The 71,014-nt window shown below is 36.6% G+C and overlaps 7 protein-coding genes and 1 pseudogene across 7 annotated transcripts in view; 3 read left to right on the forward strand and 5 right to left on the reverse strand.

Moving 5' to 3' along the window:
• Positions 1-3,608: 3,608 nt before the first annotated feature.
• Positions 3,609-7,607, forward strand: LOC149026279 (E3 ubiquitin-protein ligase WAV3-like). Its single transcript, XM_089146538.1, has 2 exons — positions 3,609-4,023; positions 5,372-7,607. Exons 1-2 carry the CDS (start codon positions 3,823-3,825, stop codon positions 7,343-7,345), a joined length of 2,175 nt encoding a protein of 724 aa, XP_089002664.1. The 5' UTR covers positions 3,609-3,822; the 3' UTR covers positions 7,346-7,607.
• Positions 7,608-8,398: 791 nt separating this feature from the next.
• Positions 8,399-13,852, reverse strand: LOC149026280 (acetylornithine aminotransferase, mitochondrial-like). Its single transcript, XM_089146539.1, has 3 exons — positions 13,027-13,852; positions 10,306-10,740; positions 8,399-9,232 (listed from the first exon to the last, which is right to left on the reverse strand). The coding sequence occupies exons 1-3, from the start codon at positions 13,456-13,458 to the stop codon at positions 8,693-8,695; spliced, it is 1,407 nt and encodes a 468-aa protein (XP_089002665.1). The 5' UTR covers positions 13,459-13,852; the 3' UTR covers positions 8,399-8,692.
• A 1,229-nt stretch (positions 13,853-15,081) lies between these two features.
• LOC149026281 (putative potassium transporter 13) lies at positions 15,082-25,566 on the forward strand. The gene is given in 10 exon segments (XM_089146540.1): positions 15,082-15,742; positions 16,726-16,957; positions 17,046-17,294; positions 18,177-18,227; positions 18,483-18,743; positions 18,833-18,885; positions 19,263-19,377; positions 19,989-20,243; positions 23,678-24,273; positions 24,275-25,566. Coding segments are annotated over 10 exon segments (2,235 nt in total). The 5' UTR covers positions 15,082-15,700; the 3' UTR covers positions 24,656-25,566.
• A 986-nt stretch (positions 25,567-26,552) lies between these two features.
• On the forward strand, positions 26,553-27,566 carry LOC149026282 (uncharacterized). The gene is given in 2 exon segments (XM_089143286.1): positions 26,553-27,033; positions 27,035-27,566. Coding segments are annotated over 2 exon segments (606 nt in total). The 5' UTR covers positions 26,553-26,640; the 3' UTR covers positions 27,248-27,566.
• Positions 27,567-28,281: 715 nt separating this feature from the next.
• LOC149026283 (uncharacterized) lies at positions 28,282-28,847 on the reverse strand. Its single transcript, XM_089143287.1, has one exon. It carries the CDS (start codon positions 28,740-28,742, stop codon positions 28,527-28,529), a length of 216 nt encoding a protein of 71 aa, XP_088999413.1. The 5' UTR covers positions 28,743-28,847; the 3' UTR covers positions 28,282-28,526.
• Positions 28,848-31,781: 2,934 nt separating this feature from the next.
• On the reverse strand, positions 31,782-48,940 carry LOC149026284 (putative LRR receptor-like serine/threonine-protein kinase At1g56130). The gene is made up of 24 exons (XM_089146541.1): positions 48,690-48,940; positions 48,153-48,336; positions 42,149-42,220; positions 41,657-41,728; positions 41,471-41,542; positions 41,276-41,347; positions 40,868-40,939; positions 40,640-40,714; positions 40,332-40,403; positions 40,174-40,245; positions 40,002-40,073; positions 39,807-39,878; positions 39,646-39,711; positions 39,294-39,359; positions 38,951-38,995; positions 36,438-36,502; positions 34,903-35,279; positions 34,424-34,622; positions 34,159-34,332; positions 33,793-33,911; positions 33,349-33,559; positions 32,994-33,225; positions 32,752-32,902; positions 31,782-32,387 (listed from the first exon to the last, which is right to left on the reverse strand). Exons 1-24 carry the CDS (start codon positions 48,874-48,876, stop codon positions 32,007-32,009), a joined length of 3,180 nt encoding a protein of 1,059 aa, XP_089002667.1. The 5' UTR covers positions 48,877-48,940; the 3' UTR covers positions 31,782-32,006.
• LOC149026285 (uncharacterized) lies at positions 44,987-48,146 on the reverse strand (annotated as a pseudogene).
• A 9,156-nt stretch (positions 48,941-58,096) lies between the features above and the next one.
• The window catches only part of LOC149026286 (putative LRR receptor-like serine/threonine-protein kinase At1g56140), a 13,851-nt gene continuing 933 nt past the window's right edge, over positions 58,097-71,014 (reverse strand). Inside the window, 23 exon segments of the mRNA XM_089146542.1 lie at positions 58,097-58,753; positions 59,155-59,305; positions 59,402-59,633; positions 59,752-59,962; positions 60,173-60,291; positions 60,547-60,726; positions 60,807-61,005; positions 61,287-61,325; positions 61,327-61,664; positions 62,758-62,822; positions 64,603-64,647; positions 64,951-65,016; positions 65,302-65,367; positions 65,461-65,532; positions 65,656-65,727; positions 65,828-65,899; positions 65,986-66,057; positions 66,296-66,370; positions 66,524-66,595; positions 66,932-67,003; positions 67,127-67,198; positions 67,313-67,384; positions 67,762-67,833. Of these exon segments, the coding sequence (XP_089002668.1) occupies positions 58,373-58,753; positions 59,155-59,305; positions 59,402-59,633; positions 59,752-59,962; positions 60,173-60,291; positions 60,547-60,726; positions 60,807-61,005; positions 61,287-61,325; positions 61,327-61,664; positions 62,758-62,822; positions 64,603-64,647; positions 64,951-65,016; positions 65,302-65,367; positions 65,461-65,532; positions 65,656-65,727; positions 65,828-65,899; positions 65,986-66,057; positions 66,296-66,370; positions 66,524-66,595; positions 66,932-67,003; positions 67,127-67,198; positions 67,313-67,384; positions 67,762-67,833 (2,815 nt within the window). The 3' untranslated portion in view covers positions 58,097-58,372.

Consider the following 71,014-nt stretch of genomic DNA (forward strand, 5'->3'; position numbering starts at 1 on the left):
AGCAATTTCAATGGCGATTCAATGGTCTACAAAGCAATCAAGACTTTTACCTTCAAGATTGCCACTCATTAATAGATCTTAGAACGATTCTCTACCAGTGAGGAGTAATGGGTAGTAGTCCATAAAATACTGGAGTAGGTAATGTTGGTAAGATATGTGAACAGATTGGATTCGTATCTGATAGTGGCAATACCATGTCCGGATTCTATTATATTTGGATGGATTCAGATAATATCTTATTGGTTTTTAGATGGACTTAATTGGATTCGGATGATAATCGGATAGTTATTTGTTTAAGTAGATTATTCTAAATGGACATGAATACAAATTGAATACAAATTGAATACAAGTTTTTCACTATTTGTTAACATCTTTATCATTTTAGTAACAATATTAAAAGTAGAAGGGTCTTTGCAATATTTTCATTTTAGACGGGGTACACCCTGCTTTCAATGGTAATAGAGAGGGGCCCATGTAAACTTTTTTTTTTTTTTCTTTCCAAAATGCAAACATACTCGTGTCAATATGGGCCTTTTGAGTCCATGAATTCATAAACAAAGTTATCACGATAAAGTAAAAGAGAGTTAGAATGGGCCACCTTAGGCATGGGCTTCATATTTCATAAAGTTTTTGTCTTCCTTATTTACTTATTTATTATTTTTTATTTGGCAACGCGAAACTTGCCACGCTGTATAGGATTTTTTTTTTTGGTAACTTTTTATATACAAGAGATGAGAATGTTCTTGATGAGGATAAAATAATAATAAATCGGATTCAACCATAGTTGGGTCAAGGACCCCAGTCGGGACTGGTTCAAAGGTCAAACCATGAAAAAAGCGTGAGTACGAAGGAACCTGACGGTTATAGAAAGAGACGTGCTTTTGTAGATTTCAAGACACACGATCGTGCAATATATGAAAACTACAATCAACTCCGAAAGAAGGGGAAAACCATATGATTAGATGGTTACCAAGAAAAATCATAGACGAATATGATAGTCGAGAATAAGAGGTAAATCCTCTATAAACTAAAGAGTCGCAGAAAACAAAGGTATTTTAATCGTTTCCTTCCATTATCATTAATCAAATACGCTCTGCAACTAGCTAGAACTCTATGGTATTCCATTTAATTGACTTAACCTTCGAAGGTGGCTTCCCGACCGCTGAGTTGGTTCACATCTGACGTTATCTTGCAGGATTCCAAAGGCTGAGCAATTTGTTGACACGTCAATTATATATACCATGAATGATAGTTGATCTTATAAACTCTTCACTAAAAGGTATTGGCCATTACCAATTGAGCAACTCTGAAATGGTAACTCTCCATTCTTCGTTGTTCATAGGTTATCAAAATTCTCTTGTCAAATGTTACCAAACAAACAACAAATTGTCTTCTCTTCTCACAATAAATATGAGGAAAATTTTCTAACTTTTTTATGAATAGTTTTTGAAAGTCTAAAATGTCAACTCCCAAGACTAATCTAATTTACAATCTCTTCACTAAAAATTATTGGTTTTACCCATCAAACAACTCTACGATAGCATGAATGATAGATAGGTAAACCTGATTTGGATGTGTTAATTACCAACCAAACAATCTTATCCTATGAAGTAAACTTGATTTGGATGGATCAATCTTACTTCTTCTTCTTCTTTTTTTTTTTTGGAAAAGTAGATTGTTACGGTGATAACTAAATTATTAATATACGCTATCGAATGAGTGCAAACTCAGAACCTCCCCGTGAAAGGGCAAGTCTTTATTATTATCTTACCATACAATCAACGATCGCGAAAACAATTCACATCAAGATTTCAGCACGTGCAAGTTTGAGTCGTAGCGACGAGATAAGGTCCATGGAAACATTTGAATGTGATATCAAATCGTGTTTGACTTTGTTTGATTGTGATATCATGATATTGAATTCATAATTTGGCTATTGTTTATGTGCCTATTCTTACTTTAATGAAAAAAACCACAATGTAAGGATAGAGACGATAGAGACGATAGAGTGGAATTTTCTTAGTACATCTGTTTTCTTTTTCTCTTCTCTCTCATGTTTGAATGCAAGACTCCCATATGGAATGATATCTTTTTCGCACACCTGTTGGCGTGGCAAGTACATATCTCTCGTACTTATTTCTATTTGGATTTCTAATTTTCTCTCTCCTTATTATTATTTTTTTATTTTTTTTATAAGAATTTTCAACATAATTTCACTATATGAACTAAAGTTTACATAAAAAAAGGGGATAAATTTAGTTTTAAATTTTTTTATAATAAAGAAAAGTGAATCTTGCTGAACTAGTACGTTTGATGTGGTGGTGTTTGTGTTGCTTAGCATTGGATGGATACGGCGTGGATTCTATTAAATTATAGCTAGCCTTATAAAAGAGCACATGTATATAATACCAACCTAAAATGAAATAAATAAATTTTTTTTATTAAAAATGAACCATTTCTTTACTATTGAGATTTGATAGAGTTCATGTAGCGGTCATCCAATGTTGGACATCACAAACACCTCCATGTCAAATGCACAGACCTAGTAAGATCCAGAGAAAAAATCAATGATTTAATATTGAAAAATTTGAACTTAGATTTGTTTAAGTAAACTTATCTTGACAAATGAACAAGTCATTTATTCTCTTTTTTATATGTTTCTAGAAGTTGACTTCTTCTTATAAGGCTTTGGTTTTTGCTAACTAAACCAACCTCTTGGTAGTATGTACCAAGTCTTCCTCATTAGGCAATCTTTAACAATATTCAATACTTGCGGATATCGTTATTAGTGGCAGCAAAATGACCCGATACTCCAAATCTGCATCAATATTCATATTAATATTAAACAAGATTATATGTTTACATATCAAATGCCTTGAAACCTTGAAAAAAATTCAAAATTAAATAAAAAAAAACCTTGAAAAAAAATCGTGGATTCATGAACATAATAAGAGTATCATGTATAACCCATTCTTTTTTGTGGATAAGTTGCTTGGTCTAATCTTTGTACAATTAACTTTTGATTGTGTTGAGCATCGATTTTAGATATACTGGAACTAATATTGCTAGTCTCTGGGATAGCAAAAGATTTCGGCTTTAAAATTAACGGTAGGATCCTTTAGAACTGATTCTAACCGATTCTAGGGTTTTTGAAATAATATTTGGGTTTCTTGACAGATTTTTTACTTCTTTTGTTCTTCATGAAAAAAACTGTTATGACAAGACTTCCATTCCGTTTAACCAAAAAAAAAAAAAAAAAAAGACTTCCATTCCATCTAACCGTCGATCAAGCTACAGGACCCACTGATTGAAAAATAATAGTTTTAATATTTGAAGCATATCACTTTTTCTTAACCGTCAAATCAGAATTAGTCTTACCCAAAAACAATAAATTCAGAATTAGGCAGTTTTACCTGCTTTGATAAATCATTTATTCTCTATAATTTCGCCAAATAATCCTCGAAATCGTCAACGGGCCCCACACATTTATATTTACTTTTCTAATATTGTGTTCGGAAAGATCACTTTTGTCTTACTTTTTCTCCATATGATACTATTTATAGGCCACGTTGGAAAATATAAAACTGAATTAGGAGCAAAACAAAATTAATAATTATTAAAGGAAAGGAGCCAAGAGAGAAAACGGAAAGGCAAATTCATTCTTGCCTTCCTGTTTTGCTCTTTGGTTTTCTCATCCATTCCATTTTCATCTCCTTGTAGTTCAAATGAGGGATTCAAACCCTAGCTCTGCAAGTCTTTGAAACCCTAGTTCCGCAGGAACTTCATTTTCTTTTTTCATTTAATCTCCGGAGGTGGTCAGCTATGTCGAATCCATTCATCAAATTGAAGAAATCCTTGTCACGGAAGTTTTTTTCTTTTAAGTCTTCTTCGGTATCAGTTGAAGCTGCTCCTTCTCCTTCTCCTTCATCCGACATTTCTGACAAAGATTCCAGAGCTTCAAGGTCTAATTCATCTGGTTCAAGGCTTTCAAGAGCTCTTAGCTCCGGCGGCAGATCTTTTAAGGTCGGTTTCTTGTTTACCTACTTTTTATTTTTTTTCATTTTTCATTCCATTTCAACATTCCATTTCAACCTGTGTTTGCAGTCGATTTTCCTCTCATAACTTCCAGCTTTGAAGATGTAATGGGTTCGGGTTTGCACTCGTCTTCTTTCTTGTTGAACTTTTAAACCAAACGATTTTGTTGAGAGATTTGGTATTTTTATGAAATTGATTCCGTATTTTTGGCCGGCGACGATGCGGCTAATTTTAAAATATGCCGGCTTTGCTTTTCAGTCCGTTCAATCGATTCTGATTTTACTGGAAACTCTTGGTGTAATGCGAAATTGGCATTGCCTGACCAAGGCAGAAAGGACCGCCTATCAGCCATCACTGTTTGGGAGTGGGACCGTAGGGATTTTTTTTTGGGGGTGTTTATTTTAAAAAATTGTTGTTCCATGGTCTAAGATATTAGTTGGCTACTTGAAGACGTTTTTAATTGTTGAAGTTGTCAAAAACTGCATCTAATTGTTGTTATCTAAGGACTAGATTATTTGGTCAATGGAGATTGTTTATGACAAACCATGTTCCATGGTCTAAGATGGTAGTTGGTTACTGTTCACTGTTGTTTATGACTGTTTCTACAGTGCAGGTTTTTTGTTTAGATTTTCTTTTACTGGCTTGATTCTGTTGCCCTTGCAAAGAACGTTTATTAATTTTGTGATCTTTGAGCTGGGGTAGGTTAATCAGTCACAGCAGTTTTGGCTTAGACTGCAGATTTCAGTTCCTTTGCATTTCAACCTTAGCTGGTTCCATCTTCTGTTCTTTTTCTGTACAAGCTTGTTAGTGTACATTGTTCTTCATTTAGGTTTCGGCTTTGCAATCAATTAAAATCCCGCCAACCAGCCCAGTCCCACTGTTAAGCAGTGAGGATTGTTTTAGTAGCCTGCTGCATTTACTTCTGGTTTTACAGAATCTGCCTACTGATGATGCGTTTGTTGAAAGTTTGTTTGTTACATGCACTTCCTTCAATTATTAACAGGGGAAGGGATTAAAATTATGTACTTCTTATGAAGAACCAATGCACTTTACTTTTGCATTTGATTTTCCACGGTACAGTTAGAGCCTTTTGAAGTGTTCATTTTGCCGTGCTTGGTTCATTTTATAAAATGCTTCAATCATTGAAGTTATCAAGATCCTGCAAAACATGTGTCTGTGGAAGATATTATCGGGCGCAACGGAGCATTTGTTTCGGAAGGCACATTAGATATTCAGTGACTTTATTAATTAGGGTTCCTAATAATGTTGCAGGATGAAGTCATGCATTGGCTTAAATAATTTCTGACAGTACCATTAAAATTTATTTTTGCTGCAGAAAACATGTCCTATATGCTTGGTGAACATGAAACCAGGGCAAGGAAAGGCCATCTTCATAGCTGAGTGCTCCCACGCCTTCCACTTCAGTTGCATTGCCTCTAGTGTGAAGCATGGAAATGAAGTCTGCCCCATTTGCCGCTCAAAGTGGAAAGAGGTCCCATTCCAGTCCCCAATTGGTGTCGTTGATCCTCAATTGAATGGCATTGGACAGGCTCGTATTGCGCCTTTGGACTCCCCACTAAATGAATATCATGCTTCCCTCTATGGTCGACTTCTGCAGCAGCCTTCACGGCGTGCTGAAGCTCCCCGTTTCTCTGATGATGAACCCCTACTAAGTACCGCCAACCTAGACTCAACCTCTCCCTCACTTTCGGTCCACCCAGCTCCTACTATCAGGGCCTTTCCTGAGTTCCCTGCTGTACTAGCTACAGTGAACCGTCCTGCATTCGCTGTGCTTATTGGTGTTAAGGCACCAGCACTTCCTGATAACACCTGCCACCGTGACCGTGCACCTATTGACCTTGTGACAGTGCTTGACGTCAGTGGAAGCATGGAAGGTACAAAGCTTACACTCCTCAAGCAGGCAGTCGGCTTTGTGATACAGAATCTTGGACCTGCCGATCGCCTTGCAGTAATTGCTTTCTCATCAACTGCTAGACGGGTATTTCCACTTCGCCGGATGACTGAAACTGGCCGTGATCATGCTACTGCGGCGATAGATTCCCTTCGATCGACTGGTGGGACTAACATAGTTGATGGGCTCAGAAAAGGAGTTCAGGTTCTTGAGGATCGGCGTGAGCGGAACCCAGTTGCGAGCATCATTTTCCTCTCTGATGGTCAGGATAACTACATTACTAATCAAAACCGTCGTCAGAGCTCGCGTAATGTTGCCTCCTCAGATTCATGGGTGTCGGATTTTCTAAGCCTCTTGCCATCTTCCATCTGTCCTAATAATAGTAGTTCCAGAGAAGCAGGGCGCAGAGCATCTTTCCCAGTTCATGCATTTGGCTTTGGCTCAGATCATGATGCTGCCGCCATGCATGCCATATCAGATGCATCAGGAGGGACGTTTTCCTTCATACAATCAGAAGACATAATACAAGATGCCTTTGCCAGATGCATTGGTGGTCTCCTTAGTGTAGTGGCTCAGGAACTGCAACTCACAGTGAGCACAGTCTCTCCGGGAGTGTGCATTGGCTCAATACCTGCAGGAAAATACTCAAGCAAAATTTTAAACCAAGGGCAGCAGGGTCTTGTTGAAGTTGGGGATTTGTATGCTGATGAAGAGAAAGATTTCCTTGTTCAAGTCTCTGTCCCTGTGTTCTCAGCTGAATGTGAGGAAAGAGTGCCAACTACACCATTGTTGTCTGTTGAATGTTCTTACAAGGACCCACTAGCACAGGAGGTTTACCAGGCAGAGAGTAAGATAGTGGAGATACGTCGGCCAAGGGTTCTGTCGTCAGAGGACAACACAATGAGCTTAGACGTTGACCGGCAACAGAACCGTTTGTTGGTAACAGAATGCATTGCAGAGGCCCAGGGCATGGCTGAGAAGGGAAACCTTGAGGGTGCACAATCGGTTCTTGCAACTATGAGATCAGCTCTATTAGCTTCAGCATCAGCTCAAGCAGGGGATTGTCTGTGCAACTGGCTTGAAGCTGAACTTAAGGAGATTCAGGATAGAATGACAAGCCAAAAGCTCTATGAGGAGAGAGGAAGAGCGTATGTCCATTCGGGCTTGAGCTCACACACATGGCAGAGGGCTACAACACGAGGGGATTCAACAACTCATTCTACAGTCATCAACGGAAAAGGTGATAATCAGAACATGAGTGGGGTAGTGGGATACGAAACACGATCGATGGTGACCATGGTGATGAAATCACAGACTATTAATAATAAAGCCAGCTCCGCTGAGAAGGCTCTTAGGTTAAGCAGGTCATGCAGCTTAGTTGTCCGGGATCGAGGATAGAAATTGGCATTGCTATATTTACACCCTCAGATTTCCCTTCTCATCCATTCATTACAGGCTTACATCCAGGCTATTATTATTATTATTACTACTACCACTACTACTACTAGTATTACTACCATTATGTTGAATATCTGGTGTAAATAGCAAAAATCTGTTGAGTAATGGGAAGGTTAAATGTGGTGTGGTGATTAATACAGACATTAATGATTAGTTTTGTGGTTTTAGACTGATCCTTATATCTATATATATATATATATTTTTTTTTTCATGTATTAAACGGATCATATTTATGCCATTGGAAAGTAGAACCTCGTTAAGAACTGTTTTCAGAATCCGTGTGGGATGAATATGTTGGCTCTTATTCCAGGTATGACGTGGTATAAAGAAGAGCATTTTGGCTTAAAAGCATCACTGTAGGGTACTGCATATTCTCTTTTCTTTACCAATTTCAATTTGCAAGCGGGTTAGAAACCACCACATCCACGAAGCCACCTTCCACCACAGCTAAAATACCTTCTAAGACAGCAGTAGCTTCACCTACCAGAACTGATTGAGCGTGAAATGGAATTGAAGAGGCCATAAGGGGTACTCCACTGGAGTCATGAACAATACACCCAAAGCCCCCACGAGACTCTTTAGAAATCCACGAGAAGCCACAGTTCAATTTCAGATGACCAGCATAATTCGAACATCTCTGCCTAATTGAAGGGGATAACAGAGGGTTCTTGACTTAGGTATGTATAAGGTACATATATTTAAACTCTAATCGGATAAACAGGTCGATCCATCATGTTGGGCTGTATTGTACCAAACCCTCCACTTCCATCACGGATCTCTAAAAAGGGACCACTTGGATCACCTACTAGAGCAAAGGACTGAAAATCCTTGTGTTAGTGGTTCGAATCCACTTCTAAACACGCAAAGGGTCTTTGACACGTAGCCCGGAGTAAGCCAGATTTCAAAATTCAAGTGAAAGAGGAAGCGAAAAAAGGCGTGCTGGAGGCACATTTTCTAAAAAAAGTGGTGGAGACCTCAGATTGGTTCTCGCTAAGTATGTCAATGCGGCTGCATCTTCAAAGTCGAATACAAGAAACCGAGTCACAATATAGCACTATCTCTCCAGTAGAGGACCTGACTACTTTAAAACAAGGGCCACTGTGAAGGGAAGGGTACGTCGGATAGCATTCAGTCCATATAAGAATGGGATATTGACACTTCCAGAGAGTACGCTCTGGTCTCATTGTCTCAGCATTTTAAGTAATTTCAAATTTGAACATGGATACATGGATCCGAAGGTAAAACATTATACCTACAACTAAACTTTAACCATCAGTATTTCTTGTATTAATTCGAATTGCTCCTGTCAAGAGCAGACATGCACTCTGACATAATCTCCACTGCAGATTCCAGCTCCTGTTCAGAAATAACCAATGGAGGAACAAGCCTCACAACATTCCCTTTTCCAGCAGTTAGAATCAGAAGGCCAGAGTTCCTGCACGCATCTACAAGTGGTGCTGCAGGCACATCCAGTTCTATCCCAGCTATAAGCCCAAGCCCTCGTACTTCCTTCACGTGTGGGTTTTCCCCTAGCTTCTGAGTTAGCAGCTGTTTCAAGTACAGACCTTTCTTGGAGACACTGGTTAGGAAACCAGGCTTCCTGATCTTACTTAACACAGCAATGGCAGCATGACATACAAGAGGTCCCCCAGCAAAGGTGCTCCCATGGTCTCCAGAATTTATGGCAGCAGCAACTCTTTCTGTCACAAGAACAGCACCAATGGGAAGACCACCAGCTAGAGGTTTGGCGAGTGTCATCATATCTGGGGTGATTCCATGTGCCTCATGCGCCCAGAGGTTCCCAGTTCGGCCTAGCCCACATTGAACCTAAAGAGAAAGAAACAGAACACGAAAAGATACTCCTGTCAGATGTGCCTTAAAGGTGAAAATGCGAAAACTGCTGACAGAAAACTTGTTTCATGACAGCCATCCATCTGAGAGTAATAGAAAATATAGAGCAGGAAAAATGGAAAATGGTTGAATTAATGGTCAAATAGATTAGTATAATCACCACTAGATTCTCAGAACAACCACCATTCAGACCTAGGCACAAAATCATAAAATGGAAAATAGTTGAACCAGTGGATTCAAATAGATAAGTCGAATCACCTCTAGATTTTCTGAACAACAACCATGTAGAACTCCGTGCAAAATCATCTCACAACTGTCTGGAAAGAAAAAACCTGAAATGGTTTCTGGTTTCTTAAGTGAACCAGAATCAAACCAGAAAAAACTAGTTCACACTCAGTCAAACAGGCTGGCCCTCATCATAACCTGTCCATACCTCCCCCTTAAGAGGCGCAGCTGGGGAGCTGGACAAGCAAAAGTAACTGAATCTTGTTTTCCACATAGGTTCTTCTCTTCCTCTTTTTCATGTCAGCTGCTGGATAATGCATCACCTACTTGTCAGACCATTGGCAAAGCTGATTAGGCTTTATGTAGAGTTGACTTCCGATAATTTTCCTACTCCTTTTACCTCATTAAGGACACAGAGGGTTTAATTGGTCAGTGGATAGATGTTGGCATGGATACCATCTCCACCAAATTTGGATCTCACTTCTGTTCAAAAACATTTGGAACCCACCTTGACTGCCATGCGGCAGTTAAAGTTTTGCATAGCTTCATCCCCAAATACCCATAACCATTCAATTCAAGAACATCTTCCAGTACCACTCTGTGCCTCCTAGAAAAACATAAGAGATGACAAAGGCTTCCACACAAGCAAAGTCGTCACAGGGGGGTGGGGGTGGGTGGGTAGGAATTTCCCTATGCAGCTTTACCCCAGCAACTTGAATACCATCAGCTTAGCTTTTGCCGAGATCTTCTAAAAAATATGACTCCTAACCTACGTAACTTTAGTTTCATGGTTACACAAATATACTTAGAAATAAGAAACTTACCTCGTCAAAGACCAGGAGAGCTCCAGCACCATCACATACATCACGTAATGACTGCAGGAAATCCTTTGTGGCACTGTATATACCCCCTTCACCCTGGATAGGTTCGACAAAAACTGCTGCTGTTTTTCCACGTTTAACAGCTGCTTTTGCAGCTTGAATGTTCCCATATTCTACGAAGGTCACACCAGGCATGACAGGTTCAAAAGGTGATCTGTAATACTTTTTGCTGGTCAAGGCAAGTGCACCCATTGTCCTCCCATGGAAGCTATTGGAAAAAGAAATAAATTCTGTGGCCGGATGTTTTTCATCAGGCTGAGAGAATATTTGAAACTTCCTAGCAAATTTAATAGCTGCTTCATTTGCTTCAGTACCAGAGTTTGAGAAAAAAACACGATCCGCAAAAGAAGAGTCCACTAATATTTGTGCAAGTTCCACCTACATCAAACATAAAAATTGCATTTTAACCACCATGAAACACAGAATTTAATAATAAGTTAGATATGGCATAAAACTAGAGCAGCCCAAAAAATAAAAAAGCCACATTTAATATTACAAACCTTAAAATGAAGGTTTACTTTCTTTCTTGTCCAAAATGTATGACACTAAAATATACATCATTCATCCCCAGAAAAATATTTGTCCTGAAATTGTCGGTTAAGGCACAATCTATTTCAAATCACCCAATTGAACAGTTTGCTGTCTAGCATATTTTTCCACAGTAGTAGGATTCTCACTATAATCAACAATTTGAGGTTTCCAGGATAAACTTATCAGTTATACCTACTTTTTTCAATGTTTAAGTATTCATGGCAAACAACTATGAAAAAATAGAACTCCCTACACTTTTAGAGTTTCCTTCATGATGCTTGTGGTAAGCTGATCTAAATGCAAGCAGAATGGAAGAAATCAAAACAACAAGCAATAAGTAGGTTGTGGATGTTCAATTCCTAGTGATACAATCAACATCACAAAATTCCTTGGCATGCTCATATATATACAGGTGTATCAGCAATATCGCATGGAACACCAGTACAAACGGAAATCCATTAGTTTGGAATCTAGTACTTGATGTCCAGGGAGCCCAAACAGGTAATGTGCTTTTGGGGAAATCTTACAACCGAGTAATACAATAATAAAAAGGACTACAATGGGAATGTAAATTTTCAATGTGAGGTTGGAGTTTTCATAGCAACATTACCCTTGCTTTTTCTTACATTCATAAAACGCTAGCCATGCTACTATATTTTGGGTGGACGAAGAACAACCGATCTGAATGATCCGGCCAGCAATGGACATATTCAGTTGGACAATCTAGGTCACTCAAAATTCCAAGGTCTAAATGGTAGTCTTTAATTTTAGAATTTGTGTCAATTGTATATTATGATTTAGAATCCATGTCTGAGTTATATTTTGCTTAACAAATAGATACCACCCTCAGCCATCAGTTAGAACGAAATCAGTAGAGGCTTTGTAAGCTTGATCATATGCTGCTGAGCTACTGGTCAAGTGACCAGTTTTCCTTTTCCCCTTTGGGGTCTTTGTAATGAATTTCTTTACTCATCCACCGAAAAAAGATTAAAAAAAAAAAAAAAAAAAAAAAAGAGGAAAGAAGAAAAGAAAAAGAAGAAGAAAAAAGAAAGAAAGAAAAAAGATAACCAGTTTTCTCTCCCTCTTTGGTAGTCTGTCTTTCTATATGGAGTGCTCTCTCCAAACTCCTCTTCTTCACTTGGATCTTATATTTTCAACTCTATCTTCTGAATCATCAAGGTGTATACCCTGTTTTCTGATCCTTCTACTCCCATTTATTTCATATCTTCTTTCATGCTGCTTGGTTCCATTTGAACTTCATAGCAAAAATAATATCAGTTGATTTCTTGTCTTATGCCTGAGGCTAGTCTTTCATGTATTTTAAGTTCAAACCACTGGTCTGTTGCACCAAATGGAGCTACAGTAAACTAAAATTTAAGGCTTGAAAAAAAGTAACCAGGGGAGAGTGGGGGCTTATGCTGTTGTTAAAAGTCCCCATCCAGTTTACTCAATATTTGAGAAATTACAGCTCTTGTTTCAGCCTTCTAGTTGACCATCAGTTCTCCATTGAAGTTTCTGAAATCTAGGAAGCGTTTACTCTACATAAAACCTCTGAGTTGTCTATGTTAGATCCAAAATAATCACTCTGGAAATGACATTAAATTTCTGGAATCTGTTAAACTTCCCAGTTCTCCTCATTCTAACCAGCTAATTCTGGTTACTACTGAGTTCCAGCACTTCATTTTAATTCCAGATTCCATCCTAAAGTCTCAACCGCAACACATACGCAGTTGAACTGCAACCAACAGTTTTCTTCCCTCTAACAAAAAAGAAAGAAGAAAAACTCTGGCAAAGCAACTTAAAAGGTAATGAATGATCTGCCTAGCAGTAATTTGGTATGATACAACAACAGTGACACATTAGTAAAATCACAGAAAATTTTGAACCATATAATTAACTTATAGTGATCCTTTACATTTGAAGCAATGTAATTAGTCGTTTCTTCCCCATCTACCAATGGAAATTCCACAAGTACAAATATAAGTATCTAAGGATACTGAAATAATAGATCATTGATTCACGAACTCCGAAGCATTTTATGAAGTCAGATATCAGACAATTATAAATTCAACATAGATATGAGTATAGAATGAGAGAGAGGGAGGGAGTAGAAAAGGGATCTCTGGATCTGACCTGAGGGATGGAATAGAACACATTACTCACGTGAGTGAGAAGATTTGCCTGCTCGACTACCGCTTTAACCCACTCCGGATCACCGTGGCCAAGTGCATTCACGGCTATACCAGAGGTCATATCAATGTACTCTCGCCCTTCGATATCATACAATAAACATCCCTTTCCACTCGACAGCACAACTGGAGCTCTCGCATAAGTCCCTACAAGAACACTCCCTTCCATATCTATAACTCCCTTACTCCCCCCAAACCCTAGTCTCGAATCCTCCAGGTTCGCAGAAACCGGAAGTTGCATGTCCAGATTAAGAGAAGCCGAAACTCTTCGAACATTGGCACGAACAAATTGTCTTCCATTCCGAAGCTTGAACAAACGATGAAGATCAGATACAGGTGAAACTGAATTGTTGAGAAACACATGCATATAGCTCATCTCGATCAAGTTTTCCGCACAAAATTGTTGATCAAACAGGTTTATAAAGGAAATTTCATGTTCTAAACAGATGAAACGCTACTCCTGGAACAAATTCTCTATAATTGCATAAAGATATCTCCAAAAAGGCAATAATTAGAGGGAAAGATGAGATTCGATACCCTGAAAAAATTGGAGAAATTTATGGAGGATAATTAAACACGACAAATTCTACGAGATTTGATGAAATGCTTTTGGAAATGAATTGAATTGAAGATTCAAAGAAGCATTCACCAACGGCGGTAGAGAGAAAATACTCCACCTCCGGCGCCACGCGAAAACATATTAGCGGGAACCGCGAACATGTAACGGAACTCTTGTTTCAGGCTCAGTTGACTAAAATATCCCTACCCATTTTTTTCTATTGACAAGGATAGTCCTAAACGCTAGAAAATGTGCGCAATTCGCATTTATTGAAAACGTGGAAGCTTAAGAGACGATTGTGAAATTACCTTTGTGGGTTTGGTGTCGTGTCGGCCGATACTATTGATACTACGAGAAATATCAGCACTTACCGTCTTTCTAATTCTTTAAAATTCCCCGGCCTCGTTAATTTTTTAAAATTTCCCTTTGGACCTCTCATGTATGAAATATTCACACTTGTCCCTACGTCTGATTTTAGAAAACTCTTCCTCCCCGCTCTCGAGTTTTTGAAAATTTCTCGTAATATCAATAAAAAAACCAAAAAAAACCCATAAAACAACAACTAAATTGGTACCCAAAAATTAATAGATGAGTTATCAAGGCACCTATATTAGTAATATTCCCCACACCCTTATATATAAACTCTTCATATTCAAAGAAATAAAAAAAAGAACAGTCAATAATTCAATGTTCAAATTAAAACCCAGTTAAGAAGTAAATCTAATAAATTTCTAAAATTAAACATCAATAAAATAAGAGATAAATGCACATAATTACAAAATATGAGAATTATAGAGGACATAAACCCTCCAACTTGCTCATCCCCCACTCATTCTCACTCACATAAGGCCACACATGATTGCACGAGTAGGGATCCTTGGTTGAGTGTGGATCATCTCCCTTGACGGGGAGCACAACCATGTGGTGTCCACAAGTAAAAAATAATAAAATATTTTTCGGATGCAAAAGATTTGAACTCTGTATGGTATCAAAATATTTTGCGAATCCACGCCCTCTTCTTCCTGATGTTATACATCTTTTATATTTTTTGCGTCACCTCAAGTTTATTTTTTACTCAAAGTCAATGATCAACCAATGTTAGCATATTGCTATTGACCACAAATCATAGGGAGGCCCACAAAATTAGGGTGATGAATTTTTTATTAAAAAAATATTATTTTTTACTTGTGGACCCTTGCGTGTTCTCCATAAGTGGAAATGATCCACCCACAATCTATTATTGGTATCATAGTATCATGCAAAAAAGAAGAATAGTTTTCTGGATTCTGTATAAAGTCCAGATTCTCTGCATTTGAGCACACTGCGTTCATCCATTAGATATTTGTGATATCAAGCACCCACGCATAGATTACGTCAATTACATCAACTATCCTGTGGCTTAGAGGATAGACGCACGCCCTGATCGGCTGTAGAAGATCTGCATTGTGTTATAGTAGGAGATGTTAATCACACCTACACTGGCGTTGAAGGCAGTTGCTTCTGGAAGTTAAAGAACAGAATCAGTGGGCAGTGAAGATCGTGGAATTTTTACTGTCTCACCCACCTGGTTGGGCGGTTAAGGAAGAGAGAGAAAAGCGTTTTTTTGGCGGTTCAGAAAAGATTCACTCTTTTTCGCTGGACACTGACATGATACACGACTCCATTAACGGTCTTAGTAGAATAGCAGAAGAGAAGACTGGGACGAAGACTTCCTTTCTGAATTCTCTACTTTAGCTGCTATTGAGGGCCATATATAGAATATCTCTGATTTGAATTAATCAATTCAGAACAGGAAGAAGAATATACTTGGATTCCCATTCTTCATTCCCAAATCCCAAATCCCAAATCCCAAATCCCAAATCCCGAATCTGAGGATTCTTTTGGGTTCTCAGAGCAGTTGTTTACCAGTTTAATCTTGGGGGAAGTAGTAAAGCCTTCATTAGTTCCAAAGCTTCCAGTCTGAACAAGTATTCTGAGCGTGGCCAGTGAATCTCTACGGCAACGGTTGCAGCTTTCATTCTTGAGACAGGGGAGTAGATTTAATTAGGGTTTACTGGAGATGGATCCGGAGTCTGGTAGTCAAAGTCGGGATTCTCGTTGGGTAAGTTCGCCGAAAGAAACAGAGGAAAACCCAGATAGTTAGATACTATGAACTTCTAGTGTGTTCTAAATCTGAAATTTTCATGGTTGGCTTTTCTTTTTTAACCATTTGATCGGTTTTTTCTTCAGGTTTTTTGACATTTTTGATTGTTCTACTGATATTTCTTTTGACTTCCTTGCAAATAGTTTGCATGCCGAACTTGCATTCTGGAAAATCATTTGCTTGGTTGGAAGTTCTTCTTTTCTGGCAAACTATTACACTTTACAATTTTGTTATGTTATGTGTTATCACGTCTATTGTATTGTAATTCTCTTCTCATGATTTCTCAAGTGGATTTCACCTTTTTAACTTTTAGTAACAGTTGAAGTCATAGTACTATTATCTTTTGAATGATTTTGATATAACTTGCGTTTTTCTCTCTCTCTCTCTTTTATTTTTTTGCCCTTTTCCCTTTAGCATTTCAATTGTTTGCAGAGCAGTGTTTGGGGAACTTTGATTTTTTGTCATCTGTGAACGTGAGGAGATTTTTTAGTTTCTCATGTTTGTTTGTTATTCTCTATGCATTTAATAGTGTTTTAAAAGTTTGAACTAATTCTTATTGTTTTGGACAACACACTAATGTCTTCAAGTTCAATTTGTTTATCAACTTTTTTTATTGGTTACGTCAACATCTTATTTTTTTTTCTGTACGTTTTGTATTTGTCTTTCTGGGTTAGGATTCCAAATTCTATTTGGGAAGCCCTCTCCAATTGAGACGGAAAAAAGGAAACACTTTTAAGATGTAAAATAATTATCAGCTTTCTTTTTGCTCTCTTTGAATTACTTCTTTCACATAGGAGGAAACACTTTTAAAATAATTATCGGAAACACATAAAAATAATTATCCCATTCATTCAGTCAATTACCTCCTATTATCCCACAAAAAAGAGTAGACATTTTTATTTGTAAAGAATATAACTTTCTCATGTTCATCTTATGTCCAGAAAGTGCACAAGGCCACTCTATTGCTAGCCTACCAGAGCCTTGGGGTTGTTTATGGTGACCTTAGCATATCACCCATCTATGTTTTCACGAGCACATTCTCAGGCAGGTTGCATCTTTATGAGGAGGAAGAAGAGATTTTTGGGGTACTTTCTTTGATTTTCTGGACTTTGACTATAATACCACTGTGCAAATACACTGTACTTGTATTAGGAGCAGATGACAATGGAGAAGGTGCTTACAGAGACTTGCATGACAGTTAGTCATTTTATTTTCCTGGAAAATTGTTTGCAGCATTTCTTCTAATGTTTTATTTCCACAGGTGGAACCTTTGCTTTGTATTCATTACTCTGCCGGCACTCTAAGTTGGGCCTTTTGAGCACATCCCATTCTGCACGTGGTCATTTATCTGACTGCAGCACTGGAAGTCCCCTCAAGGATACAAGTACAAGTGGACGTCTGAAGGAGTTCCTCGAGAATAGTCGTGGATCTCGTATTGTATTGTTTCTGGTTGTGCTTCTTGGGACTAGCATGGTCATGGGTGATGGGGTCCTCACCCCTTCAATGTCTGGTATGATTCTGATGCATGATCAAAGCACATACAAAGTTCCATTCAGCCTTTAAAAACCAAAAGCATCTGTGTCGTCCTGGGATTTATAAATGGTACTGTCATGAAGTATTTCATTGTTTTTGCCTTTTTGTTTTATTCTTACTGTTGATATGGTTTTACAAAGTGCATATAATCATATTGTTTTGAAAGGTATTTTCTTGTTGATACTCTTTTAAGGTGTTAAGTAACTTGTAGCCTTGTTTTTCCACATCTTAAATTAGCACAACCTGTGAGTCCAAAAAATCAAGATATGAAAAAGTCACAGTTTTTAATTTTTCTAGTTGTTCCAAGAATCGTTCAATGAATCTGTTGGTTCAGAAGGATGAATAGATGTTATACATGATGATCAATCTTTCTGTTTTTCTACTTCTGTCACTTTATCTTCTTAGTGCTGTCTAAAATAGTCTTGCGATTCTCCATGAAAATTCTGATTTAGGCAAAGAGTTGAAGAATTAGATTCATTATTCCTCTCCAATCTGATCAAGTTTTCCCTTTTTGTGAGAGTAGAACCCATCATTGTACATGGGCATTTGAAAGTTGTGAGAGACAGTGACAACTCTTTAAAATGACATAATTGTAAATCACTTTCAGATAGTCTTGAGAATGCTCTCTTATTCCAACTTAAAGAAATTTTGGAATAAGATGATGGGCAACCAAGAGAAAGTTAACAGTCTAAATATACACTATAGAGATTATTCAGCAATCTCTTTTTGAAAATTTGAAAATGTTTTTATGATCTGAGATTTTCTTATGGTCATGTTCTTCTCACAAATTATTTGATGAAACTCTTGTGATGGCAGAAACTTATGATGCGGTGTTTTCTGTGCTTCTGTCTCTTTTCAGTCCTTTCTGCCGTTTATGGTATGCGAATTAAGGCCCCACATATAAATGAGCGTAAGTTCAACATCATTTTCTGTTTATATGGAATGGAAATTGAGATGATTGAAGTTCCTTATTTTGGAAGTATTATCTTGAGTATATATTTCCTTGTCAATAGTCATGATTTACTATTAATATAATGGTTAATTCTATTTCTGATTTTAAACAAAAAATAGGCTTTGTGTGGTTTTACTTGGAATATTTATCATTATTTGGTTGTTTTAAATTTATGTTCTTCACTGAAATTTGCTTAAAACTGTGCCAATACAGATTATACCATATTCATTGCCTCAGTTATTCTCTTGGGCCTTTTCGCTCTCCAACACTATGGAACACACAGGGTTGGCTTTCTTTTTGCTCCAATTTTGGTAGTTTGGCTTCTATGCATCGGTGGAGTTGGCATCTATAACATAAGACATTGGAACCCAGGTGTCGTATCTGCTCTGTCACCATATTATGTCTTCAATTTTTTCAGAAAAGCTGGAAAAGATGGGTGGAGTTCACTTGGAAGTGTTGTTCTGGGTGTTACAGGTTGATTTTTATTCTTATACTAAGCCATGTTGTCAGACTAAATTGAGTATTTGTCTGTGAGGCTGATCATGGGAATTATATTTTATCAGGTGCAGAGGCTATGTTTGCTGACCTTGGACATTTTTCCCATCTTTCTATAAGGGTAACATTTTTCATTCTTCTGTTCTGTAACTTACTCTTGGCTTAAGGAAGGAAAGGGAACCTGAACCATCCTACAATAATTGTTCTCAGTTTTTGTAAGCTCCTATAGTTTATCCATTATTTTGTTTATTCTTTGAACTTGACATACAAATTTCGGTTCTTGTAAAAAAAAAAAAAAAAAAAAAAAAAAAAAAAAAAAAAAAGAAAAAAAGAAAGAAAGAAAGAAAGAAAGAAAGAAAGAAAGAAAGAAAGAAAAGAAAGAAAAAAAGAAAGAAAAAAAGAAAGAAAGTATAACTTTCCTTGTTATCATTCACTGAATTATCTGCATTTATTTAGTTTCCCTCTAATATTTATTACTTTCAACATGTTGTCGAGTAGCTAGCATTTGTGGGATTTGTCTACCCTTGCTTAGTTTTGGCTTATATGGGGGAAGCTGCTTATCTGTCCAAGCACAAAGAAGACATTGAAAGGAGTTTCTACAGGGCCATCCCCGGTAAGAGTTGTAAGACAATAATGCTTCTGTTCTCAAAAAGTGCATGATCCATTAATTTCATATTTGTAGTTTTACTTATTGTGTAGGAACCTAACACATGGCATTTTGACAAGTTTGATGATTAGTCTCTTCCATTCTGTTGGCCCTGGATTTTTGCCTGCTTGACAAGGACCCTACCCATTTATTTATCCTGATCCTCTTGATTCATGGATTAGCTTGTTCAATGAATAGAAGGGCCTAAAATCAGATCCACCTGTTGGACCATGCTGAGTTTTCAACATTGTTCATTGTCCACAAGAGAAGGACTCTTCTAGGCTTATAGCTTGATCTAACCTTTTGATTTGGTTTTATCTTTGTTTTCTTCTTAATGTGGAATTTTGTACCTCTGTTTTTTATTCTGTTTTCATACTGTTTTAGCTTCTTAAACCACCACTTTCATACCCTTTTGAGTAAATAGAGCACAAAAGTCAACTATCAATTATGGAGTGCTTAGTCTGCTGCTGCTACTTTTGTGACTCTTATGGGTAGTCTAGCTAATGTTGTGGTAATTATTAGTTTTTCTTCATGGCTTATTGGATCTTACATTTTTGTCATCTATTTCCTCCATACAGAGAGAATATTTTGGCCAGTATTTATTATTGCAACGCTCGCTACAGTTGTGGGAAGTCAGGCAATTATTTCTGCTATCTTCTCAATTGTCAGTCAGTGTAGGGCACTGAGGTGCTTTCCACGTGTGAAAGTTGTACACACTTCGAGCCAAATTTATGGACAGATATATATACCAGAGATCAACTGGATATTGATGTTCTTGTGCCTTGCTGTTGTAATCGGCTTTAGAGACACCAACATGATTGGCAATGCATACGGTACATTTGTTTTTCTTCCTTCCCGCTTTTTGTATATTGGCATGTATGTTTTCAATACAAGATCTCATGCAGTTCCCATCACTTTTGGATAATTTTACTTAGAATAAGTCAAGGGACAGGTTTCATATGTTATAGGCTTTTTATGCCATGGTTTAAGGTGTCATGGGACTCTTTAAAGGGCCCAAAGTAGGGTTAAATAGGTGTTACACGAAGTCAGGCTTAGGCTCTTTTTGATATCAATTCTCATTCTCTATTATGCCTATTTAAAATAAATAAGTACAAGATTCATTTTTGTCAAAATGAATGGTTTGGTGATTTACGAAATAAATTTGAATAATAGTTTGGTGCAGATAAAGTTAAATGATGTAAACGTGAAAGAGGGTAGGTGTAAAGTGTGCTTTTACCCTCTCTTCTTTGACTTGACTTCCATGGTTATTCCTTCCTTGGACAGTTCTTGGTTTTGGGGTTCTTTTTTAATAATAAATTCGATAGTGCCCTTTTTATTTCTCTTTGTGTTTGTACGGCCTTAATTAGTTAGTTTATTTCATATTTTAAAGTTTGGACTAATTCAATGTTGGTTCAAATTATGTTAAGATTTAACGGGTCGGTTTAAATTAGGGTGTAAGAGTCAATTTAGATTGTGATTAGGTCCTTTACACTCTTCTGCACATAGCTGGAGTTGTGTTATGCTTTAGTTAGACTTTCTATTCCTTTCTAGACTAGGACTTTGTGATTGGCTTTCTGACCCTCCTATTTGATACCCCTTCACGGATGAAGCAAATCAGATTAGAGAAAACAAAATTCGCTAAGTTCAGTTGAGGCTGCTGCCTTCTCCTGCATGAGATTTGTCTGGTGCGTAACATCTAGGCTGAAGCTTTGTAAGTAATATTGAGGTTGTGTGCTCCATGGTCTGTAATATCCAAACTCCTAATCGGACTGCAGGGTCAGTCATTTATCTCATCCTACAAGCTGCTGCATTGAAGATCATATCAACAGTGAGGTAAGCTAGCAAATCCACACATCCCTGACCTTTCTTTGCTGTTTCTTTATTTTTTTATTTCCGATTGTGGAAACCCAATTCCAGGAACCTAGTTAGCATCATCCCTACATCCTAGGAAATATTGAGAACCTATCATTTATGAACAAGCCACAACAAGTGATCTCTTTTTTGAGATTCTAAAACCCTAAAATATCCAAGACCATAGCTTTTTCAAAAAACCTATTTCCATTCATTGGAATTGTTTCAAACTTGAATAATACTGTTACCCCACCCCATGTGTACTTTGAGTTGATCATTCATCCCAAAACCCCAATTGAGATACCCCATCTCATCTTTGTAAATTCCTAAAGATCCTCACTTCAAGTGGCAGACATCTTTAGGCCTTAGAGCACAAGCAGTTTTGACCCTTTCATCATCAGTGCTCAAATCAGGAGACGAAACAACCATATCCCTCGAGAGTGAAACCCTAATACACTCAATCTATTTTGGGCTAACCCTACCCATAAGTAGTCCATTCCAAGCTGATACTGTTTAGAGATCCTGTAAATGGCCAGTAGTTGAACCCCTTGAATTTAGGGCTGCATCAAAAATTTTTGATGCTATGCTGCATGAGTTTAATAAGAAACCTCACGGAAAACTAGATGGGTTGGATTCATTTTACATTTGATAGCGTAAAGTCCAACTCCTGTTTCTGATCAAAACAATATATGGTGAAGACAAGTCTTTCAATTGAAACTACATATTACTGTGTAGATGGGAATGTGGCAAAATAAGAAGCATAATGCAATGCATAGCAAGCGACATAGAAGGTTACTGTGGAGAAATTTGTCACAAGTTCATGATGGGGTTCCAAATTACTAGTTTGATTGAAGAAGATAAGAACAAAAGAAGGGTTCAGGAATCACCACTTGAAATAGCTTGGAATCACAACCTAGGGTTTTTCTGGAATCACCAAAGAACCCAAAGAAGCTGATATTTCTTTATGCAAATCTGTGTCCAAGTCGTAGGCCTTTACAAACTTATATAGAAGTGATACATCAAGAAGACTCAATAACTGAGTCAAATTCATAAAAGAAAAGGTGTAAATCAACCGAAAACTGTAAGGAGAACTTTCAATAACTATGAAACTGAAATAATAAAGGAAAGAGAAAATAAGGCTGCATTCTTGGAAGCCTATTCCAGCCTAGGTAAACAATTAATAGCACATAAATGAAGAAATGTGACTCTTTTAGATAGATTAACTAATAAAGTCAATCTCAGATTCAGAATTAAGACCCTAAAATGAGGCTTATAAATGAGGTCCATTGCATCAATAAACCCAATATAACACCCCAACTCCTATTTAACCCAAGCATGGGCTAAAATAATGTCTTCCAAGTCTCAATTTTCCAACTGAACATCCTCAACTGCATCAGGCAAAGCCGCAGCAAACATGGGATCTGCCTTTCCTCTATGTAATTAAGTGTTGCCACCTTTTGTGGCATAGAATGCACCTGATGGCATGGTCTATCTTTGAATTGATGAAGAGTTTAACTGGTGCCATAAAATTGGGATTAGAGTAGGTTTATGCCTAGCAGTGTATGGTGGGAGCGACAGGAGCAGACTTTGTACCGTTCATGCCTTGTTAACTGATTATAAGTCTCAGCGACTGGTCAAATGGTCTGAGGGTATTGCAGCATGCTACTATTAAGTATTTTGTGTAGCATAAATGTCTTAGTTTTGTCAGAATACAGTTGGGCTAATTTGCAAGTTGACACATGTAGTCCTGGAGGGCTGTTTTTTTAAGAATCTCCTCAGCTTTGTTTGTTCTTAAATTATGTTCTTCAGAGTTGAAAAGGTGGTTAACCGCTTCATGGCCCTGTCGTCTATGCAGTTTATCAAATGGCCAGATCAATCTTTCACTTTTTAATGAATGAAGTCTAGCATGGTTGAGATGTCCCACAAAGTGTTATGTCTGTAGTCATCCGAGGGATGCCCTTAACTTCCCAATGGTTGGGTTGGTTAAAACAGCCATTCATATGGCACAAATAGGTGGCCCTTGTAGAGAACCTTTTCCTGTGAAAGGATTAAATTTAGAATTTTATATGTTAAAATGCTACACTTAAAGTCAGGTATCTCCAGTTGGAATTCTTCTTTGAAGTTTGAGCATGTTTCCATGTAATAGTTCAACTGGAATCCCATGAGGCCATATTTAGTCACTGCATTTTCTTTAATTTTTTTCGAGACAAGCAGGCCCATAATGAGTATTTAATTCACGAACTCTTAATTGTGAGATGTTTAATCATTTCATTATTGCTCCTGCTGATCTGATACTCAAACCTTTAGTTTTTTTCTTCCTTCAATTCTATAAATGATTTTGTAGCTTCGATTTGTTTCATGTTCTAGTTTCTAAGCCTGGCTTTTTAAATTCCGTGGATGGTTGATGTCTACCCAGGTCTCGCAGTCATCAGTTTAATGTTTGTTACCACCTGCTTGATGTTCCTCATCATTGTTTTGGTTTGGAATAAAACAGTTATCTTGGCAGCTGTATTTGTGATTTTTTTTGGATCCTTGGAGCTTCTATACTTCTCTGCATGCCTCTCAAAAGTCCACAAAGGAGGGTGGCTTCCTCTTGTTCTGTCAATGGTAATTTTATTTGTGATGTCTATCTGGCACTATGGCACTTCAAAGAAGCAGGACTTTGAATTGCAGAACAAGCTCCGAATGGATAATTTCCTAGCACTTGGACCAAACCTGGGTGTTGTTCGAGTACCTGGAATTGGTTTTATCTACTCAAATGTGGTGTCAGGGCTCCCTCCAATGTTTGAACGCTTTGTGACCAACTTTCCTGCTTTCCACCGTGTTGCTATCTTTGTCACTGTGCAGTCTCTTATGGTTCCAAAAGTTCCAGGCAGTGGACGTTTCCTTGTGAGCCGTATTGGTCCACCTCATTTGCATCTCTTCAGGTGTCTCGTCAGGTATGGTTACAGGGATATCAGAGATGACAACTATGATTTTGAGGTCCAGTTAATTAGAAAGGTGGAGGATTTCTTTGCGGAATGAGAATGATGAAGCTGATAGATGTGGACTCAGGAGAGTTGAAAAGGAACCAATTAAGCCATTAAGCCCAGTAATGGATGCATTGGCAGTGAGACCCGAGAATGGTGGTGTGGCTGGGCGGCAGAAGAAAGTGTCATTCAGTAATGTGGGTGTGTGTGAGGAGTTGAGAGAACTCGCTGAGGCACGGGAATCTGGGGTCGCATACCTGATGGGCAACACAACTGTTATTGCAAGTAAGTCGTCAAGTCTGGTTAAGAAATTTGTCATTAACATCATCTATGGGTCCTTGAGGCGGAACTGCCGCCGACCAGCAGTTGCACTTGGTATCCCTCCTACCTCCCTGATTGAAGTTGGCGTTGTTTACACTGTGTAATAGCAGAATGCTTTTTGTGCGTTGATCACTAGTCCTCAGCTGAAGCTTATGGTTAATGTGTATCAATGAAGGGAGGGGAGAAAAAAATGCAATAGGGAAGTCTGTCTGCAGTAGTTGAAGCAAGCACAGGTCTTCAGTACCGATGGGCCCTCTTATGGAAGTAGCTTTTTTTTGTTCTGGAGGGTTACCATGAGCTTATAGGATCATAATTCATAAAAATGAGAACTGGTTAGCAATGAAGCTTCTGAAGTTGGAAATATCATACTAGTCAAAAAAGATTTTTGTAGGGACAGGCAAATGGTTCAAAGATACAGAAAGTAGCTGCTTTATCAACATGTGTTCTTTCACCCCTGTACAGTTCACCAGACAGTTCAAGATTCCAATAGAAGATCATTTCAGTTCTTGAGAGGAGCAACTGTATATTGTACTTGTATCCATTACTTAAGTGTTGATGGTAAGACCGAATGATGGATCGGAATTTATTGGTTCTGCAGGTGGCATGAAAAGTGTTTGTGAAATCAGTCATTAGTAGTTCATATTGATCATGTCTGTCCTCTGGTCCCATGGTATTATTATATAAGTCATTAGATTTGGTGCAGAAAGAAAAGAAAACAGGCAGGGTTAGATAATCAAGAATGAAGCTACAGGATTTTATCAGAAAAATTAGTCTTGTGTGGTTTCATTTACCTCAGATTAGAGCTCAAAACCCCTGCTGAAATCCCTTTTCATCATTTTCTTCATATTGCACTTACTACAATTTTTGGATTTGGTTCGTTTCAATCCCAAGCTCTACATTTGAAACTAGGGTTTTAATCCCAACTTCCAGTTAATATTTTACAAAGGTGCCCGCAGATCAGGGAATATCCATAGGCCTCCAGAAAATTTTGGAACAAATTCATTGCTTGTTTTACAGGAGCTGTGTTTTGAGAAGAATTTTCTTTTTACAAGGGATGCTGAAACAACCCATCCAGAAATTAAAAAGAATGAACAAAAACTATCCATTCTCTCTCTAAAAATGATGTAAGCCATATCTTAATTTACAAGGTCTCAACGTATTTAACCTTGATCACTACAGATCTTCATGGAATGGAGAGGATAAAATTGCACGGGTTTAGAAATGTAAATTTGAAAATTTAAACGGAAACTTTCAGCACCATCTATGGAATTATTCTTTAAATTAATGCCCACCCCTAAATTATTCAATTCATTAATTGGGTAATAATGTACCAGAGACATCTCTACTGTTACAAAATCACAATTAAATATTGATGTAAGTAAGATTTTAATATTTTAAAAATGACAATAATAGCCTTTCATGAGAAATTTAAGCTCAACTTTTTTTTTCCGGTTATGTCTACCATCCGTGACTTCTTACTGTCCCAAACATAAACTCTCACAAACTTCTAGAAATATGCATCATGAATAGTTTTTTTTTTTTTTTTTTTGTTACATGAATACTATCTTTAAACTTAAGATCTGGAGGTGGCAATAGAAATTGATACATAAAAGCTAAGTTAGATTAATGGTATTAGTAATAGGGATTTTTTAGCTGAAAAAATGAATAACTCAAAGCGTAGCACTGAAAGTTTTCCAAAATTTTAAAATCCCTAAAGTATTAATTAAAAAAAATCATTATTTACTTATATAACCCTACTTTCATTTTATAATTGGCGACCATCTGAAGAGACCCACCGACTGATGTGAACTTTAAAGAGCGTTGATGGGAAAAGTAGAATTAGCCGTTAATTTCACCCTCAAAGAGAAAGGTCAAAGGCTCTTCGATTATAAAAATAGGGGTATTATTGGAAGTTCGACATAAATTCACAGATCCGACCGTTGGGAAGATTTGAATCTCCGTTTCATTTCCGCTTTATCTTCAACGGAACTGTTGTCTTTCCTTCTCCGTAACTAAAAAAACCCTTCACTTCGTTCTACCAAATAGAGGAAGAAAGAAAAACCTTCCTTACTCTCTCATCTTCGAATCCATGGCTGGCCAAGAAATCTGCATATCCAATAGGGAATCTAGACCTCACCCACTTTGCCAAATCGCAGAAAGCCCAACTCACAAGCTCCTCTTGAAGCAATGGTTGAAAGAAGAAGAACTCATCCTTGGCCGCGTCGCCTTGAAAGAATCCCAAATCGATAATGTTCGCAAAGAAATCACCCAACTTTACTGCTTCTTCTTCCTTTTTCACTGCATAGCACTTGTTCTCCTCTTCAGTGCGGCAACCAGAGAGACTCGTGGGTTGGGATGCCATAGATCTTGGATCCCATCTCTCTGTTCTCTCCTCTGTTCATTGGCTATCATTTGGGCTGTTAGATACAAGACCGATGTAGAGGGTCACTTGGAGAAGCTGTTGGAGAGAGAGAAAGAAGATGGGAAAGCTTTTGACGACATGTGTTCAAGAATTGAAGAAGAAAGGTGTGGAATTCGATCTGTTGAAGGAAGTTGATGCGCTCAGGAGGGCCAAGAGCCTTAGAGTTGAGTCAAAAGTTGTACGAAAATTGTCTGCCAGGGACTTCGTTTCGCTATTCTTTTTTTCTGTTTCTTGTATGGTTTTGGGTCTTACTAGGGTAGTTTTGTGTAACTAGAGATTTAAAGAGAGGTTTCTCTAACCCCTCCAGGTATTTGACCCGCAGAAATCTTTATTTTCTGTGATGTGAAAAAATTGGGAGATTTTGTTTTGGGGTCGAAATAGAAGAAGCAGAATGCTCTGTTCTGCTATTGCAAGTGCCGGAATTCAATGTTGAAAATTCACCAGATAAAGTTCGGATAATTATTTGTTGTCAGATTCAGTTTAGATCCAACAATACTCTATTTTTCGATTATTGTTGTTGTCTGATCATGTACTACTATATTGCTTCACACTTATGGTGTGGGACTGGTTCCAAATTAAAATCCAGTATTTTAGAATCTAGGGTTTCTAAGATTTATGTTCAAAAAATCTAGTCACTTGAGAAGGATTTTCAGAAGATTCTTTCATTTTCTGCCCTGATGAAAAAACCCATTTTAAAGACTATGAGAATCTCCTGTTACCGCTGGAAGACTAAAATGGGAAGTTGTTAAGACGTTTTATTTTTTTCTCGGGATGAACCACAAATTATGTGTGAGAAAAATCACATCTTCTCTGTTTTTCTGCTGCCGATTTGTTCTTAAGTTTGAAAGGTGCAACAATTGCCGCCACTGTGGTGTTTAATGCTGTCGATTTTTTGCCATAGGTGCAAATACGCTAACCATTTTTTCTCCATTTCTGCCTTCTTTTTCTTTTCATGGTGGCAGTGTGAATGGGGGGCATCTCTACAGTTGTGTTTCCTTCTTTCTTTTCTACCTGGCAACCAAACGTAACCTGAAGAAAAAGGAAAAGAACCAGAAAAGTATATTTTTTTCGTTCCTATGCCAAAAAGAGAAGCCGATTTGAGTGCAAGCGTAGCAAAAAGCAGATTCCATGAGTGCAAGAAAATTAATCCAATTTAAGAGGATTGTGATTTTCACGTTGGAATTTTCCATGTTTGAGGCGACCCCCCATCGCCTCACTGGACGTTTGGGACCTTCTCTTAATTGAGTAGAAAAGTAACAGGTGCTGACCAGCACAAATGACAATCAATATCGATTATCCAATGAAGCGGAGCAATTAGTCAAGGGAGAAACCAGTAATCTCAAACTCAAATCTTATTATTCCCACCAATTTACACCAAACAATATACTTATCACGTTTACAGCAAATCACTATTTCACATCAAGGCTCGCACAAATTACAGATACAATCAACAAGAACACTCTCACGGACAAAAAGTTGAGAAGAAAGAATAAAATAAAAAACAATTGAGAAGGGGGATCCTTGATCATTTAATGGGATTCATGAGAAGCAGCTCAAACGTTCATGGAATTGTCTGGCTTCGTATGTTGTGTTGGAGGTGATGAAGGATGAGAAGCAACCCCACCTGGAGGTGGTGTAGGCATCCCGTACACCTGCGCACGAGTTCGCACATCTTGCCGTCCCTTTGCTCTTCCCAGAAAGTAGCAACCGAACCCAAGAAGAATTGCAAAGAGGATCAAAGGAAGAGAGATCACCACTACCATACCCATCTCTGCTATTGTTCACCAACGCTAACACCAATGTCTCACACAGAGAGAGAGAGAGAGAGAGAGAGATAAGAACGATGGTTGCAGATAAAGAAAGTAAGTGCCTTCTTGATCTGTCCAATACCCAATGTTATAATAGCTCTAGTCTCAACGGTTGTCTTAACGTCTATTTTCGTAACGGCTACTTTTGTGAATGTCAAGCAACCAATATGTAGTGTCATCTGGGTCCGGCTTGTCCAAGGGAGCTCAGATCTGCTGCCTAAGCAATAAGGATAAATTCCTCAAACTTAGAATTTCGTGAGAGACATTCCATCCTTTAATCAGCTTGACAAATCCAAGGGTTACTTACTGTGTAGTTCCATCACCAGAAATAGAAAATTTCGATGGTTGAATTTTAACTTTATTTGCATGACCATATTGAAGCAATAATGATAAGAGGAAACTAAGAATGTACAAATTATAAATTTTTTTTTGGGGGAAATAGGTAATGTTTTTATATATCGAAGATGATTATATAACACAATATATCATCAGGTAAAATCCAATTCTGGACCTCTTCACTAAGAGGTGTTGGTATTACCAACTAAGCAACCTATGATGTACAAATGGTTGCATTGGAGGACCCGAAGTTCCCCTCGTGGTTTCCTCCTCTACTAGTGGTAAATTGGAATTGCATATTGGCAAAAGTTCAGTTTATCATGTATGTGCATTTGATTTTGCGTGAATGCATCAATGACGCTTTTACTTACTTTACACCGAAAATTATATTGGAGGAACCTAAATTGCATTCACATTCATTATCCAATGACTAAGATACCCTAGTCATTCTCATTTGTTTGCCTTATTGATGATTGCATAGGCTTGAAACATTTACAATGCAATGGCAGTTTTACAGTCTCACTATTGCAAAGAAGTGTTGTTGCTGATATTGAAGACAGCAAAGAACAGGAAGAGTTTGGTGCTCAAGCTTTCAGATTGGATTCTTTAGGGCCTGTTTGGTTACATGAGTCTGGAGATTTCAAATCTATGGAATTATATAATTTATAAAATTAGATGTTTGGTTGTGGAATCAAATCTTTGGATTCATCCTAAAAAACTATTTGATCAACGTGATTTTTGTGAATGTGCAAATGTATAGCTTTTTTGAAATCTCTGGATTTCACCCCTTACCCATAAATCTACAGATTCACGTTTTTAGTGTAAAAAGGTGAATCTCTAGATTTCATGAATCTAGAGATTTTTACAACCAAACGGGTATAATTCTCAGATTCATGAATCTAGAGATTTGAAAATAAATTAGATTTGAAATCTATGATTTATGGTTCAAAAAATTAAATGTTTGGTAAGCCTCAAATCTATTGAAGTTTGTAGAGTTCTATCGGGTTATTCCGCGTGAATTCACAAATTTCATCCATTTTATACTTAAGATGAAATCCATGAATTTCACCAAATACCCAAAAAAGACCTAATTCACATTTGTAGGAGAAAAAGTGAAATTCTTAAATTTCATGAATTCAAGGATGTTTTACTTTTACAACCAAATAGGGCCCTAGAGAAAGGAAGTAAACATCATGATGGTTGGAAGAGTGGCAGTGGCTTCCTTATGCGACTTGTTATGTGTATGTGTCCGATCCCTGCACTGATAACATTGGAAAGAGGATTGTTTGAGTCTTTCATGAGCTTCAATAGAAGAAGACTGAACGTAATGTAAGAAGGTAAGTAACATCCATAAACCATTATGCTTACCAAGAAGTTTACTTGAAAGCCATCCTGGTGCTTTGTACATTTCTCAGAAGTGCTCCACCCAGTCATTCTTTGAGAAGCCTATTGCTAGCAAGAACTACTCCAGAAGCATGTGGGAATTGGGGAAAGATATGCACACATGATGAAGTACCGGGCTTTTCAATTTTTGTAGAGGCTTGTAGAAGAAATTCATCAGTCAGCCAAGAAGGGGAGAACCATCAGCTCCAGAAAGGTTCAAATGAAACGACGCATTCTCAGAAAGCCTATCCACCACCAACATTATTGATCATGTTTACTAGTAAATAGACTCACAGTTGTTCCAACTTTGTCAAGTTCCCAAGCTCAGAAGAGAAATTATTGGATCCAACATCCCTGCCAAAAAATGAAACCACTTTGTTTTATTTCCATTAATCAAGTGCTAAAACTGAAGACGTACGTTTAACACTGAAACATACTCGAAGGGTGAAAAAAAGGAAGAGATAACAAAAAAAGAAGGTTACTTGCAAGCAAATAGAAGTAGATTGGAAAGATTTCCGATCTCTTTTGGAAACTCTCCAGATAAAGCATATATACCAACACCCCTGACCCCTGTATAATGTCAGTGACAGTAAGAAAATCCCAACTCAGAACATACAAAACAACGTTTTCATTTTTCAACATAACTATATAGCTATCGCAATTGATTTTAATTGAAGAGTCGGCCACTTACAAGTAGTGCAGTTGAGTAAAGGTTCCAAAAAATGTAGGCAAGGGTTAGGGTCCTGTGTAGTAATTTTGACCCAGTTTTCTGTAAAAAGAGAATTTAGTAGTGGTGATTCTGGTGAAACTTATATATCAATATTTATCAAGCTGGATTGGCTAGTTTTGAAAATTCAGACCATATTTTATACTCATAGATACCTACACCATCTATATGTATTGGTGTCGGTCTGCGACAGTACTGACAATAATATCACCCAAATCAAGGACAATAATATGGGAAGGAAATTGAAACTATAGTTGGAAATTGAGTTCAGATTTCCACCCACACACATGGGTATAATAGATGAGGACAGGATCTGGACCATTCATACCCACCCATATATATAAAAGGCAAAAATTTATCCTTGCCTATAACTGTCTGTGCAGCTGACCCAGACTCAGAGACACCAAGAAACAACTAACTATAAGTAAAAGTGGAATGTATACAACATATACATTGGTGAGGTAAGTTAGATTCAGCCTCACTTTTCTTAAAATTGATTTTTTGTCCCGTGATGTCGGAGAAGATTTCCATTCCGGGGTTTTCCTTGCAATTTTGATCCCCTAAATAGGTTAAGAGCTTGATATTCTTTGAGTAACCTCGGGGAGACATCTCTGTTAACAAATCATAATGGAGTGAATGTATCTTGTCTATCAATGAGAAACAAGGGTGGGCATAAATTACATGTTTTGAGTATTTCTTATTCATGATAACAATATACAAGAATAAAATCTGACTTCTTTATATAACAATGACCAATTTATTTATTTAGAAAGTGGCTATCACCTTCCCTCTCCCAAATGCTCATGCAATATTTGGTGATTTTGGTCTTCATCAATCATAGTGGTTGCAGTCGAAGAGTTAATTTGGCTCTTTGGATTTTCACTCGTTGAGGTTCCACTAGTGTCACCACTCATAAAGCTGCCGGTTATATCATTGAATGCCCAATCCGTTAGGTATCCAGGCTTTGATGAGACAGAGCCAACTTCAGTATCTCCTGAAAGCATTGCTACCACACGGGACATTGCTGGACGTAGAGATGGTGATGCTTGAGTGCACAGGAGAACGACTCCCATCATCCGTTTTGCTTCAGCAGCATTGTATTCTGATAGTGCAGGATCAACCACTTCCATTTCACGATTACTTTCATGTAGATTCCAAGCCTATAAATCAGGAAGAAGAAAATAAATGTGAGACCCTTACCTGCTTTGAATTTAGTAGTATGACACAATCATCGGTGGTAATGTATAAGGCTCAAGAGTTAGGTTTAGAACTTGTTAGATACTCAAATCTAAAATACAATTGGTTATTTTAGTATAATTCCTACTTAATGAAGTAAGTTATTTTCACATCCAATTTTCTTTTAAGGGGGAGGGTTGCTGAACCTATAGCACTTCATACACCTCACATAAAAATAAAGTGTTCATATGATGCCTTCCAGAGTCAATTTCTAAAGCAAATGTTAATGCATGGCTCATCTTTGTTGAAAAACCAATTTTGATAAAAGATTGATCACAAGACTGTTACCCATTCAAGGAGATAAACATCTTCTTTATTTGTGCTTGTATCAGAAATTGTCCTCCCACTGATGATCTCAAGGGTAACTACTCCAAATGCAAAAACATCAGCTTTCTCAGTTAGGTGCCCACGCATAGCATACTCTGGTGCAAGATAGCCACTTCAAAACAAAACAAGGTTATCAGATCCCATAACTCAAAATATGTACAGGTTTCCAGAAGAGGGGAAAAAGAAGTGCTAGAGTGCTTTACATTGTTCCTGCAACTCGAGTACTTATATGGGTCTTCTTGTCATCATAAAGTTTGGCCAAACCAAAATCTGAAATTTTGGGAGTGAGGTCAGCATCAAGTAGAATATTACTCGCCTTGACATCTCTGTGTACAATTCTAGGCTTCGACTCCTCATGAAGATAGGCTAGACCACGTGCTGTCCCCAAACAGATATCAAAGCGTGTTGGCCAATCAAGATGCAAAGTGCTCCTTCCTATTCAAGGATTCAAGATATGATTGAGTTTAATAATTTTCCCATAAAAACATCTATAGGTTCTAGGAAGTTATTCCAACCGCCTAAGTAATATATAAATAAATTCTTTGAAGAATTCCCTACCAAATAGTGCTTGATCAAGGCTTTTATTTTCATGGTACTCATACACCAGAAGTCGCTTATCTCCCTCAAGGCAACAACCATATAATTTTACAAGGTTTCTATGTTGCACTGCAGATATGGTAGCAATCTCTGCTATGAACTGACTCTTTCCCTGGTGAGATGCCACTGAGAGTTGCTTGACAGCCACAACCCTTCCATCAGGAAGCATTCCCTATAGAATACACCAGTCCAATAGATTTAGTACGTCAATTTCATGTTCAGTTTCCGTTTCTTTCTTTTTCTTTTTTGGTTATCTATTTCTTTCTTATTCAAATCTTGAAATTAACATATTCAGAATTAACAGTAAATTCTCCGGTGCTCATCTGTTGTATATAATTCATATTGAATGGGATTGTTATATCTAAATTCAGTTTTTTTGGTATTTATGTAAAAGCCACCACATACCTTGTAAACAGGTCCAAATCCTCCTTCTCCAAGCTTATTAGCAGAACTGAAATCTTCTGTGGCCGTCCTTAGTTCTGCATAACTGAAAGTGTTTGGTCTAGAAGCTATACCTAGAAACTCTGCAATTTCAATCATGAAAAGATGTACTATTATTTGTTTATCCAAATCTGGACACTAACAGAATGTGTTCACCACATATGTAAAAGGAATCAAATAATTAGAGCTCGATATTTCCTAGACCGAGGGAAGGACTATCCAATCTTCTCTCGTCTCATCAAACAAAATAGAAATAGTAGAAAAAACTGAAGACATGCATGGATTTAAGATTTTGAAACTTGAAACAACAATTCAATTGGGTTTTTTTACCTTCATCTACTTCATTTTTCAATTCTTTCCTTCTTTGAAGAATATAGTAAACCCCCAAAACAAATAGACAAGTTACAATTCCGATAGGGACAGTGAGTCCAACAATTAAACCAGTCTTTGTCTTCCTTGTTGAAGTAGGTGTTCGCGGAGTGTTGCTAACAGTTGGAACAAAATCTGAACCAAAAAAGTAAATGTCAATAGCTTCTATTGGATTATTAACTATGTAACTTAATAATGTAATGCATCTAAATTTTGAAGAACTTACTTGGGACAGCACTGATGGCTGAAATTGATGGTCCATATGTACCTTGTGCAGGTATACAACAAGTCCCCTTTCCAGCCCAAAATAAATGGATTTCAAGGTAGTTCTCTGACACTTGGGCTTGGATTTCCTTTTGTACAGCTGTAAAAGAAACTCCCCCTGCCTCCTTCCTAATGTCAAAATCTTTTAACCATAGGTTACCCTGAGATATTATGAAATTAATAGCTTTCAAAATCCATGGAGAGTCTTACTATTGGAAAGCTAAAATGGCTTCATGCAGTATATAACTTTATTGCTGTGATAAACTTTCCATGCTATAAATAGATTTTCCCAAAAGTATAAATAGAAATTAACTTTCTACAAGTTATAGATTGTATGCAATAGGAATATTCTAATTTACTTTCGGTAATTGATTGCAAGGACTACCTAAGCAGTGCATAACTTTTTGTAGTTAATGCTTCAACCATACTTAGTCAACTTACCTGGACGTAAATATCAAAGACACGCCTTCCAAGACTTTCCCAAGACTTAGTATTTGGGAACGCAAGCTCAGCAAATTGGAGGGTCACATTGTATATTCCATTTTCAAGCCCAAGCCCATAGTATCTCAGTGACCCTGGAGAAATTCTTGCTGTCTGGAACAACTCTGAATCTAAAGTATTTTGGAATTGCGATGAAGAATATAGGGTATACTGAACATTGTTATTCTCAGCAAACTGTCCAACGTTGCTTACAGCCCATCTTTCTGTATCAGTGACATTATAGGTGGCTGTACCAAGTGTATCATTCTCTCTATCAAATACAATCCCCTCAGAAGACTTTATTTGTGGACCTCCACACTTGATAGAGAAGTTATAATCTACACCAAGAAAAAGAGTCACGATGTTATATACAGAAGAGTTATGTTGTACTAGGTATTTTGAGAAATAAAATTTCAAAACGATGTCCTTTAAAATCTGAAGAAATTAAGGTGAGCATTGAAGGTTTGGATGTTAGAATGCCTAAGGATGTGATGTTGAATACCTCAGCTTCATGTACTTTTGGATCCTATTTTTCTTGTTTATGCGGATTAAACTGAACCTATTTTCTATATTCTGTTTGAATGCCCTCTCCCTTGAACCAATTCATTCTTTTCCTCATTGGAACTAAGGCTTGAGGCATTGGGTTTTTAATTGTCAATTTGAATGAAGAAAACATTTTCCTGATCCAATTCAGTGAAAAGTGCGTTAAAGATGTCTTTTCTATGTTCTGTTCTATACGTTGGACTATTTAGGAAGTTTAAAATCTTGCAATTTTTATAGGCTACTACCACTAAATTGACTAGGATTGTCAGCGGGGCCTTGCTAATTACATTTAGAATCCAAGCATCGCCTGTAAAACATACTCTGGCATCATTAACATAGGAACTTATTTTCTAGTGGATTTTTTATTTTTTATTTTTGGGGGCGGGGGGGGGTTTGGGTAGTTTGATTTACGACTCATTAAATTTTATTATGTAAACCAATCAAAGCAGTGAAGGAAGCAGAAGGTCATGCCAAAATGACAGTTTTAAAGTAGGCAAGAGATATGGTTGGATGGTGCAATATTATTTTTCAGATGCTCTGGTACTGGTGGAGGATACAGAGAAGGATTACTGCACTTGCAGTGGGTTCTTTTGCTTTGTCTTTTCCACTAGACTCCTGCAGGTTAGTTTTTATCCTCCTACCTGATGAGGACTTTCTTTGTATTGTGTATAGTATTCTCTGATTTGATGGATATTGATCTCTGCAAATACTTCTTAGGGCAAATGTAAGATCTCAGCTGCCTCTCTCATTTTATTAATTAAAATATTAAAAAAGGGGAGAAAAGCAAGAGAGAAGGGAAAGAGGGGTTAGAGGGATGATCAGTTATTAGTCTACTATTGCATTACAGGTAATATTTCAACAAATGAGATGAAGCCCTGAAGCTATTAAATCCTTAGGCTTGTCTACGGATCCACTAAATTTTAGAAAGAAAATAGAGGTAAGAAATCACTCACATATTGGAGAGCCCCGATAGCATGGGAAGTTTCGTTGAAGACAATTGAGTCCTGAAGGCAAACCACTTAAAATACGACAATCAAGTGCTTAGATTATGAGATGTGATAAAGAATAAGAAGATGTAGAGTATTATTGGATCAAACATGGTACAAGCACATAAAGCAATTGTTCTTTTGCATCGATCTATTTTGATAACAAGTAAACACGACTTAGCACAATCAATTAAAACATTACGACCCTGGCATTATTTCCTCTGATAGAAGCAATGGTATTATCAAAACATGTCCAAATGCGGCAAGCGAAATTGGATAACAAGTTAGATTGAGCAATTTAATTTAAATTTTAGGAGGGAGAGGCCTACTTTTTGAACTATGAGTACGATTATAAGCATAGAAAAAAATTCGAGGGAAAATCAAGTTTCGAATAGGTGAAAATGGGAAACCTAGGTTGGAAACTGGGAATTTTCAAAGAAACTTAGGACTTTTTTGTGCAAGTTCCGACTTGAAATTCCGACAAGTTTTAGGGAGTATTTTATGGTGGGACTCTACATTTAAGCTAATTATAGTATAAAGTACACATTGGCTGTATTTTGCTAAAAAAATCAATGTAGATATATCATTTAATGTACATAACATCAATGTAGAGTTGTTCAAGAATTGCACTATAAACTTACTATTTAAGTACATAACATTCAATATATAATTTCTAACTTCAAAACATCAAATACAAAGTAACTGACAATAAAAGGAAAGTACAACTCAGTGCCAAGAGGAGTGCCTTGGTGGATCCATCCTATAAGCTTAGTAGTACTATGCTTGCAACATCCTCTCCTCCAACCAACGAACATAGACATCCCATGACATTTTATGCCTAAGGTTGTCAAGGTAATCAACAACTGTACAAGTCTAGTCATCAACATGCCTAAGATAACCGGTCTAAGGGAATACACAATTTTTTATAGGGAAGTCCTAATGGAGGGAGTATTTGGGAAAACATGAAAGAAACAAAAAAACTGAAAATATGGGAAAGCTACAAAACTTGTAGGAAAAAGTCCCAAGTTTCCACAAAATTTTGGAATTTTTTCTCTCTCATAAAGCAGCTGGTCTAGCTGGGTTGAACAAGGTTTCGACAGGTTTTGAGGTTTCAACAAGTTTCGATCAAAACTTGGGATTTTTTTTTCGGTTCCCTAGTTTTTTTCGAAGTTCCCAAAATGGGTGGAAATTTCGCAAGTTTTGACGGAATTTTGTTCTATGATTACAAACTCACGAAACCCCATTGGGTTGGTTCTGTTGGAAAAGAAAAGCACCTCATAAGTGTCAAGAGTTCAAATCCCCTAGGTTCTAGGGGCTTTACCCTATATATGTAAGCTCCTCCCTGAGGATTAGTCGAGGTGTGAGTAAGTTGGCCCGGACACCTATCCACCCAAAAAAAAACTATAGATATATACATTAAAAGTTTAAAACATATGTTTAATCCTCTACAAAGATGCTTTTTTCCTCAATAACTGCAAGTTGAAGCCGGCAAACTTTTGCTCTTTAGCTCATAAGATATGCAAGGGTTAAACCATGATTTTGGTTGGATTTTCACTGTTCTATTCCAGCAGTTTTTTCATGTACTTGTCCCAGAGTCTTTCAGAAACCATGTCTAAATCTCGATTTGTAAGTTTCAGTCAAACAGGCTAAAAAGTAGCCAATTTTTATTTTCTATGAGATCAACATTTTGAATTCTGGTTGACCAATATGTAGCAAGTACTGTTGGAGTGTTGGTTACCAAGAGCACCTTTCTATATAGAAGCACTTGCTGTTGTGCGTCGACCTCTCCCACTGTCTTGAGAGTTGCTACAATTCTCTGCCATTACGCGCACCACTTTTGACTCTCACTCTCTCCTACTTCAACAAGTTGTGTTAGTATTTTAATTCTTTTCTTCCTTCCGTGCATCCCTAGACTTAAAATACACCATCTAAGTATGGTGGCCTATCCAGGTGAGCTGCTCCAAGTATCACACATAATTCTGACATCATAGTATGCTCTGATAGGAAAACCACTCAAAATTGTGTTCCAATAACCATTCTCCCATTTGACTACATCTGCTTCAACGACTTCTGTTTTTCATTCTGTCATTTCAAAATGTCTAGATCGTTATCAATGATATCAGTGGCATATTGATAAAGTTAGGATCACTGCACACTCTATGACCATCACAGAGCAAAGCAGTATGCTTCATTTCTCTGTACTGCCCCCTTTGAATGGACAACTATAAACATTTATACCTCACTAAGAGAGGCTTCACATCCTTGAAGCCACTTACCAACATCTTGTTGCCAAAATATTTGCATTATTACATTTTTTTTCTTTTTTATTCATGCCTACTGATCAAATATCTGTCATGCTTCTATTCTATATCCACACACAGTACAGAACAGACTCCTTCATCCTATATTCAAGGATGTACATTTTTCCCTTTTGTCCTTATCATTTAAAGATAGTATTGAGGTAAGTATTGAGGTAATACCTGATATTTGAGCCACTGATGTTGAAGCTATTGGCAATCAGGTTGCTGTTTAGAAGACACAGAAGAAAACTACACGTTGGTAACATTACCAAGAATTTTAACAAGAAAACGTAGGTATTAAAATCATTTCTCTGAAAGCAATGTGATAGCCTTCTTGAAACTCAAAGACCACTCTGGATACTTCAGTTTTCTGATTTTTTTCCCCCTGGGAGGGGGGGGGTTGAAATTGAAAAAAAAAAAGAAGCCCTCTTAAATGGAGAAACGTCAAAAGCTGTAAAGAAAAAATTAGTAAATCATACTTCGAGGTAACCAAGGAATCATATCTGATTCTGTTATAACTTACACTTGCAAACTTTCTTGTGTAACCCATGAAGGAAGGGTTCCTGATAACAGATTATATGACAAATCACTGCAAGATAGCACAAAATCTATGTTAATACATTCCATATTAATATAGTTTTTAGAAAATTAGTGATGTGCTGATAAAAAGTTAATCTCATTTGAAGGACTATACTTTAAGATTTGCTTCTTCAATTATCATGGTCATTGACCACAAAATTCACAAGAAAGCAACAGATTTAAGTCATTAATATGAAAATTACTTACTCTGGTTGTTCTTTATTCACTTATTTTTAATTTGGGGCATTATAAATCTCTTGCATTGCCTTAGAGATTAAGGTGAGTAGAGAACATACATACTAACAAGTGAGGAACTCTTCTGAGAAGGCAAGACACCGGACAATTGGTTGTTTCCAAGAAACCTGTGCATGGATTCAATAATGTTGCATTGTCAGACAAGGAGCCATATTACATGACACAGCAGAAAATATGGGTGAATACTATATTTTCCTCTTACAAATGATTTAGGCTACTCAAATTAAAGAGTGAACTTGGAATTTGTCCAGTTAAATTGTTGAAGCTCAAGTCCCTACAAGAGGTAAAAGCATTTCAAGGATAATATAAGACGTCCGATGATACTATGGTAGCTATCCAAAAGCATAGCACTCTATATTCACAAAGTAACAAGTAACAAGGAACAAGGAAAACTTACAGTTTTTGTAAACTTTGATAATCGCCCATATTGGATGGAATTGTATCACTAATATTATTATTCCTTAAGACCCTGTTTGACAATAATCAGTTTTTTGTTTTTCAATCATAGAGATGTAATAATGCTTATATGACAAAACCTTGAAGTAAATATGACAAAAATACTGACTTACAGAACACTTAGTGCTTTCATATCCTTAATGAATGCCAACGATGAACTCCCATTAGAGATCTCACTTACTCTCCTATATAATTGCATAGGAAGGTGACCTCACACATCTAATAATATAGTGCAACTTACTAATTTACATAAATAGAGTATGGAACTCACAAATCCGTCAAGGAGGTCAGATTAGAAAAACTTGAAGGTATCGGCCCTTCAAATGAGTTCCCTTGAAACCTCCTACAAAACATTGATGATAATATATTTACAAGCAATAATTCAGCTACATCCTCACTATAAGAACGGAAATATATTACAAGTTAACAAACAGTTCTATCTGAGTTTTAAATAATAAAAAGATAAAATTATGAAATGAAATATCTTGGTTTTGCTTGATATGCATATCATCTAGAGTTTCTAAAACTTAGACAGAGGAATCAGATGATATAAGATGTGAAAGAGAAATATTGTCTTACAAGGAGGTAAGCTTAGTCCAGTTCATGCCAATGAAGTCAGGAATTTTGCCAGTAAGTGCGTTGTCAGATGCCCACCTATGTTCCCAGGAAGTTTCTTATTTGTAGGTTAATCAGAAGAATATATTTATTTATTAAAAGAAGGCAATCATTTCTATAATCAAGTTCAGAAGAAGATTAGCATAGCAAGCTTAACAAATGACAGTATATTGATAATCTCAAATGCCTTACACAGTCTGCAAATTTTGTAGTTTGATGAATGTAGATGGGATCTCGCCACTCAATCCTGAACTATCAAAGTAACTGCAACATGAACAATACATTTATCATTAATGGTGAGTTCTACTTTCTTGTCAAAAGCATATAAAACCTAGCATTCAGTAGACAAATTCAAATTTCATTCTATTTTCCAGATTTTATTACTAGATTTGTCCAAAAAATTTATAGCATCTCACAAAACAAGCATGTGGGTCGATGTGATAGATAACATCATGCAATTATTAGTTAAAGCAATAGGATGAATACCTCAAAATTGAAAATAAACAGAAGCGGAACTACAAAAATGATAATACATTTTAATTAAAATCATTATGAAAGATTAATTAAAATCATTTTTTTCCCTCAAGTAGATAGACTCACAGTTGTGCCAACTTTGTTAAATTCCCAAGCTCAGAAGGGAGAGAACCAGAGAAATTATTGGAGCCAAAACCCCTGTCAAAATATGAAACTATGAGTTTTATTTCCATTAATCAAGTACTACAATTAAAGAGGTTTAACCCTGAACCAAACTCGAAGGGTGAAAAAAGGAAGAGATAAGAAAAAAAGGTTACTTACAATAGAAGTAGATTGGAAAGATTTCCAATCTCTTTTGGAAACTCTCCAGATAAAGCATTTATACCAACATCCCTGCATAATGTCATTGACAGTATGAAAATCACAACTTGGAAAATACAAAAGAATGCTTTCAACAAACCATATTGCTATTGCTATTCAATTCCAATTGAAGAATCAGCCACTTACAAGTACTGCAGTTGAGTAAAACTTCCAAAAAATGTGGGCAAGGGTCCTGTGAAGTAATTTTGACCCAGTTTTCTGTAAAAAGAGAAAATTCAGTAGTGGTGAAACTTGTATCGATATTGGCCTATCAGGCTGCATTGGCTAGTTTTACAAATTTAGACCACTTTATACTCAATAGGTACTGACATCATCCATATGTACTGGTGTCGGTCTGCGACAGCACTGATAATACTATCTACCCAAATCAAGGACAATAATAAGGGAAGGAAATTGAAACTATAGTTGGAAATTGAGTTCGATTTCCACCCACATTGATATAGATGAGGACAGGATCTGGACCATTCATACGGTTTGCGTCCCACACCTAGGAGATGGGTCACATACCCTCATGAAAGGCAAAAATTTATCCTCGCCTATAACTGTGTAGGCAGCTGATCCAGACTCAGAGACACCAAGAAACGAGTAACTATGAGTAAAAGTTGAATGTATCCATACACATTGGTGAGGTAAGTTAGATTCATAAGCTCATCTACAAGAGTCCCCACTACTTCCAATGCATATACTTTCCTGCAAAAGAGAAAATGCACTTACTCAGGTTTTAATATAAGGAGGAATTAGCCTGCAGGGAAGACAAAAACATCTATCATATATTGGAAGAGAGTAGTCTGACATGAACACTTAAAGCTACTTGGGAACATTACTCAAATTCAAACAAAATCATTCCGTTCCTCAAGCTTACTTTAGAAAGAAGACTATAAACTTTCACAAACAAGAAAGAACGCCAGTTGCTTATTCATCTCCCATCTCCATTTATCTTACTTGTTCCTTTTTTTTTGGATGAATAAATAATTATAATAAACACGGAACCAACAAGAAATACAAAGAGAAACATGGGGGGAGAGAGAAGGGGGGGCAGCAACTAGTAAAGAGGGCAATTGGAAAGAGAAGGCTAGACTCCTGGAATTAACAATCAACCGACTCCTTGGAGAGTCTATGACTAGGGGATGAGGGAAAATTGTAAGTCTAGAAGAAACATCAAAATAGATGACATTCCAAATCAAGTCTCGAGATCGGGATTTGGAAGTCCATCTTCTTATGTAGCGTTCCCACCATAAATGGTGAACGGTAGAGGCAAAGACGAGCTTGCCCACATGGTCGCAAATTGTGGAGCCAGAGAAGTTTCTCAGGATTCAATTCCAATCATGGCAAACCAAAGGTACGTCTCGATCTAGGCCAAATAGAAGCAAGGGCTAGGCTCTAGATGGAGCGGGAGAAGGGACAGGAGAAAAAAAAGGTGATCAAGGTCCTTGGTGTTATTCCAATAGATAATACAGTTGGGGTTAGCAGGGATGTGGAGACTGATGAGGAAAGATTGGGTTGGGAGGGCTACATTGAGAGAGTGGCCGGGGATATGGCATTTGAAGCAAACCAGGGTGGCCCATGGGACAAGGGGGAGGGGGACCTAAGGAGGTTCCAAGCAGAAGTGGTGGTGAAGGTTTTGGTATGGGAGGGGATCCAAACGGTGAGGTCAAAAGTAGAGGACGAGACAGGGGGGGAGAGTTCCAGACTTGTGTGAGACTAGGATGGGGAGAAGGGAACCAAGAGCCATTAGAGATAAAGGAGGAGAGAGGGATAGCTTTAGGGATGTGGGAATCATAAACAGCTCGGGGGCCAAGAAGAGAGAACAATATACCAATCTTACTTGTTCTTTATTTCCACTATTTACTGAATTTCTAATCCACTTCAATGACTTAAAGTGCAAGAAAGCACTCTTCACTATTGCCAAATTTTAGGTCGCCAAAACCAATGATATGTTCCACATCTCTAGCAACAATAAGAAAATAATTTTTGTTCCCAAACCTTCTATCCCCACCCACACCCCTATGGGGTTCCATCTCCAAGTTGTATATATTAGCTAAACCAAGAAATTTGGCTAGTTGGAGCTAAGATTTCCAAATATGAAATATTTGGTTTCAGTTTGTTGACTTGGGGAAGATGATGAATATTCCCATCCGATTGTTTGCAGGGCATTTTTTTATGTTAAAACTAGCTGTATTAATCCGTAGGGATACAACTGTAATCTAAGAAATTTAAGAAGTGATTGATGTAATTATTGATAATTCAAAGATCTATTTAGGTAGGACTGGAAATGGTGGAAGGAATTGATAAGAGTGACAGTGACTCACGATTGGGTAATATGACATAAGGTGTCGCTGCTGAATAGCAGAAAGAAGAAAGAGAGAGAACACAAAAGAATGGTATTAGGGGATACGAGTTGGCGTAACCACCTAGCCTAGGTCAGCTTCATCACCAACAGGCCTCAGGAGGGCCCATAGCTGAATCACCACAGCAGCATGCTTCTCCACAAGAGTGAATAATGTTGTCCACCACCTATTGCTAATAGCTTGCAACTCATTTTATTTATAATAGAAATCACCTGACACAGAAACAGAAACCTTTTATGCATGGGGAAGGTACCAATGCCTTTAATTTTTGGGAAACAGGTACAGACGCCGAAGACAAGATGTTTGGCAAGCATTTTGCAGAAAACTAAATACAAGAAGAGGGCCAGTTCACTGGGCAACATTTTGTTTTTGTCATTCAAAGAGGGAAATAGAGGATCCTAACCATTGAAACCTATTCGAAGCAGATAGATTCACAAATACAAATATAGCTAATAAGCCTTAAGGATGAGAAAATTTGAAAATAAAACTCACAAAATGTAGTAGGAAATTTAGTGTCGCTTGACCAAAGTTTCCAAAACAGATATCATTGGCTGATCCAAAGGAGAATACATCATATTGGAGGAGATCATTACCATCCAACCATACAACAGTGATGAAATTCTTTGTGCCTGTTGCATCTGGTTACCTCCTAATACACCTGAGATACTCAAAAGTATTTTACTGTTCCAGTGCTCCATTTTGACAGAGCAAATGGGCAAACAAACAACACCTAATCTGTTTTATTTGGCACAAACTTGAGGAGTCTATCAAAACATTCTAATTCAGGTCCCCAATCTGCAAGCATATTCGCTATCAAAGATGCAGTCTGCACATCTGGTAGAAAGCCTCTCTGAGACATTTCATTCAAAAGCTCAACTGCCTTATTAGTCTCTTTCCTTTCAAGAAATCCATGAACCAAGACATTATAAGTCCCACTATTTGGGGGACATCCTTTTTCCTCCAATTTCATGAACAAATCCCAAGCTTTGCTCAACAAGCCCTCTTTGCAGAGTCCTTTGATCATTGTGCATTACGTTATAATATCTGGTTTCATATCTTTGAAAGAGATGGAGTTGAACAACTCTTTGGCCTCTTTCGACATACATGTCTACCACGTTTCATCGAGAATAACATTGTAAGTAATAGTATCAACATGTTTAGAATCTATTTTATGAAAGAATTCAAGTGCATCCTCGATATGCTTGCTTTTGCATAACCCATCCATCAATGTAGGATATGTGTACCGATTTGGGCTGTGCCCCTGAGCTTGCATTTCTTCCAAAACCTTCAATGCATGACCAACTTGGCCTGCAAGAAAAAAACCCTTGAATAAGAGAATTGTAAGTAACAAAATCAACTATAATGCCCTTGCAAGCCATTTCTTTAAAGAGCTGGTAAGCTTTATTCATCCTCTTGGACTTGCAGTAGCCGTTAATTAGTGTACTATAGGTAATGGAATAAGGCTTATAACGCCAACTCATCATGGAAGCGAAGAACTTCAATGCTTGACCCATTTGACCCAGTAAACAATATCCATCTATCAATGCATTGCATAGGATTAAATCAGGCTCCACACCCTTCTGAATCATTAAATGAAAGAGCTCATGAGCTTCGTTAGCTTTTCCTTCTGTACAAAGTGCAGTAACCAATATGCTAAAGGTAACCACATGCGGTAAAATTTCCCCTTTCAACATCTGATGGAACAATTGGTTGGCCTCCTTCCACCGGCCTGAATTGCATAGACCATAAATCAAGGAACTATAAGTAAAGTAATTTGGCACAACACCTTCTCAAAGCATTACATTAAACATGGCACGTGCTTCCTCCAACCTCCCTTCTTTGCAAAGTTCATCTATCATAACGTTAAATGTTAGTGCATTTGGTCTAATTCCATGATCCATCATTTTATCAAAAAGGGTTGCAGCATCTTTGCACTGCCCAAGATTACATAGGACATGAATCACAGAATTGTAAGTAACAACATTAGGTGAAATGCCTCTCCCCTTCATTTTTATGATGAAGTTCATGGCGTCATTTACCAGCCCCTCTTTGTTGAGACCATCAATGGCAGTGCTGTACAAGACTAAATTTGGATTACACAAACCATTCTAATCCATCTCCCTGAAAAACACAACGGCCTTAACAGCATTACCACTGTTGCAAAGCCCATTAATTATTGTTCCTTAAGTGACTTCACTGCATGGGTACCCCAACTCCACCATTTTGTGGAAAAACTCCATTCCACTGCCGATTTAATTCTTTGAACAAAGTCCCCTAATCAAGATATTTAATGTAACAACATCTGGTTCATAACCACGTCTGAGGATACTGTTTCATCTTTGAAACATTGGCTAATAGATAGTTGAAATCCTAAATCGATGGAAAAGTCTGTTTACCGATCATGGCTTCGAAGAAAAGCAATGCCTCATCAAGACTCCTGAAAGGGGCACGTGACGTGTTGCAATAGATTTCCCAGCAGAAGAACGATAAGGGAGGCAAAACACGGTTATCCTCTTATCATCAATCACGCATCCGCCACATCGAAGAGAAGAGGAAGGAAAAGGAAATAGGCAACACCGGATAGTATGGAACCCTTTTGATTTAGATAGCCAGATAGGCAACAGAACCTACACTTGTACGTACCGTTTCGACTCATTTCATCTGAAAAAATGAAAACGAAAATGAACAGCTTCTCCGTCTGCAACCTCTGTTGTTTTGCGTGTTAACTAAATAGTCACAGCCCTCCACCTCCAAATGTAGCTCCGATGGATTTCCCCCGGAAATTCTTCCTTCCCTCCTCGGGGTTGCGATTAAGGTTATTTTTGTATCAATTCTCATTCTATATTTGTGATTATGTCTATTTAAGAAATAAATACATGAATTCATTATTGGTATAAAATGAAAAATGGTTTGGTGAATTTTTTCGAAAATAAATTATGGAATGAAAAATAAGTTTAGCATCAAAATAAAAAATTGTTAATAAATAATAATAAACAAATAATAAAATTTGAAGAAAATAAAATATGTATTGATTATTTTACTGTCATCTTAACCATTAAATTTTAATTAAACATATGCATAAATAAAAATAATGAAATTTTTACCATAATTCATAATAGACAAAAAGTTCATTATGAATTTTATAAGTTTTTTTATTATTTTAAATAAAAATAAAACTCATAATAGATATCAAACAACTTAAAATAATGAAAAAAACCTCATAATTGAAAATAATAATTGATACCAAAAAGAGCTTAAGAGAACATAGAATAATTAGCAGTGGAAGCTTAGGTGGAATGAGAAGGCATGCTTAGGTGGAAACAAAATGCATTAATGTTTAGAGGTGAGACTGTGAAAGTAAAGAATGATGGTTAGGGATAATGTTTGTGAATGAAGAGGGATTATTAGACTAAGTATATTTGCTTTCATCACCCAATAAGTTGAGTACCAATGAGAGCACGTTTCGTAACCGACCAAGATCAGTTTTGGTATACTATCAAAAGAATTTCAATAAGTATTTGGTAAAATGGGTCTTTCTTAAAAATAAAAAGCATCTAAAATTACGTCAAAGAGAACATTCAACCCAAACTACATTTACATGCAACTTCTAACTACTTTCTACTTTCATAAGGATTTTTTGTTTAAAGTCTCAATTGTTTAAGTATTCTTAGGCTCTCAGCACAAATTCTACCAAACAGTCAAAATTATGCTCAGACAGTTAGACTACCATTCTTTAATAAACACGTTAGAAAACAACTCTCACAAAGAACATCATTCTCATAAAAAGAAAAAAATCCTTACCAAATGTGCACTAATAACATCTATAAAGTTTTTAAAATGTGAATCATTTCCCCTAATGGGATGGCATTACAATCACATTATGTGAGATCCATAAGTAAAAAATAATAAAATATTTTTAAAAAATAAACCCCATTATCCTACCCTGTGGTGCCCCTATAAATCTGTAATTCATCGTCAATATCCGTAAACCTAAAACTAAAACTCTAGTATTTTTACCCGTTACCCCAAATTTTTTTTTTATAGTGTTTCTCATTTTTTTAATCTCTATTGAATCGTACCATTAGAACTGTGCTGGTCTTTAGGGGGTATATATGTAATTTTATAGAATTAAGAAATAACTAATTGATGTAATTGTAGATAATTGCAAGGGGTACGTGGGTATTTTGATGTATGTAACGGTTAGATAAGTTAGAAACCAGCAGAAGAAATAGACAAGAGACTTATCGGAGCGATTTATATAAAAAGTAACTCACAATTGCGTAATATGACATAAGGTGCCGCTGCTGTACGAACAGTCACACTTAATGGCGGCGTTGAAGCTCGTACTTTCAAAAGTCGCTGAGTCATTTGTGGCGACTCCGCTACAAGGTTCGCCGCTAATGTTCCACCCTGATGCCGTCAGAGACCATTGCTCGAAGATGGAGTTGATAGCCCTCACTGCAAAACCAACCAAATATTAATCTCATCGACTAACAATTCTGGGTTTTTCATTCTTTTCCCTCCCTCTTTAATAAGAATAATTGTGTGGGTTTCAACTTTTCTCTTCTTTCTCATGATCTTAATTCTTAATTCTGGTTCTCTATACACTTCATATCTGAAGACCATCAAGAGGGTTGCAGAAACAATTAAAGGGAATCAAAACTTACTGTATATTGCTAAGAAGAAATATATACAGAAACTAAGAGAAATTAACTAGCTAGCTAGCTAGCTTGCCTCTTCACACTATAAATTAAGCAAGTATTATATTTACAACCTGAAAAGAGATCTATAGAAAGAGATCGAGAGTGAACCTTCAACTGGATCTGTAGTAGCATTGGATTGAGCTTCAGATATCAGAATAACCTGACTGAGGAGGTAAATGGTGCAAAGGGCACTAGCAAGTGCTGGAAAACATCTGGGTTTCAACATGGAATTTTTCCTCTGATCTTCCCTGTGCATATCTGGGCAAAATTTGTAAGTTGATGAAAACAATCTCATTACCTTAAAGGATTCAGAGCTACTATTTGTTGACAAAGGAGGAAAGCGAGAGAGAGAGAGAGAGAGAGAGAGAGAGAGAGAGAGAGAAAGGTTGGCAAAATTAATATTGTATGTAATCTTATCGACACCCACTAGCTAGTTTCTTTAATATGGATACGTCAGAGACAGAAACACAGCGAGGTTGTTACGAGAATGGACAAAAGGTGACCAGCTGGAATATTCTTATACGCATTTCATCGAATAGTATACGCTCATAATTCAATTCCTCTGCGAGAATCTTCAACATAAGATGGCGAATACGTATGAACCCAGATTCAAAGCTCATGGCTTTGATGATCCATCCACTATGGACTGAGTTTTCTTTCCTCCATGCATCACCAATGCGCATTCATCATTCTCTTTTAATTAGATGGGTGACTGGAATTCGTAAAAGTTTTTCAATTTTGTCATACATGGAGACTTTGCCCAGTTAATCGCGTTTAGTCTGTTAACGTTGCATTAGCTTTTGAATTAAAAAGAAAACTTTTTAACTGATGGTGGGTTTGTTGACAATAATATTGTTGTCGGCTCAGTTTTCCTAGTTCACTTAAAATATGGAAACATTTTAATTATGACTGATGTATATCAACAACCCTGGTAGCAAATTGTCCAATTGATGAACTAAAAAGCTTTCATAATCAATATAAGCCTTTTGAAAAGAAGATAAAAAATTAATATAAGCGTGCAAAAGTTTTTTGGATGTTATTTTCTAAAGTCAAAAGTAGTTATTTGATTTATGAGAAATTTTCAGCGCCACCTCTCGAGTTGGATTGTGGTCCAGCAGTGCCTCTAGCATGTATATATCAAATGATGTGGAAAACACTATGTACACATCTAACCAACTTAAGTGACGAAGCAAATGAGATTTTTTTCTTCTTTCTTTTAAATGAACAAACCGTGTTTTGAGCAGATAGGATTAAATAGAACCTACGCGGCTAAACTTGGTCACATAAAGTGTAATTCATAATATGATCTTAGCAATTAAAAATGAAATTGGTCTCGATTGATATTAGTATCATTTTAAGTAAGGAATATGGTTGTGCTTCCAACACAATGGTGGAATTTCCATTCCTGCCGCACCTACTCTCCTCCCCTCAGGCCTGTGAGTCCTTAGTCGCTATGACTAGTTTGATGATGACCAAAAAATAATAATAATTCTATGAAGTGTATTACTTTTGAATCATACACTTATAATACTTTTATGATCCTAAACCCTAAACCCTAACCCTAATCTCATATATATATATAACTATTATTACCTTTAGCTCACATTCCTTGACTTTCATCAGACTAGTAGCTCCACCACCCCCTTTATGTAGCTCAAATTTGATTCTCTACACTTGAATACTCCTTCCATCTCAAATTTTGTTTCATAATCCACAAGATAATAGGTGGGTCAGGTGTATGTGTTAGATGAATTGTGAGTGGAAGGTAGGTGATGGGTGAAGGAAATCCAAATTGGATCTCTCTCTTCACCCAATGAAGCCACTAGCTAGCAGCCGCCACTGTTTTAAGGTAGTGGCCATGATAACAAGAATAGAAGCTCCACATTGTCCACTCATTATTTAACAAAGTGATGTGAAAAAGAGTTTGATAGTGATAGTGCACACGGTGCACCTCAAACCATTGATATCTTGAGGGCTTCGATAGAAGACGAAATGCAAAGAATCTCTTCTCTCTCATCATCTTTCATTAATCTTGTCCTTGCTCCTCTTATTTGGAAATTGATTGATTACCAGAGAAAGAATGTGAGTCTATAAGTAAGGTTTAAAGTATTTAATGATACCATACGATATTAGTTGATATGTATCCATATTAGACACAAGTGATACGATACATCTTGATATGTCTCTCTATTAAATTATACTAAAATACATTAGCCAGTACGATACAATACTCAATACGACATGATACATCTCTTAAAATTACTTGACTGATATGATACTCAACACCGATACTTTAAACCTTGTTTGTAAGTGTTTGGAGGCTTGTATAGGGCTTGTTGATTTGGATCATAAACCCTCGTCCTTCTTATGTGGTGGTGTTACCGTGTTAAGTTGTCTCTTTGCATTCCATAGCAACTGTCTAATTTGCATCTGCAATGATAGATCAATTAAATATTACTAATTGATGAAAACCAAGTTGCCCGTGACCATTAATACCTGAACATGATACTAATAGATTTTAAGATTGAAATTTGAATGCATGGGCTTTTAGAAATTCAGTAATAGAACTTACTTACGTCACTGCTTACATGGCAACACAGGGCATACTAATTTAGCAGATTTTGTCTTAAATGTGGCAAAACTTATGTGCAAAAGAAAGAAAAGAGCATGGTTGAGAGTATAGTCAAAAAAATCAATTGCTCAACTTTCAATATACTTGATGACTTGAATTTGTCAAATTTAAAAACTTTGTGATTTGATCTTGTCAAACTTCATGAAAAAAATACTTTTTATTTAAAGGTTTTTTTTAAAATTTATTTAGAGCAAATTGCACAGGCACCCCTAAAATGGAGCTTAAAGCATTGACACCCCACTTTATGTTTAAAAACACATGGTCCTATTCCGTTAGATGGTTGTTATATTATTACAAAGACTATTATACCCTTGACTTATTCTCCAAGAAATCTTACTCATTTACCAAAAAAAAAACTCTGCGCACAACTGTTCAACCGTTTTCTTCTTTGCACATCTTCTTTTGCTTTGTTTTTTAGGAGTGCTGGTAACACCTCGCACAAATCAAAACCCCGACCAATTGATAATCTTTTCATTATCGTCCTCCACGGGCACGTGTGGTAGATGGAGAAGAGGATCTTGCGGTCTGCATCGGGCAACGTGAATTTCCCATGCTGTGTTAACGTCAGCAAGCATAAGTTGGAGGAGAGGTTGAACATCTTCTTTATAGTTGCAAGTATTGAAGAATGCTCAAACTCGAGCTCGGAGTTGGACTCACTACAAGAATTATCATTCATAAGAAAGAGGATAAAATCAACTCAAATTACCAGTGTGTTTCTTGATCCAAGGAGACACTATGATTGTTGGACACGAACTCCCAAATCTATCAACTTGACGTGTAGAGCTTCCTATCACATATGGAGTAGTAACATGATCGAAGAACCCACCATGCTCATCATAATTAATTATCAAGGGTCTCATTCCATTAGGGCTCGATCTTGCTCATAAACCTCCTTCACGATCTTCCGCAACATCATGTGAAGGGTGATCATCGTTTGCAAGTAAACCTTTGAGATCGAGTACCTTGGCTCGATCACCCAAGCTAGGCAATTTCCCTTCTCGGCATCTCCCTTGAACTTCAAATTGTATTGGTGGAACTTAGATATATATATTTTTTGATTTCCGAAATTCTCGGAGTAGTGGGGATGCTCGGGAAGTAAATACCAAAATCAATCCCATTCTCATGGAGAGAATCGAAGAAGATGGTTTTCGGGGTATCCATGCGCAAGCTATTTCTTAACATGGCTGATTGACCCATGAGAGTTGCGAGTAGACAAATAGCCGGAATCCCCGAAGACGGCGAACTTATGAACCGAGATTCATAGATGGGTAACGATTTAGGATGGAAGCCATTCATCACTGCATCGGAGAGGTTAGAGGAGATGGTTAGAGCTTGTTTGACGAATCCAGACATGGAAGGAACAAGACTGGAGCCAAAGAGTGGCCTGGATCAGAGTCTACATATTCGCGCCGTCGGAGCGATAGATTGGGAACCGGAGGTTTGATTTTTTATTTTATTTTTTTCTCCTCAGTGTAAGGGCATTTTTGGAATTAAAAGAAAATTAACAGTGGGTTAACAGTTTCATTAACAAAAATGGACTAGTGTGTTTTTTGAATTGGGGTGTCTGTGTTTTTTAAACATAAAGTGGGTGTTTGTTTTACATTTTTAAATTTCCATTTGGGTGGCACAATTTGCTCATTTATTTATTTACAACGCATAACATTTTATTCAATAAACCAACCAAAGCAGTAAATGTTAGTATATATGACATTATTATTGGAAATATTTCTCCAAATGCGACTAGCCCCTGAAGATATTAAATCCTTTGTCATGCACTTATAACACCTTTGTAATTATCCTTAACCCTAATCCTATAGAAATCCAATAACGTATCCTTAGCTTACTTTTGTTGACTTGAATCATTTGATCACCATCCCCACCATAATTCTATGTATCTCTCCCTTCACTTAACCCAGTATGTAGTTGCAAAAGCCATTGGCAGCCTCTGCCTTGTTTTTTAAGTAATAGCCATGATAGGCAAGAATAAGAGCTACACATTGTCCATTTATTATTTAAAAAAGATAAAAAATTTGATAGCTATGCACCACAAACCATTGATAATTGATATTTCTCCACACTGTCCATTACTCCATTTATTATGTGAAAAAAAAAACAAGTTTGATAGCCATGCACCACAAACCATTGATATTCTAGAGTTTTTGGATAGAAGACAAAATGTTGCATCAAACTAGCAAAATTCAAATAATCTTTTTCATCTTTTCACCTTTTATCTACCTTGTTCCCAGTAGTCCTATTTAATAATATTCAAGGGAGATTTTCAGTGTCGCCCCTGAGTACCTCCGTCATCTCCTAAGAAAAGAGGGCCAAGGGGAATTTTCAAAAAATTGGGCCCCTTAGGGTAGCTCTGCCTTTGAATATAAAGTTTGTTGGTTTTTATCTTCTAAGTCAAGTAATTGTTTTATATATTTGATTTTTTAGCACCACTCCCTAAGTTATCCACTAAAATTAATGTCATCTTCTAAATTATTCAATTTATTAATCAGATCTCCTTTGGGGTAAAAATATCTCAACGATATGACATTGTTGTTTAAGAAATTACAGTTAAGTATTGATGTCAACAAATTAAATATTTTAAAGGATAGGAATAACTTTAAACAGAAAAACATATACTCGGTTCATTTCTTCATCTCCCTCTACTAGGTCTGCAATTTCTCTCTCCCAAATATAAATTCTCACAAAATTTGGAAGATACAAGCAGATTGTATTTTTAATAGAATTCTGACTAATAAATAGGATAATTCAGAAAATGATATTAACAATAATAAAAATCAACTCAGGGGTAACATTGCAAATTTCCTTAAACTCAGTCTTGCACTATTCATTTATCTGTAAAGAATAAGGATAAAAATATATGAAAACCAACTATTTGATGCTCTTTAATTTGATGCATTTTGTGGGCAAGTGGTGCAGGAAAAAATATCTTTTGTTTTGCACATCTCTCTATACATGCTTGGATTAAAAGTTTAATTTTAAATTTTTAATATTCTTGTAGTCTTGCTTTGCTTTCTCAGCCCAGTGCACTGTTGTGTAGAGTAGAGATTTGTGCACAATAGATAATGTTTTTCCGGTGAAACATCGCAGTTGAGATGATAATTTTTCAAATCTTATGCAGACTTTCTTTGATTCTAGATGGCAAACCATATCAAACTGGGTCACATAATATGATGTCAGCAATTAATATAAATAAAAAATTTAATCCCTTTGTGATCTTAAAACCTAATCATACAAAACTCATCTACTTCCAATTCCTAATCTTACCTTCGTTGACTTGATTCATCAGATCAGCATAATCCCACAAACCCTCTATTTATCTCTCTCCCTTCACCCTTAGTTGGTGAAGCCGTTAGCAGCCGCCACCTTTTCTTAAAGCTAGCAACAGTCAATGATAACCAGATAAGAGCTCCACAATCCACATTGTCCACTCATTATTAAACAGAATGATTTGAAACAAGTAAAAGAAATAGATGACCGTACACCACCAACCATTGATATTTTGAGAGGTCTTCAATGGAGACAAAAGGGTTTTATTGGCAATATTTCTCCAAATGCGACTTAGTCCCTGAAGATATTAAATCCTTTGTCATGCACTTATAACACCTTCGTAATCCTACAGAAATCCAATACCAAATCCTTATCTCACCTTTGTTGACTTGAATCATTTGATCACCATGCATCCCCACCATACTACTATGTGTCTCTCCTCCCTTCACTTAACCCAGTTTTGCAAAAGCCATTGGCAGCCTCTGCCTTTTTTTTCTTTTTTTTTCTTTTTTTTTAAGTAATAGCCGTGACAGGTAGGGTAAGATCTCCACATTGTCCATTTATTATTTAAAAAAAAAAAAAAAAAAAGTTTGATAGCTGTTCACCACTATTACAAACCATTGAGATTTCTCCACATTGTCCATTTATTATTTGGAAAACAAAATGTTTGAAAGGTATGCACAACAAATCAATGATATTTCGAGACTTCTTGAATAGAAGACAAAATGTTGCATTAATTTAGCAAAATCCAAAGAATCTCTTTCCTTTTTTGTATACCCATCAAAGGAAGGTAGTCCCTATTGCCATTTATTATTTGAAAGGGAAAAAAGTTTGATCAGCTGTCACCCCTGAGTTACAAACCATTGAGCTCCACCTGCCATTATTATGTGCAAGCAAAGTGGTTGTAAGGTATCCTCTCAAGTCAAAGAGATAGTCATTTGACATATTAGACAAAAGGCATTATTTAGTTCCAAATCCCAAGAGTTCTTTCCACCCATCACCTTTGGTCTATCTTTTCCCCAATAATCCTATTTAATATATTCAAAGGGAATTTAGTATATCGAAGATATCTTCTGTTTTTTAGGAAATCACACTTAAGTATTGATAATTTGATGTTAACAAATTAAATATTTTAAAGGGACAAGAATAACCTTAAATGGAAAACCCTATACTTGCTTTGTTTCTTCATCTCCATCTACTGTATTTGCAATTTCTTTCTCTCCTAATCATAAATTCTCACAGAATTTGGTCATTGATTCGAGTCATAACTCAAGGGATGACCCAACAGGTCATTGATTCGAGTCATCCAAGCAGATCATGGGTCGGACGGCCTGACCTATTGACTGGTCAAAATGCCACATCTATTTAATTAATTATTAATTAAATAATTCTAGAAAACAGCTGCCAGATTTTGGCAACTCATAGCAACACGTGCAGCATTTGTTGGTGACCCATAATATATTCGTCTCTTCGTTTTTTTTCGAGAGCTACGTAGTGGTGGTCTAGAATTTTCAAGATTTTTTTTAAGAAAAAAGTTATTAGTAAAAAACCATACAATTTTGATGAGAACTTAGGGAGAAAAATTCACAAAATTCATAGGTTCAATTTTGGAGCTCTAAATTTATCAATCAATATCTCTTTGGGTCTTTAATTAATTTTATGCAAGCTCTAATATCACATGTAAAATTAAATCTAACCAGGAACACATAGTGATGCTAAAACGACAAAGAAATAAGGGCAAACAAAAGAATATAAAGAAAAATGGAGAACTCTGTCTCTCAAAAGTTTATTTAGAAATAACAATATTCAACTACTTTCCAAAAGACATACAAAACATCATTTTATAGTGCTGAGAAACACTAAAATAAAAAAAACACAAAATTACGAAAATGCCAATGAAAACAATAAAATGCCCAAAACGCCCTCAAAACGATCTCGAAACGGAAAAAAATGAATAAGCAAATTTCAGCCCATTCCTAGTTCAGCACCCCGAGATACCCCATGTGCCACCCCATATGCATCACATAGATTGATCAAAGACACCTTAGAATAATAACAATACAAGATAATGTAATATACATTATTTGGGATCTAAAATCAACTTGATGCTATAATCTTTTCTTCTAAGCTCTTCCCTATACATTGGGTTGATGGAATAATTACTCTCTGAATTATGTGCATAGAATAATGAGTAATTAATTAACGTTAGAGTAGGGACCTAGCATATCCTTATATAAGCAAACCTTTTAGATCTTCCGTCAAGATCTAACCGTTCCTAATAGTTCACACTAGCAGCCCATATCGGAGTTCCAGTCATCATATATCTTCATATTAGACAAAATAAGGAAACCAAATCAGAATCATATACAATCAATAAAACCCACCTTATATAAAATATTTTATTAATATTCTAACACTCACCTCACAACTATACTATCAAATTAATCCTCAAACAATTTCATCAGTTAACAATTTTGTGATTTTCTTTTCCCTCTCTAATTGTGTGGGTTTCATCTTTTCTCTTATTTCCATTCTTAATGATTGTACTTCTATCTAAATACAACCAAGAGGATTGATCAAAACTTACAATGGGAAGACACTGTAGCAGTCTTGCAATTGCAAAAAAAGTGTTGTTGCTGCTGCTGAAGACAGCAAAGAGCAGGAAGGAGTTCAGAGCCTTAAACTTTCCAATTGGATTCTCCAGTGAAAAGGAAGTGAATGGGCGGATAGTTGGAGGAGCGGCAGAGGCTGCTTCCTTACATGTCTCGTTACGTGTAACGCGTCCTATCTTGATCCCTGTACTGATGATACTGAAAAGAGGATTGTTGGAGTCTTTCATGAGCTTCACCTCAGTTTTCAGAAGAAGAATGATAGTAAGAATGTAACATTCATAAACTGTTATACTTACCCAGAAGTTTACAAAAGGCATTTAAATGCCATCCTGGCACTTTGTACATTTTTCAGGAAGTGCTCCACCCAAACAGTCATTCTTAAAAAGGCCTATTGCTACCAAGAACTACTCCAGAAGCATCTCCTTGTGGGTTCAGGAAAAGATATACAGACATGATAAAGACCGGACTTTTCAATAGAAGTAGAGGCTGGTAGCAGAAAATCATCAATCAGCCAAGAAGGGGAGAATCACCAGCTCCAGAAGGGTTCAAATGATTCCACGCATTTTCCATGCTGATCAATTATGTGATTATACAGTCTCAAAGCAATTGTCTGAATCATTTGAACCCTCCAGGAGTTGGTGATCCTACAATCAAAGCAATTGTTTGTAGTTGTCTCTGCCTGGTTCATGAAGAGAGAATCAAAAGAGCTGCTTCTTCTTTCTGGTATGATCTTACTGGGATTTCTTCTTCATTTTTTCTTTTTTTGGGCGTTGGGTTGAACTCTAGAAGCATATAATTTAAAAAGCAAAACTAAATTATTGTACTACTCATTAGAAACCAAGGAACATGGCAATGACATGATTGGAGATTTGTCAGAACTATATATCTAAAATTCTTCATTTTTCCACTTCTGGTTGAGTAACTACTCAATAAGATAGGAGCACAAAGTGGTAGATCTGCAACGACAACAGTATGTTGCACACAACAGACTAAGCACTATGGCTGCTATATAGTGGAGAAACATTAGGAGGCCTTAGGGATTATTGGTTGAGAAAGAAAGTGAAAGCTACTCAAGAAGCTCTAGCTGGGAGACATCTCTGTTAACAAATAATAATGGAGTTTAATGTATCTTGTCTATCAATGAGAAACAAAGGTGGACATAAATTACATGTTTTGAGTATTCCTAATTCATGTAACAATATACAAGAACAAAATCTGACTTCTTTATATAACAATGACCAATTTATTTATTTAGAAAGTAGCTATCAACTTCCCTCTCCCAAATTCTCATGCGATATTTGGTGATTTTGGTCTTCATCAAGCATAGTGGTTGCTGTCGAAGAGTTAATTTGGTTCTTTGGATTTTCACTCGTTGAGGTTCCAGTAGTGTCACCACTCATAAAGCTGCTGGTTATATCATTGAATGCCCAATCCGTTAGGTATCCAGGTTTTGATGAGACAGAGCCAACTTCAGTATCTCCTGAAAGCATTGCCACCACACGGGACATTGCCGGACGTAGAGATGGTGATGCTTGAGTGCACAGGAGAACAACTCCTATCATCCGTTTTGCTTCAACAGCATTGTACTCTGATAGTGCAGGATCAACCACTTCCATTTCACGATTAGTTTCATGTAGATTCCAAGCCTACAAATTAGGAAGATGAAAATATACGTAAGACCATTTCCTGCATTGAATTTAGTAGTATGACACAATCACCGGTTGTAATGCACGAGTAAGGTTTAGAACTTGTCAGATAAACAAATCCAAAATATATTTGGTTATTTTAGTATAAATTTCAACTAATAAAATACAGTTATTTTCACATCCAATTTTAAGGGGAAAGGTTCGCTGAACCTATAGAGAACTTCATATACCTCACAAAATGATTTTAGTTTACATCTTCAGGAGAGAGAGGGGGAAAATAACATAAAAAATAAAATATTCATATGATGCCTTCAGAGTCAATTTCTGAAGCAAATGTTAATGCATGGCTTATTTTTGTAGAAAAATCAATTTTGATAAAAGATTGATCATAAGACCATTACCCATTCAAGGAGATAAACATCTTCTTTATTCATGCTTGTATCAGAAATTGTCCTCCCACTGATGATCTCAAGGGTTACTACTCCAAATGCGAAAACATCAGCCTTCTCAGTTAGGTGCCCACGCATAGCATACTCTGGTGCAAGATAGCCACTTCAAAACAAAAAAAACATGATTATTCAGATCCCATAACTCAAAATTTGTACAGGTCTCCAGAAGAGGGGAAAAAGAAGTGCTAGAGTGCTTTACATTGTTCCTGCAACTCGAGTACTTATATGGGTCATCTTGTCATCATAAAGTTTGGCCAAACCAAAATCTGAAATTTTAGGAGTGAGGTCAGCGTCAAGCAGAATATTACTCGCCTTGACATCTCTGTGTACAATTCTAGGCTTTGATTCTTCATGAAGATAGGCTAGACCACGTGCTGTCCCCAAACAGATATCAAAGCGTGTTGGCCAATCAAGACGTAAAGTGCTCCTTCCTATTCAAGGATTCAAGATATGATTGAGTTTCATCTTAATAAAAACATCTACAGCTTCTAGGAAGTTATTCCAACTGCCTAAGTAATATATAAATAAATTCTTCTAGGAATTCCCTACCAAATAGTGCTTGATCAAGGCTTTTATTTTCATGGTACTCGTACACCAGAAGTCGCTTATCTCCCTCAAGACAACAACCATATAATTTTACAAGGTTTCGATGTTGCACTGCAGATATGGTAGCAATCTCTGCTATGAACTGACTCCTTCCCTGGTGAGATGCCACTGAAAGTTGCTTGACAGCCACAACCCTTCCATCAGGAAGCATTCCCTATAGAATACACCAATCCAATAGATTTAATTAGTATATCAATTTCATGTTCAGTTTCCATTTCTTTCTTATTCAACTTTTGTAAATAAACATGTTCAGAATTAACAGTACATTTCCTATATATGCTCTTATGTTGTATATAATCCATATTGAATGGGATCGTTATATCTAAATTCAGTCTTTGGTATTTATGTAAAAGCCTCCACATACCTTGTATACAGGTCCAAATCCTCCTTCTCCGAGCTTATTAGCAGGACTGAAATCTTCTGTGGCCGTCCTTAGTTCTGCGTAACTGAAAGTGTTTGGTCTAGAAGCTATACCTAGAAACTCTGCAAATTTAATCATGAAAGATGTACTATTATTTGTTTATCCAATTCTGGACACTAACAGAATGTGTTCACGACATATGTAAAAGGAATGAAATAATTAGAGCTTGACATTTCCTAGACCAAGGGAAGGACGACTATCCAATCTTCACTCCTCTCATCAAACAAAATAAAAATCGTAGAAAAAAACTGTAAGATCGACATGCATGGATTTAAGATTTCGAAACTTGAAACAACAATTCAATTGGGTTTTTTTACCTTCATCTACTTCATTTTTCAATCCATTCCTCTTTTGAAGAATATAATAAACCCCCAAAACAAATAGACAGGTTACAATTCCAATAGGGACAGTGAGTCCAACAATTAAACCAGTCTTCGTCTTTGTCTTCCTTGTTGAAGTAAGTGTTCGTGGAGTGTTGCTAACAGTTGGAATAAAATCTGAACCAAAAAATTAAATCTATTGGATTATTAACTATATAAATTAATAATGTAATCCATCTAAATTTTGAAGAACTTACTTGGGACAGCACTGATGGCTGAAATTGATGGTCCATATGTACCTTGTGCAGGTATACAACAGGTCCCTTTTCCAGCCCAAAATAAATGGATTTCAAGGAAGTTCTCTGACACTTGGGCTTGGATTTCCTTTTTTACAGCTGAAAAAGAAACTCCCCCTGCCTCCTTCCTAATGTCAAAATCTTTTAACCATAGGTTACCCTGAGATGTTATGAAATTAATATAGCTTTCAAAATCCATGGAGAGTCTCACCATTGAAAGCTAAAATGGCTTCATGCAGTATATAACTTTATTGCTGTGATAAACTTTCTACGCTATCAATAGATTTTCCCAAAAGTATAAATAGAAGTTAACTTTCTACAAGTAATAGATTGTATGCAATAGAAATATTCTAATTTACTTTCAGTAATTGATTGCAAGGACTACCTAAGCAGTGCATAACTTTTTGTAGTTAATGCTTCAACCATACTTAGTCAACTTACCTGGACGTAAATATCAAAGGCACGCCTTCCAAGACTTCTCCCAAGACTTAGTATTTAGGAACGCAAGCTCAGCAAATTGGAGGGTCACATTGTATATTCCATTTTCAAGCCCAAGTCCATAGTATCTCAGTGACCCTGGAGAAATTCTTGCTGTCTGGAACAACTCTGAATCTAAAGTATTTTGGAATTGCGTTAAGGAATCTTGGGTATACTGAACATTATTATTCTCACCAAACCGTCCAACGTTGCTTACAGCCCATCTTTCTGTATCAGTGACATTATAGGTGGCTGCGCCAAGTGTTTCATTCTCCCTATCATATACAATCTCCTCAGAAGACTTTATTTGTGGACCTCCACACTTGATAGAGAAGTTATAATCTATACCAAAAAAAAAAAAAGTCACGATGTTATATACAGAAAACTTATGTTGTACTAAATATCTATTTTGAGAAATAAAAATTCAAAATGATGTCCTTTAAAATTTGAAGAAATTAAGGTAAGCATTTGAAGGTTTGGATGTTAGAATGCCTAAAGATGAGATGTTGAATGCCTCAGCTTCATGTACTTTTGGATCCTATTTTTTTTGTTTATGCTGATTAAACTGAACGTATTTTCTATATTCTGTTTGAATGCCCTCTCACTTGAACTAGTTAATTCTTTTCCTCATTGGAACTAAGGCTTGAGGCATTGGGTTTTTAATTGTCTATTTGAATGAAGAAAACATTTTCTTGATCCAACTTAGTGAAAAAGTGCGATAAAGATGTCTAAGTTCTGTTCTATATGTTGGACTATTTGGAAAGTTTAAAATCTTACAATTTTTATAGGCTACTACCCCTAAATTGACTAGGATCATCAGCAGGGCCTTGCTAATTCCATTTAGTATCAAAGCATCGCCTGTAAAACATACTCTACCATCATAACAATAGGAACTTATTTCTAGTGAATTTTTTTTTTTTTTGTGTGTCCGGGGGTGTTTGATTGACAACTCTCATTAAATTTTATTATGTAAACCAATCAAAGCAGTGAAGGAAGGAGAAGGTCATGCCACAATGACAGTTTTAAAGTAGGCAAGAGATATGTTTGGATGGTGCAATATTATTTTTCAGATGCTCTACTGCTGGTGAAGGCAACAGAGAAGGAACACTGAACTTCTTGCAGTGGGTTCTTTAGCTTTGTCTTTTCCATTGGACTCCTGTAGGTTAGTTTTTATCCTCCTGCCTGATCAGGACTTTCTTTGTATTATGTATGGTATTCTCTGTTTTGATGGATATTGATCTCTGCAAATACTGGGCGAATGTAAGAATTAACTCAGCTGCGTCTCTCATTTTAATAATTAAAATATGAAAAAAAGGGAGAAAGGCAAGAGAGAAGGGGAAGAGGGGTTAGAGGGACAAACAGTTATTTAACCAACTGAGACGAAGCCCTTATCCACTAAATGTTAGATAGAAAATAGAGGTAATATATCACTCACATATTGGAGAGCCCCGATTGCATGGGAAGGTTCGTTGAAGGCAATTGAGTCCTGAAGGCAAACCACTTAAAATACAACAATCAAGTGCTTAGATTATGAGATGTGATAAAGAATAAAAATATGTAGAGTATTATGGATCAAACATGGTACAAGCACATAAAGCAATTGTTCTTTTGCATCGATCTATTTTGATAATGGGTAAACACGAGTTAGCACAATTGTTTAAAACATTAAGGCTCTGATATTATTTCCTCTGAAAGAAGCAATGGTATTATCAAAACACGTCCAACTGCACCAAGAGAAATTGGATAAAAACAAGTCGGATTGAGCAATTTTATTTAAATTTTAGGATGAAGAGGCCTACCTTCTGAACTACGAATAGAATTACAAGCTCACAAAACCCAGTGGGTTGGCTCAGTTGGAAAAGACCAGAACCTCATAAGTGATGTCAAGAGTTCCAATCCCCTTGGGTCCGGGGGCTTTACTTTAAATATGTAAGCTCCTCCCTAAGGATTAGTCGAGGCGTGCATAAGCTGGCCTAAACACCTCAGTTCCACCCAAAAAAAAAAGTATAGATATATACACTAAAAGATAAAAGGTACAAGCTCAAACAAAGGGTGCCATTTACTGTAATCAAATTAGTGAAGTTGAAAAAATTTCGACCTTTTTTTTGATTGCCCTAGTTTTATTCTGAGAAGTTACTTAAGTTAGTATCAAAATAGAATTTAGAATACACGTGTTATCCTTAAATAAGAAAACAATCTTACAACTTTGTAGTCAAGAGAACTATGGATACAAGTTTTAACACGTTTAATCCTCTGCAAAGATGCCTTTTCCTCAATAGCTGCAAGTTGAAGCTGACAAACTTTTGCTCTTTAGCTCATAAGATAGGCAAGGGCAAGGGTTAAACCATGATTTTGGTTGGATTTTTCACTGTTCTATTCCAGTAGTTCTTTCATGTACTTGTCCTAGAGTCTTTCAGAAAACATGTCTAAATCTCGATTGTAAGTTTCAGTCAAACAGTCTAAAAACTAGACAATTTTTATTCTCTATGAGATCTACATTTTAACTCTGGTCGACCAATATGTAGCAAGTACTGTTGGTTACCAAGAGCACCATGCTATATAGAAGTACTTGCTATAGTGTGTCTACCTCTCCACTGTCTTGAGAGTTGCTACAATTTTTTGCCATTACTCGCACCAGTTTTGACTCTCACTCTTCTCTCCTACTTTAACAAGTTGTGTAAGTATTTTTAATTCTTTTCCTCCTTCCGTGCATCCATAGACTCAAAATACACCAGCTAAGTATGGTGGCCTATCCAGGTGAGCTGGTCCAAGTATCACACATAATGCTGACATCATAGTCTGTTCTGATAGGAAAAACACTTGAAATTGTGTTCCAATATCCATTCTCCCATTTGACTACATTTGTTTAACAACTTTTGTTTTTCATTCTGTCATTTCAAAATGTCTAGATCGTTATCAATGATATCAATGGCACATTCATCAAGTTAGGATCACTGCACACTCTGTGACCATCACAGAGCAAAGCAGTTTGCTTCTTTTCTCTGTTCTGCCCCCTCTGAATGGACAATTATAAACATTTATACCTCAGTACAAGAGGCTTCACATCCTTGAAGCCACTTACCAACATCGTGTTGCCAAAATATTTGCATCATTATTATTATTATTTTTTCTGTTCATGTCTACTGATCAAATATCTGCATGCTTCTATTCTATACCCACATACAGTACAGAACAGTGAACAGACTTCTCCATCCTATATTCAAGGATGTATATTTTTCCCTTTCATCTTTATCATTTAAAGATAGTATTGAGGTAATACCTGATATTTGAGCCACTGATGTTGAAGCTATTGGCAATCAGGTTGCTGTTTGTAAGACACAGAAGAAAACTCCATGTTGGTATACATTATCAAGAATTTTAAAAAGAAAACATAGGTATCAAATCATTTCTCTGAAACCAATGTGATAGCCTTCTTGAAACTCAAAGACCACTCTGGATACTTCAGTTTTCTGATTTTAATTCCCCCACAAGTGTGCACTGGGGGGTTGAAATTGAAAAAAACAACAAACTCTCTTAAATGGAGAAACATCAAAATCCGTAAAGAAAAATTTAGTAAATCATACTTCGAGGTAACCAAGGAATCATATCTGATTCTGTTATAACTTACACTTGCAAACTTTCTTGTGTGACCCATGAAGGAAGGGTTCCTGACAACAGATTATATGACAAATCTCTGCAATATAGCACAAAATCCATGTTAATACGTTACATATTAATATAGTATTTAGAAAATTAGTGATGTGCTGATAAAAAGTTCATCTCATTTTGAGGACTATACTTTAGATTTGCTTCTTCAATTATCATGGTCATTGACCACAAAATCCACAAGAAAGCAGCAGATTCAAGTCATTAATATGAAAATTACTTGCTCTGGCTGTTCTTTATTCACTTATTTTTAATTTAGAGCATTACAAATCTCTTACACTGCCTTAGAAATTAAAGTGGGTAGAGAACATACATATTAACAAGTGAGGAACTCTTCTGAGAAGGCAAGACCCCAGATAATTGGTTGTTTCCAAGAAACCTGTGCATGGATTCAATAATGTTGCATTGTCAGACAAGGAGCCATATTACAGGACAGTAGAAAATATGGGTGAATACTATATTTTCCTCTTACAAATAAGTTAGGCTACTCAAATTAAAGAGTGAACTTGGAATTTGTCCAGTTAAATTGTTGAAGCTCAAGTCCCTACAAGAGGTAAAAGCATTTCAAGGATAATATAAGACGTCCGATGATACTATGGTAGCTATCCAAAAGCAAAGCACTCTATATTCACAAAGTAACAAGTAAAAATGAACAAGGAAAACTTACAGTTGTTGTAAACTTTGATACTCGCCCATGTTGGATGGAAGAGTATCACTAATATTATTATTCCTTAAGATCCTGTTTGACAATAATCAATTTTTTGTTTTTTAATCATAGAGATGTAATAACGCTTATATGACAAAATGTTGAAGTTAATATGAAAAAAACATTGACTTACAGAAGAGTTAGGGCTTTCATATCCTTAATGAATGCCAACGATGAACTCCCATTAGAGATCTCACTTACTCTCCTACATAATTGCATAGGAAGGTGACCTCACACATCTAATAATATAGTGCAACTTACTAATTTACATAAATAGAGTATGAAACTCACAAATCAGTCATGGAGGTCAGATTAGAAAAACTTGAAGGTATCGGTCCTTCAAATGAGTTCCCTTGACACCTCCTACAAAACATTGATGATAAGATATTTACAAGCAATAATTCAGCTGATATTCTCACTATAAGAATGAAAATATATTACGAGTTAACAAACAATTCTATCTCAGTTTTAAATTATAAAAAGATAAAATTTATGAAATGAAATATCTTGGTTTTGCTTAATATGCATATCATCTAGAGTTTCTAAAACTTAGACAGAGGAATCAGATGATATAAGATGTGAAAGCAAAATATTGTCTTACAAGGCGTTAAGCTTAGTCCAGTTCATGCCAATGAAGTCAGGAATTTTGCCAGTAAGTGCGTTGTCAGATGCCCACCTATGTTCCCAGGAAGTTTCTTATTTGTAGGTTAATAAGAAGAATATATGTATCTATTAAAAGAAGGCAATCATTTCTATAATCAAGTTCAGAAGAAGATCAGCTTAGCAAGCTTAACAAATGACAGTATATTGATAATCTCAACTGCCTTACACAGTCTGCAAATTTTGTAGTTTGATGAATGTAGATGGGATCTCGCCACTCAATCCTGAACTATCAAAGTAACTGCAAGATGAACAATACATTTATCATTAATGGTGAGTTCTACTTTCTTGTCAAAAGCATATAAAACCTAGCATTCAGTAGACAAATTCAAATTTCATTCTATTTTCCAGATTTTATTACTAGATTTGTCCAAAAAAATTTATAGCATCTTACAAAACAAGCATGTGGGTCGATGTGATAGATAACATCATGCAATTATTAGTTAAAGCAATAGGATGAATACCTCAAAAATGAAAACAAACAGAAGCGGAACTACAAAAATGATAATACATTTTAATTAAAATCATTATGAAAGATTAATTAAAATCATTTTTTCCCTCAAGTAGATAGACTCACAGTTGTTCCAACTTTGTTAAATTCCCAAGCTCAGAAGGGAGAGAACCAGAGAAATTATTGGAGCCAAAACCCCTGCCAAAAAAATGAAACCACGAGTTTTATTTCCATTAATCAAGTGCTAAAATTAACGAGGTTTAACCGCAAACCAAACTCGAAGGGTGAAAAAGGAAGAGAAAAGAAAAAAAGGTTACATACAATACAAGTAGATTGGAAAGATTCCCAATCTCTTTTGGAAACTCTCCAGATAAAGCATTTATACCAACATCCCTGTATAATGTCATTGACAGTATGAAAATCACAACTCGGAAAATACAAAAGAATGCTTTCAACAAACCATATTGCTATTGCTATTCAAGTCCAATTGAAGAATCAGCCACTTACAAGTACTGCAGTTGAGTAAAACTCCCAAAAAATGTAGGCAAGGGTCCTGTGAAGTAATTTTGACCCAGTTTTCTGTAAAAAGAGAAAATTCAGTAGTGGTGAAACTTATATCAATATTGGCCTATCAGGCTGGATTGGCTAGCTTTACAAATTAGTTTAGACCATTTTCTACTGAATAGATACTGACAATACTGTGTACCCAAATCAATTAAGGACAATAATAATAAGGAACGGAAATTGAGTTCGATTTCCACCCACATGGGTATAGATCGAGAGGAGAAGTTCTGGACCATTCAATTCATAGGGTATATATGAGTCCCACACCTAGGAGGAGATGAGTCACATATCCTCATGAAAGGCGAAAATTTACATATTGGTGAGTCACATATCCTCAGAGAGACCGCAAGAAAGAACAAGTAATTATGAGTAAAAGTGGAATGTATCCATACATATTGGTGAGGTACGTTAGATTCATAAGCTCATCTACGAGTGTACTCACTACTTCCACTGCATATACTTTCCTGCAAAAGAGAAAATGCACTTACTCAGGTTTTAATATTATAAGGAGGAGTCTGATATGAACGCTTAATTAAAGCTACGTACTTGGGCACATTACTCAAATTCAAACAGTAAATCATGCCGTTGCTAGCTCAAGCTTAATTTAGAAAGAAAGAGTAAGTATTAACTTTCACAAACTAGGAAGAACGCCAGTTGCTTATTCATCTCCCACTTTTTACTGAACTTCCAATCCACTTCAATGACTAACAAAGTCGCAAGAAAGCACTCTTCACTTCACTACTTCACTGTTGCCAAATTTTAGGTCGGTAGAACTAGAACCAATGATCTGTTCCTTCCCACATCTCTAGCAACAATAAGAAACTTTTTTTTTTTTGTGTTCCCAAACCCTTCCGCCCCAACCCCCAACCATAAGGGTTCCGTTCCGTCTCCAAGTTGTATTAGCTAAACCAAGAATTTTTGGCTACTTGGAGAGCCAAGATTTCCAAATCTGAGACAACCCCCACCCGTTCTTCGGTTTCAGTTTTTCGACTTGGGGAAGACCGATGGAATATTCCCAACCTACTGTTTACAGGGAATTTTTTATGTTAAACTTCAAACTAGCTGCGTTAGTCACTGTAGGGATACAACTGTAATTTAAGAAATTTAACAAGTGACCCAATCGCTCCTCTGCTCCGCTCCGCCTTGTCGTCATTCCACCACCACCGTCACATGCAGATCTTCGCTGATTCCAGCCCTTTCTATGAGTTCGTCTTCTTCCTTCGAGTTCTCAAGTGTCCGAACCCTAGGGTTTTTTTATTCTCTAAATTAGAGTTAAAGTTTCCTTTCTCCCATGCCTTCTCGGGAATTCATTTTTTCGGTACGGAGATTCAACTTAGGTTGGGTAAGAGAACCACCGCAATAACGTTGTAAAGGAAAACGATGAGAAAATTCCACAGGAAAGTGACCATTAGGCGTTTCCAGACCTTAGGGACAACGGTCAAGATTTTCTTGAAAGTCAATTCTTTGCCGCTGCAATAGAGTATACGACGGCAAATGTGGAGAGAAGGGAGAAGATGAGAAGAAAAACGAGATAAGCCGCCTTGAAGAGCCAGGAAGCGATACATTATGACGAGATTCGATCTGAAAGACGATTGTAGGAAGCCGTATCTGGGCGGGTGAAATCTTAGGCTTCTTCGTTGTGGATAATTTTGGAGAAGATAAGATCAGAGACCTGTATACGAGCTAGGAAGATGAAGGCAAGTGGAAGAACAAGTGCAAGGATTTTCTGATTTTTTTTCCGGTTTATTTGTAGATGCAAGAGATTGAACGTTTGGCTCTTACTACTTCGGTGTTATCGAAAACCTCACCACCAAAGGCTTCTGCAGTGAAGGCAAATATGGGTAATCCCCTTAATCTCTAATAACGAACAAAAATGGAGAGACTAATACTTGTTTTCTGAAATGGTTTTGGGACTTATCAGTTTTTTTCTGAAACAGCTAGGGTTTTACTACCGGCAGGGAGCGAAACGACACTCATGCGGAAGCAGCATGGATGTGATTTGTAAATTTAAAAATTTTTTAACTATTAAATATAAAATAAAAAAGTTTGTATTTACATGTGTATCCCTACTTTTTAGTTTACAACCGTCGGATCTATTTTTATTTATGTGGCCTCATCCAAGCCTGATGCTGCCGCAAATAAAAATCCCTAGAAATGGCAGGAGGACTTGATAAGAGCCACAGAGAGAAACTAAAGAGAGAGAACACAAAACAATGGTATGGGGAGGGGATACGAGTTGGCATAAATAATCACCTAGCCTAGGTCAGCAAGCATTTCAGCATTTCAGAGAAAACTAAATACAACAAGATAGAAGGTGTATGGATGAGAGAGAAAGATTTTTCAGAATGGACGGTGAGGGCGATGGTTATCACCAGTAGAGGGTTGAGGTGGTTTTTGGTGGTGGTGGTGAACAATTTCTAGTGAGATGTAATCCATTGACCCACCTAAGGGTTAGGTGTGTGTTATCCCTTCATCCACTTAAGATTAAGTGTGAGAGAGTTTAAATAGGGGTAAATTAGTTATTATACTATAATGAAGGTATTATAGATATTTTATTCTCTTTTTATTCTTTTTTTTTTGTTTGCCAACCCCGGTTTATAAACCGGTGGTTCGACCTACGTCGCACACTTGGTTGTAGTGAGTGAGTATTCCAGGGATTTTTTGCATCCACAAGGATTCGATACCGAAACCTTGCTTAAGCGAATCAAGCTGCTTACCACTTGGACCAACCCCGTTGGTAAATATTTTATTCTTAATTTAACAGAATCTTGGATGGAAAATAATAAATATACAACTTGTAATTTGGAGAGTGTGCAATCTGTAATTTAAAGTACTAAAGCGTGTAACCTAAAATTTAAGCCTTACTAAAGCTTGTAATTTGTAATTTATTTTATATTTTTTTCTGATATGTATAGAATCAGCTTGTAATTTGTAATTATTTACTCTATGTTTTTTCTGATATGTATCTAATCGTAAAACTACTGTGGCAGTCTATACTCTGTAGGGGTATATATGTAATTTTATAAAGTAAAGAAGTAGAGTTTTTTAAGTGAGAGCTCACTAAGTGGGGGTAAAGGTAAAACCATGACTTGCCCACTTAAGTTGGAAATATTACTCCATGCTATTTTTTATGACTTCAAAGCCACTGTTAAGTTTTGTCACCTATCAATTCCAAAGATAACAGAACAGATGAGAAATCTTAAAAATAGGTAATAGATAATGTTTGAAGTTATAAAAAGTGAAGATCAAGTAATATTTTTCACTTAAGTGGGCAGTTCATAATTTTACCTCTGCTTAAATAGGCTCCCGGCTAAAAAAAAACTCTGAAAAATAGCTAAGTTGTAGGTAAAAGTGCAAGAAGAAGTAGGTGTGTAATTTGATGTGTATTTAGATTGGCTTAGGGCATGTTTGGTTATATGAGTCTGAAGATTTCAAATATCTAGAGATTTCAAATCTATAGACTTCAAATCTATAGAGTCATAATTTATAAAATTAAGTGTTTGGTTGTAGAATGAAATCTGTGAATTCATCCTAAAAAACTATTTAATCGACATGATTTTTTTGAATGTGCAAACGTATAGCTTTTTTGAAATCTCTGAATTTCACCCCTTACCCATAAATCTACAGATTCACGTTTTTAGTGTA

This window comes from Hakea prostrata, chromosome 2 (genome assembly GCF_041222555.1).
Source record: "Hakea prostrata isolate BN-2017 chromosome 2, UWA_Hpros_2, whole genome shotgun sequence".
Classification (NCBI taxonomy): Eukaryota; Viridiplantae; Streptophyta; class Magnoliopsida; order Proteales; family Proteaceae; genus Hakea; species Hakea prostrata.

What these genes read in the sequence shown, in the direction of transcription:
- LOC149026284 (XM_089146541.1), bottom strand. Translation starts at nt 48,876, where the DNA reads ATGAGATTGTTTTCATCAACTTACAAATTTTGCCCAGATATGCACAGG. An exon ending in TTAACAAAGTTGGCACAACT is followed by an intron (nt 40,940 to 41,275) that starts GTGAGTCTATCT and finishes TTCATGTTGCAG; the next exon opens with TTACTTTGATAGTTCAGGAT. An exon ending in AGCCATCAGTGCTGTCCCAA is followed by an intron (nt 34,333 to 34,423) that starts GTAAGTTCTTCA and finishes TTTTTGGTTCAG; the next exon opens with ATTTTGTTCCAACTGTTAGC.
- LOC149026280 (XM_089146539.1), bottom strand. Translation starts at nt 13,458, where the DNA reads ATGAGCTATATGCATGTGTTTCTCAACAATTCAGTTTCACCTGTATCT. An exon ending in TGTTCTATTCCATCCCTCAG is followed by an intron (nt 10,741 to 13,026) that starts GTCAGATCCAGA and finishes TGTTTGATGTAG; the next exon opens with GTGGAACTTGCACAAATATT. An exon ending in CTCTCCTGGTCTTTGACGAG is followed by an intron (nt 9,233 to 10,305) that starts GTAAGTTTCTTA and finishes CTTTCTCTTTAG; the next exon opens with GTTCAATGTGGGCTAGGCCG.
- LOC149026279 (XM_089146538.1), top strand. Translation starts at nt 3,823, where the DNA reads ATGTCGAATCCATTCATCAAATTGAAGAAATCCTTGTCACGGAAGTTT. An exon ending in CCGGCGGCAGATCTTTTAAG is followed by an intron (nt 4,024 to 5,371) that starts GTCGGTTTCTTG and finishes TTTTTGCTGCAG; the next exon opens with AAAACATGTCCTATATGCTT.
- LOC149026283 (XM_089143287.1), bottom strand. Translation starts at nt 28,742, where the DNA reads ATGGGTATGGTAGTGGTGATCTCTCTTCCTTTGATCCTCTTTGCAATT.